Source organism: Numida meleagris, chromosome 6 (assembly GCF_002078875.1).
Source record: "Numida meleagris isolate 19003 breed g44 Domestic line chromosome 6, NumMel1.0, whole genome shotgun sequence".
Lineage (NCBI taxonomy): Eukaryota > Metazoa > Chordata > Aves > Galliformes > Numididae > Numida > Numida meleagris.
Genome location: NC_034414.1, coordinates 31,642,966 through 31,715,054, shown reverse-complemented (window position 1 = coordinate 31,715,054; position 72,089 = coordinate 31,642,966). Strand labels below are relative to the sequence as shown.

The 72,089-nt window shown below is 37.4% G+C and overlaps 1 long non-coding RNA gene across 1 annotated transcript; it reads left to right on the top strand.

The window, feature by feature from the left end:
- Positions 19,699-49,029, top strand: LOC110402163. The gene is made up of 3 exons (XR_002440948.1): positions 19,699-19,822; positions 42,306-42,399; positions 45,743-49,029. It is a non-coding gene; the product is annotated as an uncharacterized LOC110402163 (long non-coding RNA).

Sequence of the window (72,089 nt, the reverse complement as noted above, 5' to 3'; positions counted from 1 at the left end):
ATTTTGTTATATTTTCTCCAATTAAGTGCATATCTACCATTAAAGCAATCTGTCATCATTTTAACAATGTAATTAACTTCTACAGTGTCTCACAGGCGCTTTGTTCTTCCTTCAAAATTAGCAGCACATTTATATAGAAACTTCAAAATGCAAAATAGGGAAAACAAGTTTAAGAAGCCATCATCTGTAAATTACATAAATAATAAAAAAGTGGTTACTGAGGAAGTGTGACTGCTTTAAAAAGAAAAAGCACAAAGTACTTAATCTGCAGAAACTGTACAGCAATAAAAATGTACTAACCTATAAAAATATAAATTATTTTTCTCTCTCTGGTAATTATAAGGAAATATGGTTTACCATACAATAAAAATGTACTAACCCTATAAAAATATACTAAATTATTTGTCTATCTATAGTAATTATCAGGAAATATGGTTTACAATAGAACAAAATGTACTAACCCTGTAAAAATACACTAAATTATGTTTCTATCTATAGTGATTATTAGGAAATATGGTTTACAACTCCTAAAAGGAGCATTTTAAATATGATAAGGCTGGCTACACAACTACGGAATCAACCGAAAGACTGATCCTGTACTATTTTCTGCATATGTAAGCATAACTTACTTTAGATGTCTCTAGTAAACAGAGGAAGGGCTATTAAATGCCATGCTCAGCAATGAGTGTTTAAAAAAAAAGTGGCAAAGCATGAACAGATGATCTTTTTTTAATGGGTTATTTATTTCCTGGAAGTTTCACATACAAATTATAGTGATGTGTCAGGCTGATGAAGTATCAGCTCTAGAAGCTAGCTTTGTTAATACTGCGCTTTATTTTTCTAAATATAGTTAAGCTGTTATCCTTTTAAACCTGATTTCAAGCAATATAAATCAATAAATAACAGTAATACATCCATCTGCATTACGAATTCTTATCATTTTCAACTGAAAGGGGGAAAGACTACTTTCAGATATATTGCACTGTGCCCATAATGTGTATAGCCTATAGGAAATGTCAAGGGAAAATTTTTCAGAAGAATCCAAGTCATTTAGTAGCTTAAGTTCTACTTTCAGAAGTGACTTAGGACTAGAGCTTCAGAAGTATGAAGTCCATAAGTCCTTCATCATAGGTGTTTAATGCCTTTAAAAACCTGTAATATAGATAATAGCATAAATTTAGTACCTTTCAGTGAGGATTCTGTCACTTGCTTTTGCCACTTGAGACAATGACACATCAAATCTCAGGTCAGTTTTAGGAACTTAAGATATAATAGCTCTAGTTAGAATAGTAGCCAGCCTTTTGACTCAAGTGCTTCCTTGTGTTCTTATCAGTTTCTTTAAGCACTCTTATAATAAGGACTATGATACTTCCATTCCTCAATAAAATTTAATGTTGGACTCATTGCTACCAGGAAACTGGCAATGTTGCAGCACTTCAAATTATTTTTTCAATATAAATATTTGTCATCCTGTATATTCTGAATCTTTCATATCATACAGCAATATTCTTGAAAGCTCAGAACTCACAATATTATTGTTATATAAAATGCATATAATAGTCTTCTCCTTCCTTGTAATGATGATCTGATATGGTAAAAACATTGTGTTCTGTTAATCACAATCTGTAGATTTCCCAGGACACAGGGAGGAATTTATATTAAACAAAATTTTATAGGGTGCGTGTTAGACAGGGATAGATTTCTCATAACTCTGAGAAAAATAATTGTCTCCATCTTATTTTGTGTTGGATGGGGCATCCTTTCCTTATCCATGAATGCAATTGTACTTATTTCCTATCATTCATTTCAAACAAAGGAAATAAGAAACTCATCGGATGGAGGGAGCAATTAAGGAAGGTGTAAAACATTGAGGATTTGGGAATCCAGATCTGTCTCGCTCCATGGTAACAGAAGTAACAGATCAGTACTTCATATAAGGAAATTACCCTGGTCAGGACTGAAAATCTGGTGTCTGTTACATCTCCACCACTACGAAATCCTCTGGAGAGGAAAAGAAGAATAAGAATCCTTTGCTTAAATGCAATTTCTGTATAATAGAATGAATATCCTACTAAAAACACTCCTCAGTGTGAAGCTAGGGGAAACAGAATGGCCTTGTCAGTATCTTGACATAAACCCAGAAAATTCGAGGGGATGTGCCAGTAATTCTACAAGAGCCTATTCCTTGGCTTTTATCCAGCATGATCCTACAGAAGTTTTGACACCAGTCCAGCAAGACAGAAGGCCTGAGTCAGTTCTCCAGAGAGGCTTGTGCTTTGACATCATTGCAGTATTCAATATACTGATGAGCAGGTGACCTCAAGGACACATGACAAAGTCTGCTACTTCTAGAGGTGCTAGGCTAGAGACCTCAGGGAAGCTTATGCTTTCAAATCAGTATGGGAAGCTACTGCTTCTGACCCACTCACAACTTGGAAACAGACCAGAAGGTTACAGATTATAGGACTGCCTAGGGGGGTGGTGGAGTCACCGTTCCTAGAGGTATTTAAGAAACTTTTAGATATTGTAATAAGGGACATGGTTTTTAGTGGGGGAAATACTGAGGGTAGGTGGACGGTTGGGCTGGATGATCTGGGAGGACTTTTCCAAACTTGGTGATTCTATGACTTAAATTTTTGTAAAAATTGAAATGTTTGTTACATTTTTCCCTTCCTGATTTGTCATCTTTCAGGCAAATCAGGTTTAAAAAAAACTGAGCAAGTACGCCTTCACCAGCACTGAAGGGGAAAAGGAAACAGCTAAGTGTGGAAGCTGCTGAAGATAGTGTGGTAGATGTAGATAGAAAAAGGTGAAAGGAGTGTGCAGCAGTGATTAAAAAGGTTTCAGCAGATTGGGTAGACAGCAAGATTTGAGTGACTCAGAAAATTTCATAAAAAAAATCTCTTACCGTTACAACCATAATTAATTCTAGTGCCCATTGAAAAAGTAAGCGGTATGGCTGTTAGTTACCAACAGCTCCCTCTTATCCTGTTTTGTATTCAAACGAGAAGAAATTCTCTAAGAGCTGTTTCTTTCCTTGATTCAATTTTTAATGAAGTAATCTCCTTCTGTCTTATACATTAGTCCACTTTCAAGTGCTCTTACATTTAATGCATAGTATGTGCCCAAATTGAGAACCTTTATATATGCAATTCTCACATCATAAGTAATGTCAACTCTAGTGTGACATTACTAGATTCCCTCTAGTGTGAGGTAACTGGGAACATAAAACAACAAACAAAACAAAAACAAATTGTTTAGAATAATGCAGTGCTCTGCTTGGTTCTTTGGCTAACAGCAATAATCACTGGAAAAAACAAGTCTCCTACAATGGTCATAATTTAGGAAAGAATACAAGAGCAGTGCAAGCAGGCTGTGTTATTTCTTCAGTGTATACTCCTAACTTCCAGATATTTCACTCTAAGATAGTGTCACCTATCAAAAAGTACCAGAAGCTGAACTGAAAAGAAGGGCAGATCCATATGCTTACTTGGCCTGCTGTTCTTCCTGCATTTGTCTGTAAAATATGTGTGGTATTGTCTCAGTAGCATTACAGTGGTGGCTTTCAAAAAGTTATAGTAGAGCACAAAGTTGCATCTGTTAATACTAGAAAGGCATTCACATCTGTCTTTGACAATAACTGATTTGTGACAACTGGAAGAAATCAGCTGTTTCCTAAATGAGTGAAGAGAATAGCATAATTATAGAAAAATCTATGGGATGGTGCATATTTTTATTCTAATTATTTATTCTGCTATTAATTATATGCTTACAGCAGTATAAAAGAATAAATTTATATCCATTTATCTAGCTATGTGACTGAATTCACCTATGATAGATTGCCCTGTTGAGGATACAGTGTGACAGTCAATATTAAATGATATATGATGAACTTCAAATAACCAGACATCACACCCTATTGATTGACATGCCAAAAGTATGGCAGCTTAGAAATTATAGACAATGCAAATTGCTATCTTCCTGCAACTTCACTTAAGTATCATTCTGTTGATGTAATTAAACTGAAGTGGCATCTGAAATTTTTCAAACAAGCCATTGACTTTAAGGAATGTCCTACAGAGATTGTAAAAGAATTTTGCGGCCACATTTTGTAGCTTTTTATTCTCCAAAGATTGTTGAGTTTATCGAATCAGATCCTTTTTAATTTTTTTTGTTTTCTTTTCTTGGATTGTTCATTCTGTTGCTAAATATTCTAATATTGGTTAGATTTCAAATGATCAATATTGAAGTTTTACCTCAGTAGATTACTAAATGTTTTTCTAGTACATGAGTGAAATATCTGCTCTTTAAAATCCTTTCACAGATAATGGGAATGATTGATTGTATGCAGAGGGCAAAATGGCATAAAGGGATCTCTCTTATGCCTATTTTTTGTTGAAGATATTAAAGGAGAAACCTGCAGACTATCTTCTCCAAAGCTTCTGGAGTGGGAACGTACCATGGCCAAGGCCGAGGAAATGAGCTGTGTAATAAGCTGGGAATTTCTGAAGTTCTCCTACAGTATTCTACCCAGCATTACTTCCCCAGGTGTTTGGTGATGTTTCCCTTACAACTAAACCATTCAGCAACTAAACAGAACAAAGAACACAACACAGGAGTGCTTAAGTACAACTTTAATCCTGTTTCCCTGGGCGGTAACTTCAGTGCTGCAACTCTTCCCTTACAACTTCCTGTTATCCACATTCAGATCTAAAAACTGTCTTACTGCTGTTGGAAGTAATAAGAGAATTTTTAAGGAAACGGTATCATACATATAATGTGTTACTACTTAATGGAAAAACTAATAAGTCAGAAGCTTAGCCACTGTCTTTTATACACAACTGCCACCACCTAGGCAACACTCAGAAAGTAATGCCTCCCATTTATTTCCATGGAAACTACAACAGGTACCAAGAGCACAACAACACTGTTTGATAGAGCAAATTCTCAGGTACAAAACAGTATTCTTCAATACAGTCACCACCTTTAGCTCTGCATTTTCACCAGTGATGAATAAGAGCCTGCATGTCATGCTTGTAAAAGTCTGCATGGCCATCTGGAATGTGGCTTGTCTTTCACATTGTTGTCATCATTGCTGAAATACACCACCCACCACCTCACCATGTTGACACCCATTGTTTAGTCTCCATAAACATTCAGCAGGGGATGATGAATGCCAGTGGGTGCAATTTTTTCCACATGGAAGAATTCAGTGACATACCTTTGCTTTGTATGCACTTTCATGTCAGACACCATTTTGTCAGACTACTCCTCTGCTGTCATCTGTCACATGACAACAAAATATAACAGAATCTTGGCAGGAAGGTTCAGTCTCTACTGCCATTCAGCCAGCACTTGCCTTTTATATGAAGGGACAACATAATAAAACAGGAGGAATACAGGAGAAATACTTTTTTGAGATGTTGCCTTCTAGATCATATTATATCACAAAAAACATCTCTGCAACTACATAACAGCTACTACTTGAATCATAGAATCCTAGGATGGCCTGGGTTGAAAGGGACCTCAAAGATCATCGAGTCTCAACCCCCCTGCTAAGTACAGGGTCACCAGCCACTAGACCAGGCTGCCCAGAGCCACGTCCAGTCTGGCCTTCAATGCCTCCAGGGATGGGGCATCCACAACCTCCCTGGGTAACATGTTCCAGTGCATCACCACCTTCTGTGTGAAAAACTTCCTTCTAATATCTAACCTAAATCTCCCCTGTCTCAGCTTAAAACCATTCCCTCTTTTCCTATCGCTATCTACTCTCACAATCGATCCCCCTCCTGTTTATATGCTCCCTTCAAGTATTGGAAGGCCACAATGAGGTCTCCCCGGAGCCTTCTCTTCTCCAAACTAAACAAGCCCAGTTCCCTCAACCTTTCCTCATAGGAGAGGTGCTCCAGCCCTCTGATCATCTTGGTCACCCTCCTCTGAACTCTTTCCAAGAGCTCCACATCCTTCATGTGCTGGGGGCCTCAGGCCTGGACACAGTACTCCAGATGGGGCCTCACAAGAGCCGAGTAGAGGGGGACAACCACCTCCCTCTCCCTGCTGATCACTCCTCTTTTAATGCAGCCCAGAACATACTTGGTCCTCTGGGCCACCAGTGCACACTGCTGGCTCATGTCCAGCTTCTCGTCCACCAGGACCCCCAAGTCCCTCTCCACAGTGCTGCTTTCAAGTACTTCTTCCCCCAGGTTGTATAAATACCTGGGATTGCCCTGGCCCAAGTGCAGCACCCTACACTTGGCCTTGTTGAACCTCATTAGGTTCTCGTGGGCCCACTTGTCCAGCCTGTCCAGGTCCCTCTGGATGGCCTCCATTCTTTCCAATGTATGGACTGCACTGCTCAGCTTGGTGTCATCTGCAAACTTGCTGAGGGTGCACTCGATTCCATCGTCTATGTCATTGATAAAGACATTGAAGAGCACCGGTCCCAGGACTGAGCCTTGAGGGACACCACTCGTGACCGGCCTCCACCCTGACACAGAACCATTTATCACAACCCTTTGGCTGCGACCAGTCAACCAGTTCTTAACCCACCGAACAGTCCATCCTTCAAATCCATACCTCTCCAATTTAGAGAGAAGGATGTGATGAGGGACCCTGTCAAAGGCTTTGCAGAAGTCCAGGTAGATAACATCCATCGCCCTCCTCCCATCCACCAATGCCGTCACTTCATCGTAGAAGGCCACCAGATTGGTCAGGCAAGATCTGCCCTTGGTGAAGCCATGCTGGCTGTCTTGGATCACCTCCTTGTCACGTATGTGCCTTAACATGTCTTCTAGGAGGATCTGCTCCATGATCTTCCCAGGCACTTCTATTCAAAAAGGGGAAAAGAAGAAATAAAAAAGATTCAGATTCTTCCAAATTTAAAACAATTGTAATAATTTAGCAAATATATACAAAAATGTTTTGTATGTTTACTTTTTAATTATTACATAGTATATAAATTAAGTTGTAATTTACCAATCACAGAGTTAACTGCCCACATCACTGCACTGTGGAAGAGTTAAACCTTTTCTTTCTCGTTGTCTTCCTTCCATGAAGTCCATTCAGTATTTATATCTGAGGCTGATCTGCCCTTCAAGCTCACTGAGGTATCTGTCTACTGCAGTGTGTTTTGCTTCAAGCTTTTTTGTACATTTTTATAGTTTCCAGCATGTGTAAGACAAATATGTTCTTGTTTCCTCTACCTCACAATAAAAATTTAAAGCTTCGTCATACATCCTAATCATGTTATTACTGAACTGTCTTTGTCAACAAGAAGAATGTCTATGATAAGTATAAACATCTCATCTGAGAAAGAGTTAATTAATCAATAGATCCCTCTGACCTTTACTGGGATAAAATGGGGATTATTACGGGATGACTTTTTAAAAAAGTCTGTAGTCATGAAAGGAGTCCAAGTCTAGTGCAGTAGCGGGAAAGTTGAAGAGGGAACAGACTGAGGAGGAATGGAACAGAAATAGAAGTGCAGACTGAGTATGGGGTCAGATCTTCAGGGTGTAATTTTGCTATAGACTGAATATATGATTCAAAATGTCATAGGGTTCATGAAACCCTTCAGTTCTTGGGTAAAGCATAATTATATGTTGTTGGCAGAAAAGTTGAGGACCTTATTTATGTCAATAAAATATGTAATTTTACAGTTTTTATGAAAGACCACAAATTTGAAAGCGTGTGTACAAGCACCCTTTTTATAAGTTAATAATAGTGTGATTAACATAAACCTGAAGTTTTAAATTTCAGAATTCTCTCGCGAGAGCCTGCAGACATTGCAGTTAAAATCGGTAGTGATATCTTTTTAATTCACATTTTCTCCCATAAGTTTGTGAGTCTGTACAACAACAATTTTGTGTTTGATCCTTGTATAGGGATAGTCTGTTTGAATCCCAGCATCTTTAACAGACGACTTAATACAGTAATATTTAAAGCAAACAGAAATGATGTTGAGGTAATTCTCCAAGACTGTCCTTGGAGAAACCAACCGCTTTCTCCATTTCCTGTAAAGTTATGCCAGCTGCTTCTTGCTGAATGTAGTAAAAGGTATTCAGTTACTTAAGACATGCTATTCCATTACATGGTAGAGAAAAATGAAAAGGGAAACTATAGAAGTCCTTGTTTAAAAATCCCTCCTCAAGTATGTGGTCAGTGAAAACAAGCTGCCCAGATGTTAGTTTATACATAAGCATTATGAACACTCCTTTAGATGAATGGCATCTAGCCAGCACACCTGCCCCATGGGGAAAATACACATGCATAACTCAGTTAATTAAGGAAAAAGTATGTAAACTGTGTCAAAGAGGGAAAAAGGCAATGTGTAGTTGCCTAGAGCAGTCTGACCTTAAAGGCATCCCAAGGATTGATTAACGAAGAGGCCATCAAGCTGCTGTGTAAATACACCCTTTCCTTCGTTTTATCTACTATGGTGCTGATCTATTGGAGGATCTCTTCAGCAGCAAGAAACCGTCATTTCTGGAATGGACTAGTCGGTCCTGGGGCACGAGACAAAGCACACTGTATTTTCGAAATAGCAAACCTAGTATCTGCAAAGTGTAGTCTTGGTTTTTAAAACAGCTGATCTACTCCCAGGTAAAGTTGAAAGCGCTTTATTTTGTGGATAACTTATTTACTAAGAAATGCATTTTTGCAGCACATCTAGCCTGTATTGAAAAAAAACAGTTTTAGATATGAAAACAAAATTGTTCTGAGACATATTCACAGAGAAGGTCTTACCACTCTGATCATAAACTCCATGGTAAAATCATGCTCCTTCAAAGAGGGAGAGCCCTAGTCTGCTAACACCATCAGCTGATGCTGGCAGGTGTTCAGTCTCTGTTCTCCCCTAGCAGGACCTAACTAAGAACTCTTCTTGTTTTCAGTGGGAAGAGCAAATACAGACTGAGCAGAAGCAGGAATAGTTCTGTTGCCATCTTGCCCCCAGCTAAGGGCCCTGCTGGCTCGAGCAGTCTCCACTGGGTCTTGCTGACACATCAGCACCCTGTGCTCCTCCAGGCCTGCTGTCACACCCTGGCGCCACCCACAGGTTGGGTGCAGGTGGGCTCTGGGCAAAGTCAAGGAGATGGCGTATGGTGAGGTTGTGTGAGAAACTTCCAGCCTGTAAGCCTGACCACAAAAAAGGCACAGCTCCCAAAAGGTAGGGTGAAGCTTAAATTTCCACTTCTGGTCAGAAGAGAAAAATTAAAGCAGCTTTTTGGGGTGGGTTTTTCCTATGTAATCTGCGGGTAATATTAAACAACAGCAGCAAACTGTAAATGAGACACTGACTGAGGGAATCCAGTGTTGCAAATGGTGACTTTTGTGTTCCCTGTTGCGGTGGGACCAGAAAATAGAGTAGCACTGTCCCACGTCTGTACTTGGATGTGTCGGAAGAGGGAAACCAGCTACTTAGTCCACCTCTGATTATTTCTGTGGACTTTGGCTTTCGGTTGCTTGCTTTGGAGTTGAACAGAATCTTTTATTTTTTATTTTTACTCAAAGTTTAACTTTCCTATGGTGTGAAAATCTAATTACTCACTTTTCATTTCAGTCTAATCTCTTCTTACAGTCCTAGATAAAAAGAAATCTTCTCTCTGTAGAGTGGCCTAGTACTGGTACATTACACATGATGAGACAGATGCACTATTAATACAAACTGACATAGGTCCACTGAATTCAGTCTGGCTATTATAATTTACAATCATAGAGGATATGATCAAGTATCACTGTTCCCAGAAAAAAAATGAATAATTCTATAATCTCAGTGAGAAACAGTGAGAAACTAGTTTAGTCTGAAACTTTTAATTCATGTGTTACTGCACTTTGCTGAGGACCAGATTCAGAAACTGTACTGTGGGATGAAAAATTGCGGTCTCTCTTGCTTAATAATGGCCTATATTGAAAGCCTTGATTAAAACATTGCTTATAGTTTATGTGAAAGGTGAGAAGGTGAGAACCAAATGTTGCAGCTGGCAGCTATCTCTTTGAAAAAAACATGGCAAATCTAATGAGTCAAGTTGTTAGTAAGGTCTCTCAAATCTATGCCAGCCTACAAATAACTGTCCTGTAGATTTTTGAGAGAATATCTTAGTTTATTTCCAAAATGTTCCAATTGGTGAAGCATTCTCAGTTTAATTATAAAATATATGTATTTGGTCTACCTAGCTGTTACTAGTTGCCAGATCTCTTTCAGCTGTATGACAACATTCCACCTCATCCCAGCAGGTATGATTCCATGCTGTCAGAGCGGCCATGGAAATTGCTGGCACCTAGGGGGGCAGGTAAATAAATACGCTTTCTTAATATATAACAGTTTTCCCAAGTAAACCCAGAGAAGAGGGAGACAGTAAACAACAGTGCTTGAAGGATTCTGAAGTGGGTACACTAAAAAACAAATCGCTATCATCAATTTATGTTCTGAACATCTTCCCCAGTATGCTGAGTCTAATGTATTTTCCAATTAATAATTCTTCTTCAATCATATTACTTATATATAACAACCAACACCCCAAAGACTGAAACAATAAGGACATCCATACAGAATCTGTAAAATTAGTGTTGCAGTTTTCAAGTATTGCGTTTTCACTATAGCATTTTCGGTTACCTTATATAGAATCAGTGGTTAGAGTAGCCATCAAGTTACGAAGAATAAGGATTGTAGGATGTCATGGTTTTATGATTTTTGTTATCAGTATTCCACATCATAACATCATGTAAAGCACTGGGAGTTAAAGAGTTAATGCTCCAGTTCTGTTGACTGCCGATTATCCCGGTACCTGGTTCTCGGAAGAGAAGAAGAACTACATACCCCAGAGGACTTTGTGTTCAGAGGAAAAGATAAAACTCCTTGCAAGTCATGAGACTCCCTCTTTTTCTCTGCCCGGCAGTGACTATGTGTTCCCCAGCCATCTTGCCTTCAGTTTTACAATAAGGCCTTCAGTTTTGGACACTCTCTCATTTTATTTGATTTATTAGCCTCAATTCCAATTATAATGTACTATATTGTGTTATCTTGCATTCCAATATCATAGTTAGTAAATTAACTTTTCTCCTCGGATCATTGCCTCTGTTCCGTTTTTAGGCCCATCTCCCATCTCCCTACCCCTCCCCTTTTTCCCCTTTCCCAGGGCATGGGTCCACAGGCCCCCTGCCCCATTAGTTACAGAATCAGGCCGAACTGGCCAGTAAACCATCGACACCCCCCCTGCTTCTCTTTTTCAGGCCTGTGGGCCTGCTGTCCCCCTGTCATGGACACAGATAGATCTAGAAATAACTCCGTGACATAGGGAAAAGTGAAATATTTAATAAACATAGCTGAAGAACATAACAAAAAAAAAAAACAAACCTGTTCTGAATATGAAGAATTGTTTGAAGAGCTTGAAAGTCTATTTGTTTTCCAAACTTAAATTCAGTGATTCTGGTAAAAGAAATTAACTCTTCCAATAAATTATGCCTCATTAGTTTTGAAACTCTTCAGCCATTTTGGACTGCCTATAAATTCACAGTATTATGTTGTCTTAAATATATTGTGTCCTAACAGCTCTGTGTTCTGGATTGTGACATCAAAGTAGTATCAACTGAGCAAATATTTAATCAAGAGTGAATTATGGGTAGAGATTGTGAGTGGAAAAATAATGAAGGAGTTCTCATAACCAATGGTAACTGTGGAAGTATTTCCAATGTTTAAACTTCTTCAGTATTAGCGAATCTTTATTTTCTTAAAAATACTTCATTTTTAAGAAAACATGTATTCATTTGTTAAAAAGCATCATTTTTTATGTGTCTTTCTTGGTGTGTTGTACTTTATCAATACTACAATGGTAGATTTATTCTTTTTTTGTATTTGTTTGTGGAGATAGTCTGGAATATACAGAAAATATAAGTGATCTAACTATTGCAAGTTGAACATGAAGTGGAGCTTCCAAGTTGCTGAATTTAATGAGGAGAAACTGTAGCTGAGGAGAAAGACTGATGAACAAGGATACTGTACAGTGCTTTGGAGATACAGCTGGTGCTAAGGTATTTATCTATATACAAGCTTCCATCATGAAAATCCTTGATGTTGTACCTTTGGTTGCATATAACTGTCTGTATTCCTTTTTCTGAAAAAAAAAAAAAAAAAATACAACTTCTGAATGTACGATAGGTCTTAGGAACATTGCTAATCTAATTTTGCATGTCATATATATCCATTGTGGTTTCATTAGCCATACTAATTGACAGTATGATAGAGATTAAAATGTTGTCAATGTTGCCCATTATTTCTTCATGTGGTTGAGAAGGAAGCAAAAAAGAAAAATGTGTGGCTGCCATTGTAAAACAAGAAACAGTCACAGTCAGCTCAAAAGTATGAAATGGCAAAATAAAAAAAATTGGGGTAGGAAAGAAAAACAGTTTCAGTTTGAAGTTGGCTTGCTTTTCTCAGTGTTGTAATACTGTTTACAAAAGACTAGTGATGTGCTTCTAATAGTAAAGTAACACAGCAGTGCACATTCTTTTGAAAATGACAGGATCATTTATGCTCTTCTCATGTCAGATAACAAGCTCATAGCATGACCACTATTGATAAAGCACAGAATGGCTGAGATTGGCAGAGACCTCCGGAGGTCATCTTGCCCAGCCCCTGCTCAAACAGGGACTCCAGAGCAGGTTATCAGTGACAGCCCCTGAAGGTCTCCAAGGAGGGAGACTCTACAGCCTCTCTGGGTAACGTACAGATGCATTGCAGTTTCCTTATTTTCAAATCTCTGCAAATACAGTTGAGCTTTCTGAAAGTTTAATGAGAATGAGGTCCTAAATGCTCTCTTCTGAGAACCAGGTACTCAGAAAAATTGACAATCCACAAAACTGGAGCATTAACTCTTTAACTCCCAATGCCCTACATGATGTTATGATGTGGAATACCAGTAACAAAAATCATAAAACCATGACAAGAACACAGGAAAAGTCACTGACCACACTCTAAAGGAATTAATTTTAATGAGATTTAATATATAAATGAGTTTCTTGAACAGTGTCTGAAACCTAATTTTTGTTTAGCAATTATGAACTACAGATTTGAGCAAGATAAACTATATCGTTAGAGAGACGAAGATGAATTCTCCATTTTAAGTCTTCTGTCTCCCTGTTATAACCTTAGATTTGGAATTGTGAAAATTTGACATAAATTATGATGATTTATGAATCAAATGACCTTGCTGTTGGGATAGTTTTTTTCAGTACTCTTGGGCCTTTGGCATGTTTGAGTTTGGCATATGGCATGTAACTTAATAGCAGCCTATTAGGAAAACTGTGAGGCAGTACAATGCTAAATATAGAATAAATTAGTAAAAATTTGTGCCCTAGGTTTTAGTTATTATGATATTATTTCTAGGATCATGACAATATTGTATAACTTCTTTTGTCAGTGGTAGATACTACGACATTGAAATGAGCGTGTAAATATTAAAACATCATGCTTTTTGGGCTGGGAGGCTGTTGTCATGCAAAGCAGATGAACAGAGAAATTGGTGCTATGGGGACTGAAGTAACAAATCTGCTTTTCAAGCCAGTTTCATTTAAACTCCATTTTCTTTTATGTTGGTCTTTGTTTTCAGTGTTAACATCACACAATCTTTTGTGTTAAAATCTATCTTGTTAGCTCTATTAACCTTCAGGCAAAGCTCCACAAAGTAGAGTTGAAAGTGCTGAGCACTAGAGCACATCAGTGTATTAGCTGAGGACAAGTTGCTTATGGGGAGGATGGCACTGGCTCGTAAGTAGTGCAGAGGGGCTGAACCACCCCTGCCTGCTCCCTTCAGGCATGCAGCTCTGCTGCTGTAGTCCTACTGTATATTTTCTTCAATCCTTGCCCTTCGTTCCCAGCTGCTGGGGATGATGGGGATGGATTCACAAATCAGGAGGGAGGGAGACAAGGAGAGTACAAGCTTCTTGTGCTCCCTATTATTTTCCCTCTCTTGAGAATGTCTCACTGGGAACACGTGTACTTGTTAAGGGCTCTCATAACTGTTAACGGATTTGCTCTGATACATGTTCTGGTAGCAGTACTGCATTATGTTCAACATGCCAACTCAGCGGTCTAAAAGAGTTTTCAGTCCTCTGCATCACACAATTTCTTTTACTGTCAGTAAGAAACTGTTCAAAAGGTATTGATGGAGTCCACCACCAAAGGTGATATGATATAGAAAGTTGCCACCACAAGCTGATGCAGGTTTTATAGCAAACTCTGTTTCTCAAATGCTGTATTGTTTAAACTCTGGTGACAGTGACTGAAACTGGTGGATTGCCTTCTGGTAATATTTGTATTGGACAACATGACAAGTCGAATTACTGCTGTATAACAAATTCTACATTCTACCACAGCTTTTAGAAAATTGTTTTTGTCAGCTAAGAAAATATTGATTGAGTTAAAAATATATTTAAAGTCAGGCAGTGAGACAGACTGGTGAAAGGTTAGGTACAGTGTATTTTCCCAGAATCACCCCTTAAATTCTTCAGTGATCAACGCTAAAACTATGATGCCTCCTCAACTTTCATGTAATCATCTTTAATTACAGAATATATGCTTTGAGATATTTAGTTTTGGTTATGTGAAAGAGCACAAATGAATACATCTTCTTACTGAATTAAAATTATGCAAGTGAAACTTATTTGTCCTTCTAAGCTAAAGGTCTGGCACAAGTGAACGGCACAGATAGGCTGTTTATTTGGACTTTGCATTGAGTGCAACAGTTCTCTCTCTGCTTAGTAAAGGATTCATAGATAGGAGCCTTCATGAAGCCAGCAAGATATTTTCTGTTTGGTTATCTCTTTAGAGCATTCTGTGGGCCATGACACACATAAAAAATACATTTGTATTACAGAATGACACAAATTTTTCTTGTACTACGAGCAGAATTCCTTCAGACCTTGGCATTTAGGTCCTGCAGACTCTTGTATAGTTTCTGAAAAAACTATCTTCCTGTTGTAAAGAAAATTTTGTGGATAATTCCAGGGATCAAAATCATTCTATTTTACATCAGTCTTTCATTGCTTCATTTGCTTTTTCTGTATGGCCTGATAGTGCATTTGTGGAAAGCTGAAAACTATTAAATTTCATGGGAGCAATGGATCTGCAAGTACTTCTGGACTGATGCTTCACTGCTTTTTGAAGATTTTCCTGCATCTTTGCCCCTCCTTTAGGATTCTCAGAGGTTTCTGAAATTGCACGTATACAGAATGTGAGCTATAGAACAGTTTGAACAATTTTTCACTTGATTTCACCAGCTAGAAATGTATTTAGTTGCATATTCCAGCCCCAGATTTCTTCTTTCTTCAACAATATGATAATATCAGGATATCAGTGTAAATACACATGCAATTGTCAGTTAACCTTATGCTATTATTTTCAGAGTGCCTGCGGCACTGTATCAGTACTGTCAGAGAAAAAATACCACAGAACAAGGTATTTCCACATTCTTTTCCATGAGCCAAGACACAAAATGGGCTCATTACCAACATGGGGTTGTCTGCAGTTCAATATTAATATCTATTATATTAATATCAGCTATCCGAAAAGCACAGCGTATTTGTGTAGTTCAGAAAAATGTAAACATGTGCTGCCAAAATAAGTAAGACATTTTATTTCTTTTTAATCAGGCATTAAGAATTTTTGTGTGAAACTGCTCAGAAAGTCTTTGGAATATGTTCAGTGTTGGTGTAAGCAGTTGCAACCGTTATTGGATTCAGAAAAATTGCAGCTGCTTATTGCAGTTGAAAGTGCAGCCCAAGAGTTTCTTAAAATCTTCAGACAGCATGTTAGTATAATGAGTCTGAGGACAGGAAACCCCCATTTCCAGTTCTAGCTCTGCTGTGAACATACAGAAAGGACTTGAAATTCTTTATGACACTTAACTAATGTGGCTAAATGTATCCTTACTGTAGCTCATGGACGAAGTTGGCCTTCTGTGTCAGCTTTGCCACCTATACATGGTGATGATTATAGACACTTACCTCTCAGGGTTGTTGTCAGGATTCATTAGTTAATGTCTGCGTGGTGCCTTGAAAATGTTAAATGCCACATACTACAAAGCAAATTATAATTGGAAAGGTATAAAAAGACCATTTTTGGTACCTTCTTTTATTTATATACCTAACTGTTGATAGTAGCTATTTCTCATGTGCCCGAGAGAGGAATAGTATACAAGGTCTTATACATGAAGACCAATTCTCTTTTCATAGAAGAATGACCTAAAAAGTTATTCATGGGATGTCTTTCTATTTGAAGTTCTTATGGTAAATTTTGAAGTAGACAAGATTGAATACAGATGATTATTATCATATCAATTACCATTGATATGATATTTCTTGAATATCTCTTAAAAATGTCATTACACATCAGTAGCATATTTTTTTCATTGATGTATGTTCTCAAACCATGGGTGGAATTTTTATACATTTCAATGTCCCTCATGACATAATCATGCCTGATAAAATGTGTTCATATTGTAGACACAGACAGAATCTCTTAGTCTTTAAATGCAGTGGACACAAATGCAAGATATTCATTTTTTTTAGACATAGACAGAATCTCTTAGTCTTTAAATGCAGTGGACACAAATGCAAGATATTCATTTTCATGGTAAACAGTGGTGTTCAGGTTAGTTCTTAACATTTACACAGTACTGTAGGTCTCATATTTTTTGAAGACAAATCATTATTTTACATCCTTATGTGTGGTACGTAACAGAGATCAGATATTCTATCAAAAAAGAAACTTCTTGTAGTTGAATAGTTCTCTAGTCATTTAGCACTGTTCCATGAAGTCAGTAATGTCACACCAACACAGTGAGTGTAACCCTTTATGATTTACATTAGTTCTTTTCACAATAGTATCATATAAAAATGTGAATACCTTCTGTAGCAGCAGGATTTTCTTTATCTGTCTAGGTTTAATTTATTAGAATCATAGCATCCTTGGAATTGGAAGGGACCTTTAAGTGTCACCTAGTCCAACACCCATGTAATGAACAGGGACATCCACAGCTAGATCATGGTGGCCCAGGGCCTGATCCAGCCTCACCTTGGAAATATCCAGGGGTGGAGCATCCACCACATCTCTGGTCAGCCTGTTCCAGTGCCTCACCACCCTCACTGTAAAAGACTTTTTCCTTATATCCAACCTAAATCTACCCTCCTTAAGCTTGAAGCCATTTCCCCTTGTTCTATCACCACAGACCCTGCTAAAGAGTCGGTCCCCTTCTTTCCTGTAGCTCCCCCTTAGATATTGAAAGGCCGCTATCAGGTCACCTCAGAGCCTTCTCTTCTCCAGGCTGAACAGCCCCAGCACTTTCAGCCTGTCTTCGTAGGATAGGTGTTCCATCCCTTGGATCATTTTTGTGGCGCTCCTCTGGACATGCTCCAACAGGTCTATGTCTCTCCTGTACTGAGGACTCCACATCTGGACGCAGTGCTCCAGGTGAGGCCTCACCAGCACAGAGTAAAGGGGCGGGATCACCTCCCTCGCCCTACTGGCCCTGCTTCTTTTGATGCAGCCCAGGATACAACTGGCTTTCTGAGCTGAGGGCACTTTGGTGGCTCATGTCCAGCTTCCCATCTACCAGTACCCCCAGGTCTTTTTTGGCAGGACTGCACTCAATCCTTTCATCCCCCAGCTTGTATTGGTAGTGAGGGTTGCCTTGACCCAGATGCAAGATCTTGCATTTGGATTTGTTGCACCTTGTGAGGTTCTCTTGGGTCTGCTGCTCAAGCCTGTCTAGGTCCCTCTGGATGGCATCCCGTTCCTCTGGTATGTCAGCTGCGCCCCACAGATTGATGACATCAGCAAACTAGCTGAGGGTGCACTTGACCCCATTGTCAGTGTCACTGATGAAGAAATTAAAGAGTATCAGTCCCAGCACTGATCACTGTGGGACACCAGTCGTCACTGATCTCCATGCAGATGTCAAGCCATTGACCACCACACTCTGGACTCAATCCTGCAACCAGTTCTTTGTCCACTGAATGGGCCATCCATCAAATCCATATCTTTCCAATTTGGAGAGAAGGATGTGGTGGGGCACCATGTCAAAGGTGTTACTGAAGTCCAGATAGATGGCATCAGTGGCTCTTCCCTTGTCCACTGACACAGTGACACGATAATAAAAGGCCACTAGGTTGGTCGAGCAGTATTTGCCTTTGGTGAAGCCATACTGGTTCTCCTGTATCACCTCCCTGCCTTCTATGTACCTTAACATAGCTTCCTGTTTTAATGGTCAGAGTGCAATTTCTTCTCTACTACTTAAAGCTTATCATGATCAGTATGAGAAAACTTTCATGTCTCTGTGATAACATAACTTTGACTCTCTGAGCACACTCAACTATGAATAGAAATACCCACCTGTCAGTCAGTCAAAGTAGTTTAAAATACCTGTGCTGCAAAAGCCTATGTGTCATTACAGATTTAGCAGTACGAGCAATGTTCTCTTTGTCAAACAATGAAGCAATATGACTAATTAACACTCACTAGGGAACCTGAAATAATGATCTCTCTCTCTTTCTCTTCCTAGAGCCAATTATCCCAAATATTCAGATTAGCTACCTACTATTTCTCTGAAATAAATGTCTTGCTTTCTTTCTCTTTTTAATTTAAGGCATTATGTACCATGTAGCATCATGTTATAGGATGTTATGTCACATCCTGACAGCTTACAACTAGGGATATGCTGAATTTATTGGGTAGTTAATACCTGCCTGAATTAACAAGATAACCAACTTTTCAGGAAAAGGAAATCTGGGAAATATTTGCAGTACTTCTACAATATCTGTAGGGAGAATTTACCTGATTGATTTAATCAGCTGTAGTATTTCATTATTGCTTCCACTAAGGTAATGTTTAAGTACACATCTTCATTTACGCATATATTAAAGTTACCTAACAGGTATGATCTGTTTGTACAAATATCTACAATGCATATAAATATACACAATGATTTAACATTGTAACATAAAACTATGAAGTCCTTGATCAAGAGGATATTTCCAAGAATAACATTCTGATCAAATGTACAAAGTTCGTAAACGCTAAGGCCACTCATGAAAGTCGTCCATCTCTCTGTGGCATGGTAACATTGAAGCATTACACAGAACCTTTCTCATTCTGTTTTGCTATTTATCCTCACACAGCTGATGCGAGAATCCAGAAAAGCAAGCATGTGAATTCCATTCCCAAGAACTTAACCTTGGGCACCAGGATCTTGTAAAAAGTAGAACAGTGTAAGCTATGAGGGCTGGTAGAGTTGATTAACATCATTCTTACAGACCTAAGTAACATAGTTGAATAGGAAATTGGATTTTGTAAAGTAGGACTTGAAATATTAAAAAAGCACTAAAACAGAAAATATTTCAAATGACATGCCTTTCCAGGAATTCAGATGCTTGTACTGAGACTACAGCTGAAGGTCCTTTCCTGAAGATAGAATTGAGTACTCTAGCTTACAGAAGTGGAACAGGGAGTAGGCACTCTTTTTATTTTTTTCCATGAATGAGATGAAAGAGAGGTAGGTGTGCTGCTTGTGATGCCTAGTAATTCTAGTTGGCTAGTTATGGGATTCCTGTTCAGCTGAAAGTAAGTTGTACCAGGGAATTCAAAATGTTTCTCAGCTGTCCTGAGATTGCTGTAATGAGGTGGGTATTTTAGGATATCTATGTTGTCTCTCCCTATTGACTGAAAGTTGAACCTGGAACTTCTCTAAGCAGAACAGCTTCAGTTGGAGAATGGGAAGCATATCTCAGAACAAAAGGAAATCTTATGATTGGATACTGTCTTAGCACACAGGTAACATACATTTGCTTCCTCTTGCATGTAAAGAAATCAATGTTTTTTCACCTCTTAGGTTAGTGTTTTGCTACTAGAATGATGTAGTGTTTAAGAATAAGTAGCTGGATAAATAAGAAGCCCTAATATCTCTGTTCAGGTAATGTATAATCTGTTAAATTCCTTAATGACCCAGGTGGAGGAATATCAGCCTTCTGGTTGAAAATCAATAGTATAAAGATAAGATGCTGAGGTCTGCAGAGATGCAATAGCACTGCAGCTACTTTAAAAACCTTTAATATATGGTATATCAATAGGAAACTCAATGCTAGAGCTAGGTTACATCTGAGCAGAGGTTTGTCACTGGAACCTTTCCATGAGTACAGAAGTTCTAATTAAGTTGTATTGGTATCCAAAATCTACTTAGGTGTTGAAGTGTAGTCTGGCACAGTGAGTCCCAGTGCTGAGACTACTGAAAACTTAACGAACTTTTTTTAACCTTAGTTTGGAATACCAAGGTGCGTTTTTGTGCATGTTTATAAGTATCTTAAGTGTGGGAGTCAAAGGGGCATGGCCAACCTCTTCTGCAGTCTGTGGGGACAGGACAAGGGGAAATGGCAATAAACTTGAGTGTAGGAAGTTCTGCATCAATGTGCAAATGAACTTCTTCACAGTGAGGGTGACAGAGCACTGGAACAGGTTGCTCAGGGGGGTTGTGGGTTCTTCTTCTCTGGAGATATTCAAGACCTGCTTGGATGGCTGCCTGTGCAGCATGCTGTAGGGAGCCTGCTTTGCAGGGGGGTTGGGCTTGATGCTCTCTAGAGGTCCTTTCCAACCCCTACAATTCTGTGATTTTTGACTGTGCAGATACTTCACAGAAGACATGCTCAAATGTGAGACTACTTTCTTGCTTTTGTTTTCACCCTGCTGTTGTAACTCGGTGTTTATACATGTCAGAAGCAAACTTCTGACTGTTTCTTTCAGAGTAGCAGGAGCATGCACTTGTTTGTGAAAGGGACATTGAACATTTATTGTGGTAATGCTCCCTAATAAAAACTATTTATGATTTCTAAATGAAGATTTTTTTGTTTAATATGTAGTGATATAAAAATTTGTTTTAAAAACACAATCTGGTAAGTCTTGCAAATTTCCTTTAGGAAGTAATAGGTTGACATTTTCCTTTTTAACCAACAATGTTGAGAAACACCTGTCTGTCTTTGCAGTTCTTAAAAGATAAGGAAACTTGGTTCTTAAAATGGTTGTGGACCAGTCTATAGTGCAAGTTAATTTGAACCTAATGATCAGGTCTAACTTCTAAGTCATTTTCTTCTATCTCTTCTATAGCTTGGGGAAAGATCAGACTTGATTCCCAAATCAGACTTCTCTAATATTAAATAAGTTAGTTGACAAGCAAAATTATTTTTTTTCCATACTGTACTTAAAGGGTTGATACACAAACACATTTGAAAGTGCACTGTAAAGGTTTTGAAACCTTCTGTTTAAGGTAAGTTCTAGTTTTCAGTGGTAAGATTGGTGCATAGCAAATGATGTCAGGCGACGTGATCTGATGCACCACAGTCTCTTAGGCAAGTACTCATTTCAGACGTGAAATATCTGAACTCAGAAACATTCTTATTTCTACTGCTGTTCTTGAATTACTGTAGTACTAATACTCTACATATTTAAACTTTACTGTTTCTACTAAGACTGAAATCTTTCACTAGGCCAGAACTTGGCAGAAGCAGTCTCAGCCAGTGTGTGGAACTGCTAGGTAAGGATATAGAGAGAGATTTATTTTTGCAGTGTACATATTACAACATGCAGTAAGCATAGATCAAGCCTTGCCAGTCTGATGTGATTAGGTGGATTAGTGAGAATTAAATGGCTGAGGCTTGAGCATTTGTGTGCTAAATACAAAAATAGTCCCTGCGTCAATCTTTGAAAACAACATATGTGGACAATCTTTCTTTTTTGTCTACTTGTGGCTGAGAATAGCTGAGATTGACAGAGGCAGTGGCATTGGAGTGACATAAGGCTGTCAAGTGGGAAGTCAGTTTAAGACAAAAAACAGGGAAGCTTCTATTTCACTTGACTGGAATGTACACTGTATCTTGAAGGCGAGAATGTGCTTTATTCTCAGTGTTTAGAGATTAATTCAGAGGTAGAAAGTGCTTTTAAGTTTCTCTGGATGTCAAATTGATATCAGTTTTATAATAAAACAACACAAGGTATTGTCCTTTAATTTGAGTGGAATTAAAATCCTTTATTTTTATTTCTCTTATTTGAAAGATTGAGTCCACTGACATCATTTGAGATAGCAGCATAAACCAGTTTGTGGAACCTAAACTGCTGGCACTGATGGGCTGCCAGTGGCTTTTATTACTTGCGTTTCACAACATGAATCTTTCAGCAGCTGCTCATCGTGTTCAGAGATTTCTGGCTAGCACAGTATCAGAATTGCAAGACATTGTAATATATATTTTATTACATGTTTATTGAATTTTGAATATTTTCTGTCTCCCATCTCTTTCTACAACAAAACAAGGATTCTTAACTTTTTTTTTTGCATATTGTGCTTCATAGAAAGCTGTTTGTTGACTGGCATTGTAAATGGAATACTGATTTGTTGCAGCTTCCATCCCTTGCTAGTGCTCCTGCTGCTCTCCTCCTCTATCTTTAGAAACTTCCTTTTTAGATACTGAAAACATGATAAAAAGACAGAAATGTACTTAGATTATTCTTTCTTTTGCTTTGAGCTCCATCATATGCCCCATATTAGTGAGTAATGTGATAAATTGCACAGTATTGAGACTGAAAAAAAAGTATTTACAGGAATTGGAAATAGAGCTCTACAATTAATTTTCAGTGCCTTTTAAACTAATAGTTCTGTAGAACTTCCTGAGGGTTTCTAGGATTCAGCAGACTCCGCATTTTTGGTCAGAGCTGTGTGGAGTTTGGCTAGCTTGTTGGCCACACAATTACAAATTGATTTAAGAGCAACCTCTTAGGCCTACTGCTATGTGTGCACAAGAGCTTGCTGAACCATGTCACTGTATCCAATGAGAAAATACTTGCAACTCCATGGAAGTACAGAAGAGATTTTCTTAATCAAGTACTGGAGGTTAACGTACAAAATAGCATAAGATGGCTTCAGTGTCTTTTATGTGTAATGCTGCTCAGTGCTCCCAAAAGCGTTTGCTGTCTTTAGTTTTCTACTTGACTGTCGTTGCTGACTAACTAGACAAATATGTGTTTTATTAGTTGTGATGGAGCTTATTTTACTGAGCATCAGAATGGTAAAAGCCAGAGAGTAAAAGCGTCTCAGAAGTAGCATATGAAATACGTGTGGAAATAATATTTCTGAGTTCGTTGTATGCTGATCTCCCTGAGTTCTTCTTGAACTCCTTGACTAAAAGAACCAGCTTTTAGAACCATGACTCATTCAGATAGGAGTTGCTCACTAAAGTCATAAGTAATTAAGTATGAACAAAGAAGAGTAAAACAGGCAGAGTCTTATGCAATTTAAAAAGAACTCTTTTACATTTTAATTTGAAAAGCTGTTACTAAAAATGTTACTGCCAGTGAAACTTTCTAGTATAATACCTCTGAGACTGCAACATTTTCCTGTGATAGTCCAATTGCTGCTGTATGGGAAATTGTTTTGAAACAGGTGTTCGCTGTCCTTTTCTTGTTACTATGCTTGCTACCAGGGAACAGCAGAGTGTAGGTCAATCAAACTATTGTTCTTCTAGTCTGAAAGAGAAATAGCTGCTTCTAGTAATGATAATTTTAGAAAAGAGCACTGTGGTTTAGAAAAAAATGTATCGGTGCTTTGCAGTCCAACTAAATTTCAGATGACTGAGCCTAGTTGAGAGGACATCATTTTTGGTGAGCAGTTTGCAGAGCTGTGTCAATTTTTGGGCTGGTTCTTCTTTTGGTACTACCTTTTAGTATTGGCTTTCTAGCAGAAACATTTTCAGTTTCGTTGTTGGTTTTTTTTGTAGAATTCCTGTGGTCTGTTAGGAGTAATAGTGTGTGCTGCAACTGAAGCTGATGCATGTCTTAAAAGCCTATTGTGAATTGAAAACAATTCATTTTCTTCCACATCCTACAGCATGTGGCAGACTGATTGCACACATGTGGACCCCTAGAATTGGAGAGCTCTTGAGTTAGGAGGATCAGGTGCTCCCACTGCTGGCTCTAGTTAGCACAAAGCAGAGAGAGGAGAAGAAGGGGAGGAAAAGAAAAAGAGAAAAATCAGTGCTGATTACAGCTATTGTTGAACTGAGTCCCTGTTTCTGCTATCCCTGCTGCTGTGATTATAATGTTTACCCCTGCAACTTTTCTGGTTCAGCAGAGTTAGTGCTATGACAGTCTAGGGCAAACTTCCCTTTTTGGCTCACGCTCCTTGAGGTGTCGCTTTGGACTTGTTATGACACTTACAAATCTGAGTCTTTTGTTTTACTTTTCTGTGCAAAATGGTATAAGCATTCTGACAGAGTTTATGCTGCACATTGTCACTCTATGGAGTTTACTGCTTTTGGAGGTCATTGAATCAAACAGTTTAGCTGTATTATGTTTTATGGGATGAGTGCATGTATTTTTCAAGACTCAATAAGAGTAATGAGATCAGATGCATCAGGATACCAGTTTATCACCAACCTAGAGGAGTAAAGAAAGATTCCTCTAATAGATACTATGATATAATTTGAGGACTAGAAGCTAAAGATGGTCACTCTTAACTAGATAATGTATTGGTCGTAGCAGGATACAAGAGATCGCAGATAGAAAAGATATGTGCTGGAGCACTGATTTGCATACATGGTTTCTGCTTATGTTCATAATTAAGTGTGGAGAGTTGTAATTTTTGTTATTGCAATTGCGTGTTGACTACTGCCACGTCAATACAAAAATGGTTTAAAGAAAACTGCATGCAGTAGAGAAGATGGAGAGACAAAGTCCTGCATGATTTCAAGTTTTAGGTGATTTATCTTGCTGAAGACTGCATACTTAGTATAGGTAACCACTTCAGTTAGATTGATACAGTTGTTGTTTCAGAGCTTGTCCAAATAGCCTTTTATGTTGCAATCAAGTAATAGATGCAAGATTGACAAGTTACAAAGAAAAGGAGCTTTCAGTCAACAAACAGACTAAAATCCATTATTGTGGTGTGTACACTGTGTCCTGGACCTGTAAACACATCTTCATTGATCCCATAGAAAGATAAAAATATCTCCCCTTGTATAGTTCAATCAAGACCTTTTTCACAAAGGCAAAGTGCAAACAATATTGAAAAAGCAGAAAAAGACTGACATTACAGTCAAACAGCAAATAATGGTTGTGCTCAGGAAGCCTATCTATAACATTTCAAACTGCTGTCAGCTCAGGTGAAATGTATAACCTCTCTATTACAACCTTAAGAGAGATCAAAACACATGTACTCTACTTTCCCCTTACTGTCATACCCTTTTTTTTACCAACTGACCAAATCAATAAGAATCTTTTTTTCAATTTTGCATGTTTGTGGGTGTCTCAGGTGTGGGAAAAATCACTGATAAAAGGATCTGCTCATTGTATCCTTTATCCTCATTGTAATGTCTAGCAAAAATGTTGAAATATGCTTAGCTGTTTCATGTGATTGGACAAAAGCCTATAAGACATTGTACTTGTTATTGTTTCTATGTACTTAATCATCTTCATTACGTACAATTTTTGTATATGGTGCTGCAGTCAGAGTATTTTTATATAATTAATAAGACCCATTCAATTACTTTGTATATTTAGGGCTAGAGTTGAATTAGAACCAAGTTCAAAGCAAGTGCCCCACCCTGGTGAATGACTAGGTTAGCCACTCCTTTCGCTCCACATCTCAAAACCCAATTTAAATCCTTATTTGAAACCATAAGTGGAATTGAAATCTAAACTTTGGTCTAGATCAACAGGAGCAGTGAATTTTTTTTGCATATTGCACCACAAGAGGCTAATGGTTGTAAGGTTCTGCACAGATTAATTATGGTCCAAAAAATAGAAAATATTTACTTAAAATTAATATTGCTCATCTTGAACTGTGGTGTACATGGTATGAAACTCCTCTTCACTTTCTTGAGCACTGGAAAAGGTTCTTCATGTAATAAGTAACTACAGTAATTACAGCCTATGGCTAGGGTCTGTGAAACTATATCCTATGGGAGACTTGAGCAAATGCAAGGGGTTATAATATCTTTTGGAAATATTCTATGAATTGAAATGGAAAGAAATAGCCATTACTGGCTGAGATATGTCAGTAGGCTGTGATTACATGGCTTTATTAATCCTGTCAAGATATTCCAGGCACTATTTCTTCACTTGTGTAAGTCTGAGCAATTGTTAGAGAATCACAGAATGGATGAGGATTTGATCTGGCCCCTGCCCAAGCAGGGCTACCCAGTGCAGGTTGTACAGCACTATGTATTTTTTTTTAAGATATCTGAAGTTGGAGATACATGCATGTCCACTTTGGGCAACCTGTTCCAATGTTCAGTCATCCTCACAGTTTTAAAAAAAAAAAAAAAAAAGGTTCCTAACTTTCAGAATGACCTTCCTGTGTTGCAGTGTGTGCCCATTCCATCTTGTCCTGTCACTGGGTATCACTCAGTCATTATCTTCTTGTCTTATTGGTGTTTGCTTTCTACCTAGAAGAAGTAGTATTGGAAATCTTGCAAGACAAGATTCAGTTGTTGAAGGAAACTTCAGAATAACATCAAGGGTGAAATCCTGGTGATTCTGAGGGTAATGAGATTGTTGCCAAGACTTCAGTAGGGCTAAAAAGCTTTGTTTCACCAGATCAGTTCTCAGTGTTTACACAACAGCTGCCTGGCTCACAAGAATGAGAATGTTGTGACTCTAGATTAAATTTTGAATGTCCAAATATTTAACTTCCTTCCAGTAGTGCAAAATATAATAATTATTTTGTAGGGTGATTGTAAATATTAGATAAAATAAAAATATTCTAATGAAAATAATGTTAGGTAGAATTTAATAAGAAAATGATAGTGTGCATTACGTGATACAGCTGTTTAGGGTGAGAGGGAGAGTGTGAGAAAGGGAGTTAGCATTAAATAGACAGAAAGCTGCATGGATGGATGGTTAAATAACCATGTCAGGAATCTTGAGCAAGAGTAAGGGTGGTTCTGTTATCATGTGTTGCATCCATTACTGAATTTCGTTGTGTGGCCTATTTCAGGCAGAAGTCAGAGCTGGCTGGGCTTAACTGCACATCTGTTGAAGTCTGAACTTTGTATTACACAGTCTCGTTTGCTCTTTTTACATGGATGGATCATAACAGCCAATTCTTCTGTTTAGAAATAACTCCAATTATGAAAGGTAATCACTTTCTTCACCATCTCTATATTGAAGGCAGCCTAGACTGAGGGGAAATTTCTTCAAAGTATAACAATTTTTGCTGTTTCTTCCATAAATTAAGAGCTAATAAAAAGTAAGGCTGCTAAATTGAAAGCAATAGCTGATAATTTATGATCCTTACTTTTTTCATTATGAAAAAGATTGCCAAGTTAGTATAACTCACAACATAGCAAATTACTGGCTGCTTGCCGTGTGGTATCTGGTGGATGCAAAGCCAAAATTGAAGACCTTGATTAATCTACTAGCTCACCTACCTTCTAAGTACAACAGCATAATGAATCTTAACATTTTTACAAAATTGATATAATTGGAAAAGCTCAATCCTACTCAGGTATGCAGCCAGGTAGTTGAAGAACGCACACAGAAAATGGGACGCTATGGTTAATCAAGAACTTGAGCTGATGTCTGTCACATCCTACATGGTTATAGTGGATACTGTCTTGCTAGTGTTTGGAACTTGGTTGTCTTTTCCTTGCTTTCTTTCCTCTTTGTCTTTCTCTCCATGGAAGTACTTGGTAATTCTTGAACTCTACCTGTGGTGTACTGGAGTGGAGAAACGTTAAAAATGCCTGTCCAGCTGACAAATGTGGGAGCTAGAATTGGTGTGTAACTTTAAATGTTATGCTCTTCTTTCTTGTTTGTTTTCCTTCTAAGTCATTTCTAAAATAATTCCGTAACCCTTAGATGAAAATCAAACTACAGGAAAGGCTTTGCTTTCAACCAGTTCTGGTTGAACAGTGGATTGATCTCTATAGAATGGCAGTACCGAAAATCTGTACTGGATGTTCAAGATGAAAATAAATTTGATTAGCAAAAATTGACTTCCAAAGTGTGAGATGTGAATTTTATGCCTGAAAATACTTCATAGCAGATTTTGAAACCTAAATTTTTAAGCAGTATCTGATTGTTTTATATTCTTGGTGTTTCATTCTTCTGTGTTCATGGTAAACGAGAGCATGGTTCATGCTCTGATAAGCTGTGTCAAGGTTAAATGGAACAAAATTCCTGTTTGAAGTGCAGAAACTGCTCAGTGCTCTTAAGCACTCTTAAGAGTGCTCTTAGGAGTACTCCAAGTACCTTGGAGAGAGTATGTGTATTCTGGGAGAGGTGTCTTTTCACTTTTAGTATTTTAAAAGATGGTTAATGCTATGTTAGAATGCTAAAATTTTGTGATCATGAAGTTCATATCTAGTTGACAAAAAAATCCAGTATCTAAATCAAAGCTTCACATTGAATTTTCCCTATTAAGAGCTGTGATACAAAACATGTTCTAGAGGACTGTGGAACTGAAGTGCTTAGGTAGCCCTGTAAGAGGTCCTAGAGCATGCAGATGGCATGGACGAAAAACCTTAAAGTGCACTGAATTCAGAAATGTTTGGAGGCAGTCTGAAACAGCACTCCCAAGGCTGACTTTTCAAGGCAAGGAGAGTCAATTATTTCTTGTCCCACAGTGAAGTAAATACTCCTTGGAGCCTAGGCACCTATCTCCTACTTTCAAAAAAGTAAATAAGGATTCATTTTTCACTTTTTAAAATGACAAGAATGGAGGAGATGGCACTTCTCTTTATACAAAATTGCAGTGATTGTAACATCCATGTAGTAGATGTACATCCACTAAGTTTTGTAGTCTGAAACTTATTTACCCAATAACTGGTAGTTAGGAAAGGAGTGTCCCTCAGGAAATTAGGGGACGTACTTTAGTTGACAGTTGTGGCATTTATATCTATGATCTGAAGAAACAAACACTCACCCTAGCTGCTCTGGATGAAAAACATCTTAATTCAAAGACTGATAAATACCTAGATTGGACTGTAGAAAATAACTGTAGTTGCATGAGAGACATCAGGTGTTCAAGAACTTAAACTATTTTGTAATGAGACTTAGCATAGAAACATACTTACCCTGGGGTCCTCCTATGGAAAATGGACTCAGCAGGCACCCCAAAGGGTAATTTCATTTATTTGAATTCTAAATTGCCTTTTAGCAGTGTCTCAGTCTTCACTGATGATATATAGAGCCTTGGGACAAATGTGCATCTAAATCCTTCCATCAAACTTAGGTGCTCTAGTTAAACACTGAATGTTAAGTGACATACAACTGAGTACAGTGAATTGTATAAATTCTTGCTGATATTTAATTCAGTCCTGTCGTAGACCAAGGTCATTATAATAGTAATAAAAGTGACTTACAATCTTTTTTCATAGACACAGATATCATGTAGCCTCAAGCAACATTATGTATAATAATTAAACAGATACTAACCAAAATTGCAGGTTCAGCTGGACAAACCATTAGTGCAATATATGAATATTTTTTCTGACATTAGAAGATGTCATGTACATATTTTTTTAATTATGGGATCAAGATGTGCATACAAATTTCTAAATGAAGATTTTTTTATTTCTGACTTATCTGGAATAGTTGTGTCTTTTTTTTTTTACTCAAATGATAGGGATTTCTTTGAGCTTCCCATGATTTGGTTTTAATCAGTTAATAATAAATCTTCCCATAGCTCAGCTTTCATTCAGTTTCTTGCAATGGCCTTTTTTTTATTGTTGGATTTAGAATTTTACTTGTAGCCCACTCCTGGAAAAATGCACGCTGCAGTGTGTTCATCCTCTGGGAGACAGATGACTTAAAATAATTGACAAACTATCTTTGCTGGGTTATCCTCATTTAATGTACATTCACTGCTGTGTTCTTGCAGAGAGGGTGGATGATTCTGAAACAAAGTACTTGAAAAATTGCTTGGATTTTTCATATGACACCCAAGAACAATATGACTTCCAATAGTCAGTAATGCAGTAAGAATTCTGTAGCTTTTTTTCTGTAAGAAATATCAATCACTTGTGATTGAAAAATGAATCTGTGAAGTTAACCTATACTGTCAAATTTGATTTATTCAGAGGTAAACAACATTCCAAGAGGATTTAGTGAGCCTATGTTTGGCAAAGGGGTATGTTCAGGTTGTGGCACTACATAGATTGAATGTCCAAACATTTAAAAACTCTTTTATCATTGGCCTGAATACAAAAACGACAGCCTTCATTTAGTGACCTTAGAATGTCCCTGCTATTTGTTATGGACTTTCTGTATTTAGTTTAGCCTTCAATCATGCTGGGGTTAAATGACAAGTTGTTATTTTTTTGGGTTTTTTTTTTTTTAGATTAATATTGAGCCATTAAACTATAAACATATTGAGCAAGAGCTCAAGCCAGTGTAAATCAGCTAACTTCATTGTATCCAATAGAGCTTTGCTGAATTACATCAGCTGAAGAGCTATCCTGTTATTTGGAGCAGTTCTGTATCTTGCTTTCCTACAGAGCTTCTGGCTGGAATGTTTGATCTGTAAATCACAATATTGTCACTATATTTCTTATCCTAAGCTTTGCCTGCTCCTTCAAACATATCTTTATTCTTACTTACAGCTGTTCTCCCTTTCTACTTCCTTCACTTCTAAATATTTAGAAACCAAATGAAAACCCAAATATATTTATGAGCAGCAGAATTTTGAAATGGTAAGTCTAACTGTACTAAGTGTGGACCACACTGGGGGGAAAATAAAAGTAAAAAAATGAAAATCAACACCTGAGGTCAATTTCCCCACTGTTTTTACACTTGCAATTACCATAGGTGTGCACACAAATGGGGTGACTGAATGCAAAAAACATTGAGATAGGTGCCTGTCTAAAACAAGCAAATGGTAATTACATGCAGAAATGTTAGGGAGCAATTGTGCACAGACCTTTAGCCCCTCTTTCAACTGAATTTAGCCTTTGAACAGCTTGCCTTCTTTTGCAGGGCATGGTACTCCCTTATGATGTAACTTTTTGTCTTGAGCAATATGAGTGGACATAAGGATTCTATATTCTTTCATCGTTTATCTTTATTTACTGTCATGAGAAAAGTAGCAAAATACTGTTATACAGATATCTTTTCCCAAATCTCTACCACAAGGTACTTCGGAGTTCAGTATTTCCAAGCTTCTAGATATTCTTTCCAAGTAACTAGACTTGTCTTGATCTCACCCAACAAATTACACTCAAATTATGTTAAAAAAAAAAACAAACACATATGCCTGGTCTGCCACTCAGGAATTATACCACTTGCATGGCTTTGGCCTTATAGTTCAGAAAGTTGTGAAATTGGGTGTTTCCATTAGACAGGGCAATAGCTTGTGGTTGTCACTCTAAAAGCTATTTAAAACAATTGCATCTAAAAATGAAATTGCCTTTGAAACAACAGATAGGAAATGTACAGTCACCACAATTCCTTATTTGTAAGTCATTAATATCAGCCTATAAAGAAGAAGAGCAAATTAAATTGATGTATTACCTTCTATTTTTTCTGTATTTGTACACTTACATTACAGTACTATGAATGATACATATTTATGCTAAATTTAATTTTAACATATTTATAAGCCTGTCTTAATACATAAAACCTATTTCCCTCTTCGAGGATGCTGTTGCAAATTTGTTTCATTGTATGCTTAGCTTTATAACAAAACACAGACTTAACTCCTTTCTCAACACTGTATGTGTTGAATCTCCAATAAAAATCTGTAAGTCTAAAAGCAAATACCTATCACAACAAAGCTAACAACTTTCATGTGTGTAAAACTGTTCATGGTTAAAATGCACTAAAACTAGTACTGTTTTAAAAAAAAAAAAATTCACTGACTTCAAGGAAACTTAGTAGTTGTACCTATAGCAGAGTTGTAAGGCAGAAAAAAATAATACACAACTTTGTATATGTTTCTGTGTGCTTAAAAGAGAGAAGGAAATATCTGGGTCCTTATCCTTGCACGTTTAGAACAAAGAAAATATTTCTTAGTTTTTATGTGAGTGGACCTGATCCTGCATAGCCATGTGAAGAGGTGGGAGGGCTGGTGGGTGGTCCCACAGGAAAGCCTCATTCTGAGCTTTAACCCAGAGCAGAAGCAGCTACCAGACATCTTTGAGCTGCCTGCCCAGTTTCCTGAGACCTCTACAATACATCACAACAAAACACTTACTAGAGTTTCTGTACCAGAGCAGAGCTTATTTTTGTTTAATCATATGGGTTCTTAAAAGGCTGATAGCTGCTCTGCCCAGTGCCGAATGCTTTTGGCTAGAACTTGTCACATGTGGCTTTCCTGTCCAGTGAGGCAGTGTGCAGGTTCCTCCAGAGGCTAAAGCTCCTTCTTAAGCACATGCTTAGTTTGTAACATAATCCTGTATGATGTGCAGTTTTCATGTTCTCTTGTGAAAAATGTTGCTTTTTTTTTTCCAAATTTTGTTTATTGGGGTGACAGAACAATATGCATACTATTAATTGCTCAGAGTCTTCTTTATTGTTATTTTAAAAATATCATGTCTCAGTGTGCTATTTATAAGACCTGTAGAGTTGGTTACAGAGAGGCATTGCAAGAAATGGATCCCTGAATAATATGTGGCTTGTGATCTGTGATGCTATTGCTGTTCCTATCTGAGCCTTTCATATGGAAAAACAAGAATGAACAAGAGAAACTCAGTGTCACCTGAGCAAGGTTTTGTACTGCACTATTTCTTTTAAAGTGAATGGATACTATACTAATTTATTCTGCCACTAGGTCCCTTTGCTCATTCCCTCCTGTAAAATTATTTACAGAAATTCAGTTTTCGTGCCATTTTCTTCATTAGCTTCAGCCTAGGTGGCAGAGTTGAGCTATGAAAGCTTGAACTGTTTGGGTATGGCACATGCTCCAATAACATGTTAAAGTCCAGTAAAGCTTTGTTCCTGGGAGCTCTAAGGGAACTTGGAAGCCCACAGTAAGATACTTTCCCCTTGTAACTTCCAGTCTCTGTCAGCCAGTGTTTTCTAACATACAGTTTCTTCATGTTCTGTATGCAGTTCTGGATATTCATCTCTTGTTCTCCAAAGTATAGCTTTGGATTTTGTTATGTTGACATTTTGTGCAGAGGCATAGAGTGTACTATACTGTCTTGTTTAACTGTAGCTTTTCTGAATTTTATCTATTGCTTTCCTGATCTGTCTTATGTGCCAATTTTATTAGTTGTGATTGTTTGTTTGCTGCTGGATGACTGATGTGAACTTAAAATAGTGCTGAGCCCAATACCAGTTTCACATAATAGCAGCACCCTGACTTGATGGTCATTCTTCACTGAAGACTGCCTATGGGACCTGTTGGCTCACTTAACTGCATATTGTAACCAAATGCCGTGGCAATAACTTGTGATGGCAATAACATACCCTGTCCAAAACCAAGATTACCCATTAAAGCTGATTTTGATTACTCTGTGCATGTTAGTGGTATAATATTTGTTCTTAATGTTTATAACAACTGTGAAAATCTCTAATTTTTTTCTTTTGGTAAAAAGCTTTTCTTGCCTTTGTGTCCTCTGCTAATTGCTTCAGAAACTAGTTGCTCATTTCCACAGAACTTCAAAGACAATATGTATGTCAGATCTCCCATGGACTGCTTGTATGATGTAGTTTACCTTATCAAGTAAAAACTGTATTTGAGATCCTAAGCGAAGGAGAAAGCTGAAAATTCACACATTAGAAAACACCAGAAAACTTCTGTGGGAGAGATTCATGTATAGAGGACTCAGTGCTGGAACACACTGTAGATGAGATCTGCCTTTTTTTGATGGCAGAGTCAACTGGATGAAACAAGTTCACCTGCTCAGTAGATAATAGTTGTTGTCATTGGCTTTTTTACCACTATTCAAAAAAAATACAAAAAGACATTCCGTAGATCTTATACAGTTATACTTTTCCAATTTGATGTGAAAGGTACTGTGAAACAGCTGTCTGTGCTAGGTCATGGCCTAGCTCTTTTACCATTCATAAATAAGACGAAATTGGATAACCCTTTGACAGTCAAAAGGAAGGCTGCAAATGCTTGTTGCAGGTAAGAGTTTCACCGTGACTATAGAGTAAGAGAGTTACTTACCATTCCCAATACAGTGGGATGGGCTTTCCAGGCAGTTTTGTCTTTTGTACTAAAATAACTGGCCCTCAGACCTTGTAGACCTCCTTCCTCTTGTTCGTTATTGTATGTCTGCACCCATTCTTCTTCAGAGAGAAGAACTAGCCTTGTTATTTTCTACCCTGAGCAACAGCATTGTAGTCTGGTCTGATGTGCTTTCTCTAACAATCATCCTTCCTGCAGTTACCTGTTAACTTTAAAGGCATTTTTGAGTAGAAGTTTTCTTAAGTAGTATTGTTCTACTGAAATTATTGTAATAGACAATGCTTCTGGATCATTCCACAATGCAGTAGGATGACAGGGTAAGGAATGAATGGTGAATACAAAGTATGTGTTCAGCGTGCTGTGGGAACAAAGGATTGTTGTCTGAATTTGAAATAAGTCATTTATTGCTCTCAGTAATTTCAAAGGGAATACCCTAAAGTGAGGTTGAAATAGATGTTGATATGGAAATGTGGGGTTCTGTGGAAGAATCTTTTTCAAAACAGCCTAGGAAGCACAGACGGTTTGCCCACGCTTGGCCCACATTTGACAGACTTGGCAGATATCTTTGGCGTAGATACAGGAGTCTCCATAGACAAAGGGAGCATCTTGTGTATATCAAATATAACCACATTCAGCAAATATGGTTTGTGTATCCTGTTTTTGAAGTTGCAAATTCTTCTATAGTGTAGAATAAGCCTGAGAGCTATAAAGGTAGACTTAGAAATATTAAGAAAAGATTTAAAACTTCAGAATAGACAGAAGAGTTTGCTTCCCATAGTGATGATTTCACCTTAGATGGCAGCTAAAGACCTCAAATGTTGTCTCCCTCCCTCTTCTCAAAAGAAGAGGGGAGAAAATGTGGTGAAAAGATAAGGACAAGGAAACTGCATGCCAATTACCATCGCAGACAAAACAGACTCAATCTAGGGAGATAATCTAAGTTTATCGTCCATTATTATGCCATTTATTGCCATCCTTCCCTCAATGATCCTGCTTGGGCTCCATTGCAGACTCTTCTCCACAGGCTGCAGGTCCAGCTTGGGGCCTGCTGCTGCATATGTATATATTTAATTTATTTTGATAGATTTCAAAGTATTTTCAACATTGGTTCTCCACTTTTCAGCCTTACCTTACTTTCTGATAACTTACTATCACATAATATCTAAGTGGAATAAAGTGCTAAGAATTGTGGTGCTAGGTCATATTAAACCAAAGTGTTAAATTTATTTTCACTCAAAACAGCCTAAAGATACTTGGTGTTCAGATTCCCTTCAGCTCATCAGAACTATCTGTCTAGCCCAATTCCTTCTCCCATAGTTTAATCTTTTCTGCTTTTTTTTTTTGTAAGGAGGGAGAGGTGTGATAATTCTTAACTGATGAATGAAGACACAGCTGACTAAAAGAGAGAAAGTTGAAACTTCTGCGTAACTTTAGAATAGTGCTGTTTCTTAGCTTCTGACTGAATCTCCAAAATCCTGTAAGAGTCACAAATGAAAGTGCAGTGTTTCAGTAAAAGAAAGAAAGATAAGATCGGACCAACAGTCTAGTAATCCTCAATGCAGTTACTGTATAGTTTTAAAAGTCTTATTGAGAGATTTCCTATGATAGTATAGATCTCTTAATTTATAGTTAACTTTACTGCATAATGAGTTCAGTGTTTTCAGCCCAGTTCCTCATGGACAATGATCTACATCACAAAGCCACCACACATAATTCACCTAAATTGGCAGTATTTTCTCAGAAGAGTTTTTGCTTAGAACTGACCTGTAGCTGAAGAGGAGCTGAATTGCTTCCAGTTCCCCCACATGGCTTTTTTTTTTTTTTGAATGAGCAGTGTGCCGTGATTGCACTGAGGTCAGTGACAGGGCAGAGCATAGTGCAGTGGTTCCTTGCTTGTGGTTCCCTGCCCATGAGTGTGAGGCTGTGAGTACTGCCTTCCCCCACAGGCCTTGGCATCCTCTGAATTAACAAATAAAGTATATTTTTCCTGTTACCATGCTTAACCATAAATTTTCATTCTAGGCATTTTGGCTGTAGTGGGACAAGAATGGTGGGCTTTAAAGATGATTGTGTTGTAGGTGCTTTATAGTGAACAGACTCAATTGATTGATAAGTTCTTGGTTTTGTCCTCCACTGCACAGTTTGCACCCTGTTCATAGGAGTGCATAGACTGTCATAACCTGCCAAATACTGACTCACTGGCATTTTATAGACTCTAATAGATAGTCTTAGTCTCCCTCCTTCATACTTTGTTGATCTCACATTGCACAGACTGTAAATGTGACTTCAGTCTCTTGTCCCTTCCATGTGCCTGCTGCAGGAGATGCTGCTTAACAGGAGAGAACGAAGGCTGCTGTTGTGCCCAAGGGCTGTGTTTCTTAGGAATGCCTCAAGTTGGAGCAGTGTTAGAAGTCGTCATCCCCATGCATTCATACATACTAGCCCTTCTGCAGCTGCATGGCTGGACGAGGTGCACCTCTTATCTCCCCAAGTGAATGGAGTGTATAATTACGCCTACTTGTAACACTGGGTTTCATGTTGGGTAAGGCTGGATGGCATGTTAGTAAGTTAAAAAGCTTGCTTCTGTGCTGTGGAAAACCATAGTTACGTAACTTCTTAAACGTCATTACTATAGAGTAATGAATAAAATTGATGTGAAGGATACCCTGAGGTTTCAGGAGGAGATTACACTGAGTCTCATGAGTGCGAAGTGGAGAGTCTACTGCTGAGGGACAGGCTGTAGATCCACAGCATCAAATACAGGCTTCAGGGCATGCCTGATAAAGCTCTGCTTAATACAATTCTGCTTGTTTCACCTGAGGTCATAGTGAAATACACGTGAAGCCCCCGAACCTGCAGATGGGGCTGGAATTGTAACACGTCAGAGACTCCATGAGGAGAGCTCACCCCATTGTGCTGCTTTGGGGACCTCTTCCAAATGTTAACACATCTATCAAAGAAGTCATGCTTTGATTTAAATGTTGTCCTCTTCAGAGCATCTTGGTAAGGAACTAGAGGAGACATGAAGAATTTAAGTGTTTTCAACTGAAAAAGCTTCAGGATAGAATACTGGTAGTGAATATAGAGAAAAACAAACATAAGAAATCAGAACCATCACAGATAACCTACAGAGTAATAAATGCATAACACAGATACCACAGTGGCTAGATAATGATTTTTTTTATTCCTTTTTTTTTTGTGTTAATACTGTGGAACAGAATCTGGCTTTTAGAGATGTTGTCTTTAGCTTATCTTCTATTAAAAAAGAACAACAGAATAATGTATTGTTTGGGAACTATGTATGTTTCAGCTTTCAAAATCCAACACTTACTGTACTGGAATCAGTAGTAAATGTCTTATTAGCTTTTAAAGGACCACAACTCCAGTTTCATTGAGCTCATGGTGTTAGGTTGTAGGCTTTGTTGCCTTTTCTTGCTGAAAATGTGAAATGGATCAAACATATGATTTGATCAAGGTAAAAAAGTTGTGCAGTTCTTGTATATGAAATAAACGTGCGTTGACATCTGACTTTCTCCACATGTAGACCACAGCATCACTCTATAGAATGTTTACAAAATACTCCTTGATCGATATTGTAACAATTACAGAAAATGCATGGTAAATATAGTAGGGAAAGAGGCAACCAGATCATAAATTGAATGATTTTGTTTGCTTGAATAGTCCCTGAGCAAATTGTAGTCCATGAGGAAAAAAATCCATAATTTCAAGCCAGTTTGCACAATTCTCAGCCCCAGGAGTGGAAAAGATTAAGGAACAGGAAGATTCCCTATGTTGATAGTAGAGAAGACTCACTTGTTTTTCTTTTGCTTACAGTCATTAGCTTGGAACTGCAGACTGTATTATTCAATTATTCTGTATCTGTTGTAAATTATCTTGAAACTCCATGTTTCAAAGCACTATACAAACTAGATCTTGTGTTGCATGAGATAGGAGCTTATTATTGTACTTACCAAGCTTGTGTGGCAAGGCCACATGTGTGATACTCAGGAAAAAAATATAGAGATTTAGCCTGGCAATCTTTAGTGTGTGGTGTAGGGAATGCACCTACACCACATTCCTTATCATCTTGTGAAGAGACATGATGAGCTAAGGCATTCTGATTTTTGATAATAGTACTTTTTCTAAAATAAGTACTCAATAATCATCTATTTTCTAATGATGGTTTCCTCTCAAACTGATCTATACTTTTAAATCAAACCAGGGAATATCTTTTATAGTACGAGAAACAGGTTATTTCAGTTGTTGTATATTCTCCAAACACCTTCTATTTCCAAGTGTGTAGGAACAAATCTACCTATATCCTAACAGAAAGGGGAAATTTTGACTTGTATAATACTAAATTATTTCAGAACATTCCAGATTTTGTTGCTTTTGGAATGTATGTATATCCTCATTATTTTACAGTTTTTATGAAAACTGACTGAATATTGAATATATATTCATCTATCTGGACTTCTGCAAGGCCTTTGACATGGTCCCCCACCACATCCTTATGTCTAAATTGAAGAGATATGGATTTGAGGGGTGGCCTACTTGGTGGATAAGGAATTGGTTGGAAGACCATAGACAGAGTGTTGTGTTGAATGGCACTATGTCCAGATGGAGGTTGGTGACAAGTGGTGTCCCCCAGGAGGACCTTGGGACCGGTGCTCTTCAACATCTTCATCAATGACATGGATGACTGGCTTAAGTTCACCCTCAGCAAGTTTGCCAATGACACCAAGCTGGGTGGTGCGGTTGACACCTTAGAAGGAAAGGAAGCCATCCAGAGGGACCTCAACAAACTCAAAAGGTGGGCCCGTGTGAACCTAATGTGGTTCAACACAGCAAAGTGCAAGGTTTTGCACTTAGGTCGGAGTAACCCCCGATACCTATACAGGCTGGGAGAAGAACTCCTTGAGAGTAGCCTGCAGAGAAGGACCTGGGGGTCCTGGTGGATGGAAAACTGAACATGAGCCAGAAGTGTGCTCTTGCAGCTGAGAAGGCCAATACCATCCTGGGCTTCATCAGAAGAGGGGTGGCCAGCAGGGAGAGGGAGGTGATTGTCCCTCTCTACTCTGCCCTCATGAGGCCCCATCTGAAATGTTGTGTTCAGGTCTGGGGCCCCCAATACAGGAAAGATGTGGAGCTGTTGGAGAGGGTCCAGAGGAGGGCCATGAAGATGATCAGAGGCTGGAACATTGCCCCTGTGAAGACAGGCTGAGGGAGCTGGGCTTCTTCAGCCTGGAGAAGAGAAGGCTGCAAGAAGACCTCATTGCAGCATTCCAGTGTTTAAAAGGGGACTACAAACAGGAGGGGAATCAACTTTTTACTTGGGTAGATAGTGATGGGATGAGGGGGAATGGTTTTAAGCTCAAGGAGGGAAGGTTTAGGTTGGATATCAGGCGGAAGTTCTTCACAGAGAGAGTGGAGGAGGTGCTCGAACAGGCTGCCCAGAAAGGCTGTGGATGCCCCATCCCTGGAGGTGTTTGAGACCAGGTTGGATGGAGCCCTGGGCAACCTGGTCTAGTACCAGCTCTGGAGGATGGTGGTCCTGCCTGATGCAGGGGGGCTGGAACTTGATGATCCCTGGGTTCCCCTCCAACCCAAGCCATTCTGTGATTGAATGTGTCTTAAGCTTCTGAAATTGTTAAATTTGTTGTCCTAGGACCTCTAATTTGCAGTTTTGGGAAGACGGGAGAAAAAGCTAAACACTTTTACTTACAACACTTTACAAGTAATGTTACTATGGCGAGGCACTGGGTGGTGCGTTTCAGCTGTGGTAATGGTGATGTGAAAGAAAAGCCATGTTCTGGATAGCCACATGCAGCTGTCAGACTGTGAATTGAAGAGCATCTTGACCAGCTCATCTATATGAATTAGTGGATCATAACCAGGGATCTGTGTATGAAACAGTGGTGGCAACCTTGGAGTATTGCAAAGATTGTGTCAGGTGGGTCCCACGGATGTACACACAAGAATAGGAAGAACACCATATGCAATTTTGTCAGGACCTATTGAACCAATACGAAAATAAAGGGGTCAGTTTCCTGGATCGTTTTATTACTGGTGAAGAGACATGACATCACTGCTTCGAGCTGGGATCAAAATGGCAGACTATGGAGTAGTGATGTCACTTCCCCATTGAAGAAAAATTTCAAGATACAACCCTCAGAGGGTAATGTGATGTGTGCTGTCTTTTGAGATAGGAAAGAGGTGATCTTTCTGGATGTTCTGATGCCCAGACAAACCATCAGCTTTGACTGCTGCATTCCAATGCTGATTAAGCTGAAGGTTTGACCTTCTAGAGTCAGGCCAGAGAAGAAGAAAAGCTTTCTATTGCAAACATGATAACACCAGGCCCCGTACCAATTTAAAGACAGTGGAACACATCACCAGTCTTTGCTGGGCTGTCTGGATTTGGCACTTTATCTGTTTGGGTGGATGTGAGGTGGACTGCTGAGGCAACATTTTCCTAGCAAGGACGTTGTCATAGCAGCTGTGAAATCATGGGTCTCCTCAGCTGCTGCTGATTTTTATGAGCTTGATGTGCTAGCTCTTGCTCATCACTGGTGAAAATGCCCAGCTAATGGTGGTGACTATGTTGAAAAATCACAGAATCACAGAATTGTAGGTTGGAAGGGACTTCTAGAGATCAAGTCAAACCCCCTTGCAAAGCAGGCTCCCTACGGCTGGCTGCACAGGTAGGTGTCCAGGTGGGTTTTGAAGATCTCCAGAGAATGAGAATCCACAACCTCCTTAGCTATCCTTAACATCTACCAGTTGTGTTATTGTTTATTGTTACTGTCTCAAATAATCTTTGGGAACCTATGAACAGGGACAGAATAAAATTAATCCAGTTATCTTTTCCATTATATTGTCCCACTTTTCCTTTCCTTAAAAATATTATTAATGAAACCTAAAATAAGGCTCCATACTATTGGGGAAGTTTGCAAGAAATTTAAATATTAATTTGCTGGGTAGCAGAGACATATGCTTTGTCTGTCTATTTATGAGAATACGTGCCCCAAAATAGCTTAACAATATTTGCGAAGAGTTAATAGAAAACTTAAGCTCTTAGGTAAGGGGGAATATGTCTTTTTGTTATTTGTATTCATTAGTTCTGTATAGTTTCCATCATTCTACGGGAAGGCGATCAGTTAAGATTAGTGAACTATTAAGTACCAGTCTACAGAGGATAATATGGATTCCACTTTGAGAAATGATGATTCCCCTCATGATTCCTTTAAGACAGATACTTTAGATTATGGGCAATTCAGTACTCATTGTAAAGTCTATGGCATGGTTTGCATAGAATGCTGATAGGAAAGCCAACTGTATCACTCCGATGAAGCCAACCTACAAATCAGTTTCCCATAAATGAGAATTAATAGAACAAGCAATAATATCCTAATTTCTACATGACAGCTAGAGTAACACTTAAAAACTTTCTGCATTACCAGGTAAATACACCATTCATTTTCACAAATGGAATCTGTTTCAATTCACAGCTGTTGGATGATTATTTGACTTGGAGCAAAGGCAGCATAATTGGGTAACAGCTGAAATGTGCTTCATTGAAAAGGGTTGAAAGATCCATTGCTGGATTTCCAGGAGTGTGAATTACAATTCCAGTAATATCAGAAGCAAGTAATTCTATTCTTTAGAAGTGAGGACATAAAAGAAGTTTTAGGTTTTCTTATTTCGAGCTTTAATTGAGGCCTAGGTTGTAACTCATTTTCATCCCTGAATGGGTGGTAAAAACATACACAGTAGGTAATTCACACTACCTCAAAAACTGTTAGTGCCATAAGAAGACTAATCAGGGTAAGCTTCCAGTAGCAAATTATCAGCTACAAATTAAAACCTTGCCGCATGTCTGCTAAAAACATTTTTTTCCCCTACTAATATTTGTCTAGATTAGTAACTGTTGGATTACTACAGGATATGAGGAATGGGGAGTGATCTCAGCAATCCATCAAAACAATGTTTCAGAAGTGAATTGGGGGCCTGTTTTAAGCTCTTTTGCTTTACTGTCATACTTGTTAAATTTTTAAAAACTAGATTTTTTTTTAAGAAGAATATGTCAAGGTAGCTTTTTCTTGCAATTAGTGAGTTCATTTTATTTAATTTGTGATGCAGCTGTCCACGCTATGAACTGAGGCACAAAATACCTGGCAAAGCACCTACACTCCTGAGGATGTGTATTCATGAAGTGATGCATCCCAACCAACATGTAAGACTTTTTGCCTTTCTAAGTGCACACTAACCAAAAGACAGCAGTCTGCAGTGAGAATTCCGCAAAATTTTCAATCACTTTCTTTTTGCTTCTGTATGTAGCAGATATTCATTCCCTTTATGATAAATTTTTGGGTTAATTTGGCCCTTGAATCTTCATTTCCATTTTTCTATTGTTTGTCATAGCAGTCTGCTTTTACATCAGATTTGAAGTCAAAAGGAAATATAATTCCTCGATCCCATCACTATTGACATGAAGTTTAGAAGGAAAGGAAGTGATCCAAGTTCAGGATATCACGTACTGCTTAAGATCAAACTAATGACATTTAATATTATAGGTCTGTGTATCTTTTATGTAAGCATTCTATTTAAGGTTATTAAAGGGGGAACTGTTGGAATATTCTTTCTAAGTTAGTTTTACTGTTCTCTTTCTTAACCCATGAGTTGTTTGAAGGTGCAAGAAATATTTGCACAATGTGTTTGTGTTGGTAGAGGAGGATTTTTGATACCGAGAGCAGGGATTTTACAAATCACTGGAGACTTGTTCTCAGCTTAATTGCTCTGAGTAAGTCAATGTATGGTGTGTGCTTGTTTGTTATTGGTGTTTAAGTTAAAAGAACAATGATCCCTGAAAGAAAGGGTTATCTTGTACTCCTTGCAACCACCTTATTTGTGTATTGCTGTACACATAGTGTGAACATGCTAATTACAGTTAGAAAGTGTCCTGAATATCTTTCACAAATGCTCACTTCATCCTCTGGATCGTGTTTCATAGACCCAAATTCCACAAGGTGCTTAAGCCCATGCTTAAGTGTAAAAAGTCTTGTAATTGTTTTGCTTTAACTGGGGCCATGTGCTGTATTATACTGTAGGTAGTCATGATTAAACTTTTTAGTCTCTGGTGATAAAAGTAATGTGGCTTATTGGTGCAGGTAACTTCTTTTATCAGTGGTCTATATGATGCCAGTGCTAGTAGGTACAGCATCACTGTTAAAGATGGTGTTTTTCAACTGAAAGTAGCTTGTGTGGGGAGAGAAATTGCGACCTTTAGCTTTTGTACAAAGTCAAATCAGAAAATAATATACACTTTTTTTTACATTATTTATTTACAATTTTATGTATTGTGCATGGAGGATTTGTTTTGTATTCTGTATCTTCGTAGGCTTAATGTTGTTCCTGACTAGCAATATTACAAAAAATTGGAAGATAAGTTTATTCTCCTTCTGGTTCCTTCTTGTATGAAAGCAGATAGCACTGTATAATTCCCTGATGGTAAAGTTTCGATAGTGTTTAATCGAGTCAAAGTGAACCTGAGTTAAATTAAATGAGTTTAGGTCTCTGTACATTGCAATGTTCCTCTTAATTAAGCTTTGTATGTGTTAGGACTTTTCATCAAGCTAGCATACAGGTATGGGTAAATTCAGGTAGTACACAATGGGTTTATTTTTGAGGTTCCGGACTCTTCTTCAAATGTGTTAAGTTGCACATGAATGCTCATTAAGTCTACAAAGATAACTGTTTGACGTGTTACTCAATAGATAAAATATAAAACTATTCCTTAAAAAAATCAGTAAAATTGCTTGGAGAATCAACAAATTCATACATCAGCCCATTCTTTATGTACTAAAGTGCAATTTAGAGGACTGAACTAAAGCAAATGTCATACCTTTAATTTTGTAAAAAGTTATGTACTAGTCTATTATTCAAAATAATCACATAACTGAGAAATTCACTGAACAGCTACCTTTCTGCTCAGCGGGGTGCCATTTTATAGACTTTAAAATTCACTAAGTTCAAGCAGCTTTCGTTCTCAATAATACATGTGCTAAATATGTCACATTAAAAGTGCTTTTGGCATGTAAATGATCCGTTTTCACATAGAAATGCTTTTAAAAGAATCTGAGCTCACTTTTTTGGAAATTATAAGTGCATTGAATTTCATTGTCCTACAGAACCATGTAGAGTTGATCGAAGTGAACTACAATGACAAACCAACCCTTGTCAGCCCTTATATTTATGTATCATTTGAGCTGTCAGAAGTATATATAGTTGCATTTTCTTCTACATATTTTCTACTCAGTTAAAAAAAAATAAAATAAAATTTGGTGTTAGGAGGGGGAGGTGGATTTGCTTTTCTAGGCCTAAGTGCTCACAAACACTTCTGTGTATAAAAAGTTAACATTTCACTGAAAGACTTGCAGAACACTAAACTGATTTCCTAAGCTTGTTAATTTTTTTCTTAGAACTCAGCAGTACTTCTACCACTGCTTTAATGTTGAAAGATAAGGCAAATGTTTTACAGGTGATTTAGAATGCTTATCCTCCAAAGAATGAATTTTGAATTCTTATGCATAATATGAATAAAACTGAAAGCATAATCTGTCTCTCACTACTTCATTATACTGCTGCATACTGAACAAATTCTCCATACTCTGTATACTGCAGAGCAAGGTCCTTTCATGATAAATTGATTGTATCTACTTCCATTCCCTGTAACTCCATATAAGGGACCTTGATAATGTCAGACATATCCTGCTTTTAAAAATCTTTTGTTCTTTTTTATTAGAATAAGTAAAGCAACTTGAATGCTGTTTGGAAGTTATTACGTTATTATTCTGGTAACCTATAATACAGTACATGGCTCCAAGATTCCCACAGATACTTAAGTAAACAAACGGTCAAAAATGTTCAATTCTTGCTTTAAATGCAGAAACAAAACTTGTGAGATGACTCAAAAAAAAAAAAAAATTAAACCAGAAAGACTTGGTTTCAAGAAAGGAGAAGGAAAACAAAAAAGGAAGAAAACTTACTGGTTTGCAAAGTGCAAAATGAAAGGAAATATAGGGGTTTTTTTGACCCAGTGGAGTTGATATGTATTGGAAACCCCATACAGGCCTGTAGTACAGGCCACTATGTGTAGGCATTAATCCTATGCTAAAATCTATGCATAAGGAGAGGCGCAGGAATCCATTGCCTCTGTTTTTAAGATACAGCAATGAATAAGTAAGTCATTAATTGCGTCTCTGAGCTGGATATAGGATTCCATTTAACTCTTTTTCCAAAAGGGATAAGTGGATTGATTTTTACATTACAGATACATATGTATATGAAATATACATATGTATATTTCTGTATAATTCAGAATGTAAGTAGACAAATCAGATAAAAAAAATAGGAGATTGATGTGATATACAGTAAAAGCAAAGGCTGAGTTTCTGTACTTAGTGCATGTTTGATTAACATCTTAAATAAGTGTTTTGGGTGTTTATAATAAAATGTAATCATCTTTTTAGCATTTTGTTTTCTACATAACACAAGAATTTAAATATTCTTCTCTCTAGTGCTCTCAGACAACAGAAAATGGAGACCTGAGGAACTGAGACTGTTAACGAGATAATGAGCTGTTTATCAGTAGGCATCCACTCAGGGAAGTCTGCTTCTGGAGAAACACTTGGCAAAGGCATCCTGGAATTATCCATTTTACTATGCAGATGTGTTTCTAGATGTCAGTGAATACTTCAAGCATTCAGGACTCTCAGATTAGCTATTGCATATTTTTCTTACAGGGTGTCAGATTGCTAGATTTCTGTATTTCTTATAACTATTCAATAATGAGGAAAATTATTGCATTGAAGTGTCAAATACTTGTTCTACCATCTTCCATTCTTGTGTAATTATTTCAGCATCAACTATGACACTATGACTTTGTCTTCCAGATACAAAGACTCAATAAGAAGTGTAAAGCAAATTAACCTGGCTAATCCTGGTTTTCCATCCAAAAGAGGCTTAACCAATGTTTCTTTCAGATCTGGATCTGAACTGATGAATTCAACATAGGCCCATCTCTTATAAAATAGTTGATCTTCTAATTAAATAAATGCTTTTCAGCTTTCATTTAAGAAAATATCTGTTCAAAAATGACCTCTGACTTTGTCTAAACATGTTTGTAGAACAAAGACCTCTTAAAATATCATGGAATGGAAAGTCATTTCTTCAAAAATGCCACCTTTATTTTTAAAGTATTTATAAATTCCAGTTATCAGAAGATATAATTGAGTATTGATATTTCTTATAGTTCTTATCTGTGTTCTCCGATGTCCTATGGAAATGCCATGCAGAAAAAAACCAGAGAAATAAGTCTATAGAAAATGAATTATCTTCTTAGAAACTAATCTTAAAGCTGATAGACTTCAGTAAAGAATTTGAACTCTTCTGTCTTTTTTCTAATCATTTGGAATATTTTATCACAAATCCTGATGCATTTTTAATTTCATGGTGTACGCAAGCCATAAAAAGATGAATTGTAGCTTTAAGTAAATTCTGTCAAACATTTTATAAGGGTTTGTTAATCCAGCTCAGACTTGCTGCCAATAGGAAGCACTTTATTGAAGACAGAATTCATGTGAAGTTAAGACTAACTTTGTGTTTAGCATTCAAAGCCATTTATGGGAATTTTTGAATTATTGACATTTTTAAACTTTTAGATGTTGTGGATACAACAATGAAAGCACTGACTTACTTTTCAACTTTCTGAGGTACATTTTAATAAAAAAGAAAGTGAAAACATTGCCTAACTTTGAACATAAAAGAAATCTCAGTCTCATTAAGTCTACAGTAATGCTTTCCTTAACTTCAAAGGAAACCATGATTTCATCCAACATATCTAACAGTTCCATAAAACACAATGAAAATCACTTTACAATATTGGCAGACAGACTATGCATTTTGTAGGCATCTCAGTGAAAAAAGGCACAAATGTTCTGACTTATTTACTAATGCATGAAAGCTAAAAATTAAAATAGTGGAAGAAGAGACTGTGTTATAACTCTCTGGGTGTATTAAGTGTGCACTACTTTCATTTAAAATGAGACTTAAAATCTACTCTGTGAAATTACTTTTTATTTTAATACAATTCCGTTATTTTGAGCACTCCTCTCTTTACTGGCTATGCTGTACAGGCCGTGATTTCCCCTAAAGGAAGGAAAATGTTTAAGGTGTATGGGTGAAAGATGCACACCAGCAAAAAGCATCCTGCTAATCTCAAAGCTGGAAACATAGAAGTACAGATATTCTGCAAGAGCAATAAATAGAGTCACCTAAGGTTAAGTGAGTTAATGTGTATTCTGTTAGATGCTTTCCCATGGTAATGATAAAGTAAGTCTAAAGCCACACCTTGAAAGCAAGCTGCAGGAAAATGGAATAAACTGGGCAGATACGTTTTAGTAAAATTTAATCTTGGTAAGTCTACAACAATCTTCAAGTACTCTAAAATGTAACTGGAAATGGAAGAAAGGATATAGGACCAATAATTTCAAAGCTAAAGACGAAGCTTATCAAATTTTCTCTTATATAAGAAAAAGTGAAGAAAACTCACAAGAAAGCTAATATTTTCCATCGCTGGCTCGATGGTATCACACTTTGTTCATTGTAAAGAATAGATTTCTAATAATAGAGGAATAGTTTGAGAGGTTTAATTGAATTCCTAGTGTTGCTGACCTTCTGGCACAAAATTTTTGAGCTCTACTCAAGTATCTGAATATCTTAATTGTGTATATAAACAACTTCCTCTTCATACAAAAAGGTTCTCAAACCTCTGATGAATTATAGTAATCTTTATCTGATAATATTTTCTGCTTTGAAAATGACTAGGTCCTTGGATATAACTCTATTTCAGTTGAGTCCTTATATTTGTAATTATTTCCAATTGTTTTCCTTCTTGCAAAGAGATCTTAACACATCTACATTTCTACTGTAATACCGGAAGAGTCATCTGCTTAGGAAAGGCTTTTTTATTCTCTGCTCATAGTGTTATGTCCAATAACAGGTTCTTAGTAAGAGGGGTTTGGAATGATGATATGATGTCTCATCCTGCAGAATCTTACCAAGACTTTTTTTTTTTTTAAGTGTTGTGATCAGAGATTCTGTGACCATGCCTTTGTCAGCTGAGTGCTAACCAATGTGTTTTTGCTGCATTCTCACTAGCATGTTCAAACATACTTTCCTCATTGTGCCTCATCATTTATGTACAGCCTATATTTCCATGCCTAATCTCTCTATCTAGATCTAGTTAATTTGTAACTGGGAGTAATTCTCAGAAATTGGTTCTCGGTTGTTATCACAGCCTGAGACAGTCTGTCTGCTTACATGAGCACTGCTAGTCCATTTCAGCAGAGAGCCAAACAGACCATTGTTGAATTACTTCGAGTGGTTTGAATTAACATGCTTCTCTTCACATGGGAGAGGATAAGAAGCACTGAGATTCAGTTCTCACATCATCACAGATTGCAAAAGTTGAGAGCGCAGTCCACGTTCTTCCTTCTGTTGTGCTGCTTCTCCCTCACTCATCTCAACCTGTACTATTCCTTACTGTTTGCTCAGGTAATTCCCAGGGAGCATTTCTAGGACAGATTGAACATCACTGCAATTAAATGCGTAGATATAGCTCTTTTAAGGCTTTTTGATACTGTGAAGTAAGAGTACTATACATATGTGCGTGTGTGTGTATATGTGTAAGCACTCTATTTCTATCCTAGTGGTATTAAAAACAATAAGTCTCCAAAAATAGAGCATAAGGAGGCCTTCATAAAACAGACCTCAAAATTAAAGATGAATTCCATTTTTCACTTGATAAAAGTTTTAAAGTATATCATTTAAAGTCATAGAGCCTACCTTTTTGGATGAAGTGTTTTTCTAATCTTTACAATAATGTGCTCAAGGATACTGTTGATACTTCTATAGGTTGTGCTATGCTATGGAAAGAGTGTAATGTGTACCTGTGACGTGCAGAAATTTTTGGAATTGTTTAAATATATTAATACTCATCTTTGGTCTGGAGGCTTGACAGCTAAGAACTGCAGTGGGGAAAGCCTGCATCTCTGTAATATTGGCATTTTGCATAACTTGGGATGCCAATTCCTTGGGTCCTGCTTTTGTACTGATTGGCCATGGTTATCCCAGTCTCTGACTGGCATCCAGGAATGCTGCCACACTACAACAACTGCTAGTAAAAGTTGGGTAGCATCTGACTATAATGACTTGGGATGACTGTAGTGTTTCCCATTCCCACGACATTTCTGCTTCCACTGTAAAAGACAGCCCATCAGCTCACACCATGGTTGTAGCACTGAAGTTCAAATACTTTTATGTCAAAGTACGTTAGTCTTGATTAGGACTACTTTCCAGTTCTGGGGTTTAAGCAACTGTGCATGCTCAATGTAGGGTTGAAAGCGTGTAGTCATCTGTGAGGAAGATCTGACAGAGAAGTGGGAAAACTCACACACGTCCCAGAGCAAAAAATTTTCACTTCTGAATCAAGACGTATTTGTGAATTAGAACCCCCCCTCATACACTGAATATGTGAGAACTCAGACCACTGGTTTTCGAGTGCTATATGATGATATGACCTACACCACTTGCCCATAAAAAATCTAGCCTACTTAAAAAATAACAGAACTCTGGGTCATGTTGTCTTTCTATTTGGAAAAGTTTCTCTTGCTTAGAAAGCATAAGCATTTCATCTCAGTGCTGTCAAATATTAGTAATATTGAAGGCAATACCATACTGGTGACTTAAGGAAATGTGATCCCTAATAGGAACTCAAATACACACTTTTAATGTAAAGATAATTTTGCATTTTGTGATTTTTCATTTTTTTCTTACAAAATCTGAAAATGCCGTTCAAATGTATTTTGAAAAGGTCGTGATATGAGAAATAAGAAGTTACAAAACATTTTTTTTTTTACTATGCAACACCCTCCAAACACATGTTCAGTTAGAAAGAGCACCAAACATCAAACATTATTCTGGTGCTCCTGTTTTGAAATACAAGCTTTGCTTGTTTTGTGTTTGCTGCTTACAACAGAACGACATCTGCTAGAAGAGGTCACTAGTAAAAAGGTGTTAGCAACTGAGAGAGAAGCTGAAATCCAATCTGGATAAACGTATGTTTGAATCTTCACCAGTTATCACCTAGACTTGTATTTACAGTAGATAGATAAGTAGGTGAAAGCAGTATGAAATAGTACTACCTAAACTGTATTTCAAAAGTGATATTTAAAATCAGAAGTCATAAAAATAAGTCTGTGTCAAGCTGAAGAGGATACAAGAAATGCAATCTGAAATGCAGCTGTATTGATTTGACTCTTTTTGAGAGTAGAATTGATTAGCAAAAGCTGTTTTGTTTCTTGTGACATATCTTAGTTCAACACAATAACACTTAACACAGGGAAGCACTTCAGTGGAATTTGAAAGGGAATTTCTTTAAGATCTGGAGCAGGCTGTTTCTATGCTAGCAGGTAGCTGGGTACATTACAAATTAATCAGTAGATTCATGTGAATGCTGCTAAGACCTTCACATCTTTGTTATATTTGGTTCAAGGAGTTTACATCAGATAACATTTTGTCTAGTTGCTGGAACAAACGTCTTTGGTACACAGTTGGTTTTCTGAAAAGAAAAAGTGCTGGGTTCAACTGGAAGAACCTGTGGTATTGCATCCCGCACACTTGACTTGGAGGCTGCCTAGAGTGTTGTTGGATAAGAGATACTGGTTTAGCTTCCCCAGGAAGGATCTTAAGCCATTCACAGCAAAATCACAATGTTTACCAAGCAAGCACATGGTGACTGGAGATGATCAAAGCATTTATACGAGCAGAAGACTCGCTTTGAAACCCACTGCTACTCTAAACTATATATCTAATACAGTTTTAACTTTAGAAACGAGGAGTCTGAGGACAAAATGTAGTTTCCTTGGAGTGACTGTAAAATGTTAACAACTTCTAAGTTTATAGGAAATGTAATATCTGGTCTCAGAAAGGAAAAACAAGTATGAAATATACTACAAATCTGAAGTTCCGTCTCTTTTTCTTGATACTGGTAATAATGTGACTTTGAATCATTTGAAAGGAGGTAAAATAGTGTAACTAATAAAATTAGTGGATGAAATTATTGACGTACACAAATTGTTGTTCCTTCTGTTTCTTCTCTTCTGCTATTATTTTGTAATTTCTTCTCCTGACCTCTCTGAGAGGGTAAAGTAAAGAATAAAGTATCAGGCTGCCTGCTTAGGTACCATGTGAAGTTAATAAGTATTCCCTTTAATACTGGTATGTCAATTATTGTAAATGTATCTTTTCTACCTTTTGAAAGCATATATTACTACCTGTTTCGTTTTACATATCTGTTTTCATAATTGATTCATTCAATTGAAAATATCTCTAAAAGCTTTAGTCTGTATTCTGAGATATCCAGAACTCTCCCACATACTTTAGTCAAAGTGAAGCAATGGACTTCCATTTGATGATCTTTAAGAGACTTTTCAGTTCTCTCTACCCTATTGGTATGGCCTGTATACTTTGAATGTACCGTGCGTTCATACAAACACATACTTGGGGAATTTACTATTTCTAGGTACTATTATCTTGGCTGCATATATTTGTGGCTGGATATCTTAATATGTGGATATCTGAATAGTATTTCAGAATGTAAAATGGTTAAATTCCTTTGTTGAAGTAACCAGACATGTCACTCAGAGAAAAAGATGCGTTTTCTGCTTCTAGAAACAGAACGGCTCCAGAAGAATCTACAGAAAATCTCTCTGCTAACTTAAGCTTCACAACACATATATGGGGCTTCCTCATCAGAGAAAAAGAGAGCTTTTATAAATAGAAAGATCCACTAACATATTTTTGTCCAAGACACTATATGGATTACACTGAACTGTAGCCTGTCTATAGCTAGGTATCTTTCTAGACACAGCTTCTTTATATGGGGGGGGAAAAAAAGGCATGTACTCCCCTGTCTTTAAGATTGCCACCGACAGCTTCAATCATACAGCTGCTCTGAGACAGAAGAATAATGTGGAGAAGTTAGTGACAGAAATAGTTTGTCCAAGAAAGTCTCTGTAGCTAGAGAGCAAAAAGCTGTTTCCAAGGCTGCTTAACTCTTCTGACTTCATGCTGTCAATCAATATTAAGATATTTTCATGTTAAAGCTTTGAAAAATTCAGCAGTATACGAGGAAGATGGAATCCATATTTAACAAAAGAATGGATTTAATAGCAGAGCTGTAGATAAAACATCAAAGGTTAAAATTACACAGAAGAACAATAAACACTACAGCAATAAAGGAAACAGTATAACGAACAGAATAAACACTGAAGTAGCAGTTGAAGAGTAATAAACACTACTGAGATATTAATCAAGAGGGACTGTGGTTTATGGCTGGATATGTCTTGAGTCAAAGCAAGATATAAACTAATTTGTATAATATATTTTTGTTTCTAATATTTTTCACATCCATCAAAATGAATATTTAATAAAACAATTAAAATACTTCTTATCCTTTTTTGATGTGGTAAGAAACTAAGAAACAAAGGCCCATTACTAATAGTTCATCTTTGTGGGAATACTTATCATTATTTTGACATGAATCCTGAATTATTATTGAAAGCAAATAGAGAAACAAGGACTCAAAGCTCTTGGTTTTCTCTTTTATTGCTGTGGTTGTCACTGTGTACTCTGTGGCAATGAAACAGCTGATAAATTAAGGCTTACAGAATTAGATAATCTCTAACAGTCCTTATGAGAACATCATTTTCCTTATGAAATTATGCAAAGAATACATTTCACTTCCCCTTGTTCGTATATCTAGACTTCAGATTCTTTAATGCTCTAGACTCGGGGGCATTTAACTACCCGGAAAACTAGATTCTGTGGGTCTCTACTTCCTTTTCTAGACATTTATCAGTCATTAACGTAAGCTTTTTTTCCCCAAGGATTTGTTTAAAAACAGGGAGAAATCTAAACTCCTGAGAAAAACAAAGCAAGCCAAAAAAGCCAAAAAAACCAAAACAAACAACAACAGCAACATCATACACCTAAGCGCACAAAAATCAGCACTTCTTCCCTACTACAGAATTCAGGGACAGGAAGTCCCTGGAGCAAAGCTTAAATAATAGTGCCCCTCAGCAGCACACAACTGCCTGTGTATAGAAATCTACAGGAAACGAATCAGCGTCTAACTTAAGGTGTGTATTTCCAAAGGCCTGAGCATGGAAAGTCTTTCCATAGTGGAAGTCCTCTCTAAGAGTTTTGGGTGGCACAAAGACACTGTAAACTGGATTTCATCTTTTACTTCAGGAACCACCTAAAAGTACTTTTAGGCTAGCCAATGATGACGTGAAAGCTTCTGTCTGCAGCTGGTATATTACAAAAATTAAGCTAGGTCGTCTAAAGCAGTTGCTAGTGTGAGATGACAGTTGTGTTGATTTTTACATACCAAACTGGGAAGGAAGCAGCAGAAAATTAACACCAGTTAGAGCCAAGAAAATACTGTTTAAAATAAACAATCCAGATTTTACATATGTACCTTGTAAATGACGCAGATGGATGCTTAACCTCCAATCAGGAGCTTTATCCTTCAAAACACAGGACATAACTTTCATCAGGCTTTATCCTCCCTTTCCTAACTGGGCAGCGAAGATGCTGAAAAGATAATTCTCTGTTTGTGGTTTTAGTTCATGGCTCCTTTTAGAACCTAAGTTAATGGAATAGTCTTGTGAGAGACAAGAAAGAGTCTTCTATCTTTTTTTAGTTTTGGAGAAAGTCACTTTACATTGTGATTGTTTTTATTATAAAAATAAACATGCCAGCACACATTTGGAACCCCATATGACTATTTTACCCCCAAAGAGACAGTGTGTTCAGAGGAGTATAATATTTGACAGTCATTAGCCAGCAGAGAAGCCCATTTTTCTCTACCAGTAGTATCCTTTCACCTCATTATGAAACAAGAGTTGTCATATCAAAATTGAAGACTTGTCAACAGAATGGGGAAAATCATTTTTAATTACTGTATGGATAAAGCTTGAAGATGGTAATAACAAATGGAGGTGTGATAACTGAAAGAACTACAGACAATTCTTGAATTACATTTTGTATTTTTAGTTGTTGCATTTGTATTTGTTTCTATATTAAGAACAATCAAAATATATGCTGTTTAGTGGGTGCACAGGATACGTTACTTTAAAGTATTTCTGTTGTAATTACCATCTATGTTGCAGCTCTGAAGTTAACTCTGGAATGAGTATACTTTGATTCTGGACTTCAGCAAAGATTTAAGGGTCCCTAATTAGCAAAAGCCATCATTAAAGAGATACTCACATTTTATAAAACAAAAAATTCAGATCTATAAATAGCTAGTTCTGCATATATAGAGTTGAATATTGGACTGCGCCTCTGTGTTTCAGTGGGTACTTAGTTGCACTGAGAAGATATTAATACCCTCATTACTGTATATTAAATAAAACTACAGAAAGACAAAAGCAACTGAAAGTTTATTAATTTACATATATATATTTTTACTGATAAATGTGTGTTTACAATGGCATGAGATGCCCTTTCATCTTTCTTTTTTAGGTATGAGTTACTGAGTATTACTAAAATACTTACTATGTTGAAGAAATAAAAAATAGTAGTAATTAATAGTAGCGTACTTAACCACAGCAGAGATACAAAATTGCCATTAGTTTCTCAGTATCAACGTCTTCATTTTTATTATGTTCCATTACTGTTTTATCTCAGTCCCCTCACAGTTCCTCTTTCAGAGAAGTCTACAGCATAAAGTAAATGGGCCACATTAATATGTCACTTCCACTTTAGCCAGTGCAACTACAGTATAGATAGCTATGGCTGGGTGCATTTTCACTAGTAGCTTCTAGGCATAATATGGTCATTTTTAATAATTTTATAGATAAACCTTTTACTCAACTTCTCACTCTGTTACATTAATTATTAGTATGCAAAAGCAGAATTTAAATATGAGTCAATATTCTATTACATATTTTTTGTGGGTTTCCTTCTTATGGAATTCTAACTAATAGCAGTAATGAGATTTCTACAGTATTTTAGCGTATGGTTGAGCAATAAATATTACAATTTGAATGAAGGACAAATACTGCACAGGTGCAGAGAAAAGTCAAATTAGTTTTCCTAGTGCTGCATCCAGTATAGAAGCTTAAGACGATATGCATATGTTAAGGCAGTCTGTTGAGAAAATGTGATACATCAAAGTCCTCAAAACTTGAACATTAGATTATTTCAGCCTTTGAATTAAATGGTTTCTAAAATTTAGTTTCTGCAGTACTGAGGTATACTGGCTGTATATGACATACAGAAGAATAACCTTCCTTCAAAGCAGGAAGATTCTTCGTGGTATCGAAGGCTGCATTTGTTAATTCTTCCCTCACAGTTATTTTCCCCTGCTTGCATTTGGGAGCCTGGGCCTTTAAATTCCACAAAACAAAAGAACTGTGGTGACTGTTTTTAAGCTTTGCACTGCTTGTTGTATTTTCCTTTCTCTTAACTGGTAAATTCTGCTAGCTTTGGTTTTTCTGCTTATTAGTTTTATTTTCATTCCTCATTTCTGGAGCTCTGAAAGTCTTTTTATGAGTTCAAAACATTTTACCTCATTTCTTGAATGAATGCACAGAATAATTGAGGTGTCAACGGTTTACGGGCGGTAGGTCATGAGGAAACGTGAAGGACAATATTTTCAGAAGTTGAGGAAAAGGCTAAACAAAAATATCCTCTGTCTGATGTTTTCATAGGCATTTATCCACTCCAGCTGAAGTTTATTAGGAACTCACAGGTAGGTGGCATGACTAAAACCAAATATCATTTGGTGAAACAGGATATGAAAAATCAGAGACAATTTTTGAAAATATTTTGCCATTTTTGTTGAAGGGGTACCAAGTGCCTACAGTTCCCATACTTTCACTGATTTTAAACCAGTAAATGTATTCCTTCTAATTAGTATTTCATGTCAAAAACAGGAATCCTTTGAGAGTGATCAGAATCAGGTCTCTTCCCAGGGAAAGGCATTCATCCCACTCTCCATGAGAAGGAGTGAAATCTAGGTCTCCTACTTCCTAGCCTCAAGCCACTAAGATGTTAAAATGAGGCATTGCTGCCTTCTTTATTATGCATTTATTGGGAGTGTGGGAAAACTAGTCATTCTAAGTCAAACTATAAGAAAATTTCTGAAATAAAATTCTTTGGGGAACTTGGTCAGAGAAGCATGAATTTCTGGATCTGAGCTGGGCTTGCACTAATAAAAACATAATCATTCAGAGCTGCCAGAATGTCCAGGCGTGAAGCTGGCACCCAAATCCTAATCATAACCTTTGTGGTACCGTGGACTCAGAGATTAGCTGAGGAGGGCTTTGCAGGATCGTGTCTTAGCTATATACATATGAGTTATGATTGCATCCTTGTTTCTTTGAAGTTTTTAAGCTTAAAGCAGAAACCACCAGTGTAGCAAATGGCTAAAATATAGCATGCTCACTGAGAAGTCACTAAACAACCTGGGGAAGTAAATTACCAAAATCAGATAACACAGTGGATCGTTCAAAGGGGTGACTAGATGAGTTCAGTTATGCAGCTGATACAGAGGAGTTTGAAGAAAGGATAATAAAAAGAATCTGCTGTAGTGGGTAAATAGCAATGTTTTCTTTATGATTTCTCTGTATGTAGTCAGAGGATAACAGCAGCACACATGCTAGCCCTGCCCTCACCTCACCTGTGTTTGCCTTGGGATCAGGGATAGGGCTTCTCTACTGTTGGAGACAACACTTTGCTTTGAAGGATGGATGGATCACTGGGGAGAGCCATTGCTGGCTTTAGTAGCTAAAACATTATAGGAAGGAGAGAATCAAGATTAATATGGAAGGACTAATTCAGAATGATTAGTGAAAAGCAAGTCCTACTGGTGGAAAATGAAGCAGCAATTTGTGGGCATTCATACATTCTTCAGTTTGTGATCATATCCACTAAACACATCTGTTGAACTGAATCAATTTAATCTGTTAATTATCTTTAAGAGTTTTTAACTAGGTTTTTTTTTTTTTTTATCTTTAATGTACAGTTTGTGGCTCTGATGGGTGACTGAAAATCTTCATTCCAACTTAGTTCCTATTCCCATGTCTCATTCACTAGATTATTTTCTTTTTGTGTTTCTATTTGTAAAGTATTTTATAAGTTGTGACTATTCTTCATAGCATTCCTTCAAGGGAGATTAAAAACAGATGAGTGGATATATTTGCAGTATGTCAAGGCCAAGAGGAGAACTCAAGCATTTCTTGTTCCTATTAATCAGCTGAATGAAAAATTAACTGTAAACATAAAAATGATAAAGTAAATAAATACCTACTTCATGTCTGGCTGAAGAACACAATCAGAGGCTAGGATGCTGACAGGTGTGTAAAACCATCAAGTGCACTGTATGGACCAAGATATTTGTCTATATCTTTAGGCACTGGAAAAGCAATGGAAGAAATTAGAAATATAGCATCTCTGCAAATTAGCAAATCAGAATCAATAATCATAGAATCACTGAATGGCCTGGGTTGAAAGGGACCTCAAAGATCATCGAGATTCAACCCCCCTGCTGAGTGCAGGGTTGCCAACCACTAGACCAGGCTGCTCAGAGCCATGTCCAGCCTGGCCTTGAATGCTTCCAGGGATGGGGCATCTACAACCTCCTTGGGCAACCTGTTCCAGCGTGTCACCACCCTCTGTGTGAAAAACTTCCTCCTAATATCTAACCTAAACCTCTGCTGTCTTAGTTTAAAACCATTCCCCCTTGTCCTATCACTATCCACCCATGTAAACAGTTGTACACTCTCCTGTTTATACGCTCCCTTCAAGTAATGGAAGGCCACAATGAGGTCTCCCCGGAGCCTTCTCTTCTCCAAGCAAAATAAGCCCAGTTTCCTCAATCTTTCTTCATAGGAGAGGTGCTCCAGCCCTCTGATCATCTTAGTAGCCCACCTCTGGACCTGTTCTAGGAGCTTTCTTGCGCTGGGGGCCCCAGGCCTGGACACAGTACTCCAGATGGGGCCTCACAAGAGCTGAGTAGAGGGGGACAATCGCCTCCCTCTCCCTGCTGGCCACTCCTCTTTTAATGCAGCCCAGAACATAGTTGGCCTTTTGGGCTGCAAGCGTGCGCACTGCTGGCTCATGTCCAGCTTCCCGTCCACCAGGAGCCCCAAGTCCTTCGCTGCAGGGCTACTCTCAAGTAGATCTTTCCCCAGTTTGTATAAATACGTAGGATTGCCTTGGCCCAAGTGCAGCACCTTGCATTTGACCTCGTTGAACCTCATTAGGTTCTCATGGGCCCACTTCTCCAGCCTGTCCAGGTCCCTCTGGATTATTTCTCTTCCCTCCAATGTATGGACTGCACTGCTCAGCTTGGTGTCATCTGCAAACTTGCTGAGGGTGCACTCGATGACATCGTCTATGTCACTGATGAAGATGTTGAAGAGCACCAGTCCCATGACCAACCCCTGAGGGACACCGCTTGTGACCGGCCTCCATCCTGACATAGAACCATTAATTAGAACCATTTGGCTGTGTCCAGCCAACCAGTTTTTAATCCACCAAACAGTCCATCCTTCAAATCCATACCTCTCCAATTTAGAGAGAAGGATGTGGTGAGGGACCCTGTCAAAGGCTTTGCAGAAGTCTGGGAAGATGACATCCGTCACCCTTCCCCTGTCCACTGATGCCGTCACTCCATCATAGAGGGCCACCAGATTGGTCAGGCATGATCTGTCCTTGGTGAAGCCATGTTGGCTGTCTTGGATCACCTCTTTGTCTTCTATGTGCATTAACATAGCTTCTAGAGGGGTCTGCTCCATGATCTTCCCAGGCACAGAGGTGAGGCTCACTGGCCTGTAGTTCCACGGGTCTTCCTTTCTCCCTTTCTTAAAAATGGGAGTAATGTTTCCCTTTTTCCAGTCACTGGGGACTTCACCTGGCAGCCATGATTTTTCAAATACAATTGAGAATGGCTTGGCAACCACATCAGCCATCTCTCTCAGAATCCTGGAATGGATGTCATCTGGCCCCATGGACTTACATACATTCAGTTGCATGAGAAGGTCTTGGACCTGTTCCACTGTTGCAGTGGGATGGAATCTGCTCCCCACACCCTCACCTAGAGGTTCAGGGTCCTGGCAGACATGGGAAGCCTGATCACCAGAGAAGACTGAGGCAAAACACTCACTGAGTACCTCAGCTTTTTTATGTCTGAGGAAGCCAACTGTCCATTACCTTTTATCTGAGAGGGAACACTCTCCTTGGCCTGTCTACTCCTGCCTATGTACCTGTAGTACCCCTTCTTGGTATCTTTCACACCCCTCTCCAAGTTCAGCTCCATCTGTACCTTGGCTTTCCTAATCCTACACAGGCTGACAACGGCCCTGTATTGCTCCCAGGCTACACAACCCTGCTTCCACTTCCTGTACATTTCCCAGTTTTCCCTCAGTTTAAGCTGCAGATCCTTGCTCAGCCACATCAGTCACCTGCCTCCCCTACTCACCTTCTCCTGCTGAGGGACGGAGAGCCGTTGTGCTCTCAGAAGTGTGTCCTCAAAGAGCTGCCAGCTCTGTTCTGTATCCATGCCCTTAAGGATGGTTTCCCAGGGGATCCAATCCAGCAATCCCTTGAGCAGCCAGAATTTTGCTCTCCCAAAGATCAGGGTCCTGACTCTGCTTTTTGCCAGGCCTGCATTCTTCAAGATCACAAACTCCACCAGGACATGGTCACTACAGCACAGGCTGTCTCCAATCTTAATCTCTCTAATGCTCTTCTCCACATTGGTGAGCAAGAGGTCCAGTAGGGCTTCACCTTGGGTCGGTCCATCTAATACCTGGACCAGGAAGCTATCCTCAACAGACTCCAGGAATCTCCTGGATTGTCTGCCACCCACCATGCTGCTATCCCAGCAGATATCCAGGTGGTTGAAATCCCCCATCAGGACAAGAGCCTGCAAGTGTAACACTTCCTGCAGCTGGAGCAAGAAGGCCTCGTCAATAGGCTCCCCCTGATCAGGTGGCCTTTAACAGACCCCAACCACTAGATCTCCTTTACTGGACCAATCCTTGATTTTAGCTCACAAGCTCTCAACCTGATGGTGGCTGCGTCTCAGACATAGCTCTTCGCAATCTATCCACTTCCTAACATAGAGAGCAGTGCGTTATTTTTTTATTATTATTAGGGTGTTTTCTTTTAATAATTAGAGTTTTTTGAAAGGATATTTACTTGAAAATGTCACTGTTCACACAGACATATCCCATGTGTCTGCACTTGCACTGGATGGGCTTTCAGCACCTTTTATGCAATATTTTCATTACATATGTGATTTGGTCTCTTTTTTTCTTTTCTACATAAAATTATGATGCTGTATTTTGGATCTCTAAAACTCTTAAAGATACTGATAAAAAGTCCAATTTATTTTTAATTCCTTTGATTTCAGTGGGATTACTTATGCAAGGATCTTGTAACATTATTAAAAAAAAAAAAAAGAGTCAAAGCATGCTCCTCTGAAAGACATCTTAGTGTTTTCAAGGATCTCATTCTACATTACTAAAGGACAACACTTGTACCTATTTCAAGATTAAGGTACTTAAGTATTACCTTGGTATTTATTTTTTTGTTATAGATTTCTTCTTTTTTTCCCCCAGGAATGTTCATCTTCCTTCTTTCTTGCAGCCAAGAAGGAAAAATGATTTCACTATTTCATATTTAGTATATTTGTGAATTATCTGATAGCCATGTATTTTTTTAATTAGGTAATGTGAAAAAGCAGAACACCTACTTGTGAAAAGGTGTGGTTTTTTATGGCAGTCTATGTCAAAGCAAGTGATCTTGCCAGAACTGTGACAGAAAGGCAACAAGTTGTCAGCTGTTTCTTCATGTATTAGTGCTTTTCCATAGACACAAGGTTAAAGCAGACTAAATCATGTTGACTATTTATCAGCATTTCCCCTACATTCTTCTTGTAGACCTTTCATTCCTGTCAGGTACTAAGCAAAAATACATTTTATAGTAGTTACATTTTAATCTAAGTCAACCATTGTGTTCCTCCATACTCTTGTCTTCAAATGATGCTTGTATGCTTTCTTACTTGTCTTTTCTGCAGCTTTATTATGTAACTTCTTCTCATCTTCTGTTCTTTTTTCACAATTTCCAACTTTCCTCACCTTTAGGGAATTTCTGCTTTCTGTCCCTTATTGTTACTCTGTGGGATGTTGATACAATACACTTAAACGCAACAATTTTTAGTAGTAAAATAACACTTACTAGTCTAAATCAGGAATCAGAAACCCCCTTTTGCAAGTTACTGATCTTTCACATAACAAAAGCAAAAAAAAAAAAAAAAAGCCATCTTTTGATCTAAAATGAACAAATAAGATGTGAACAAGTGAATGTGTAGGACAAGGTAATTTTAAAATTACAGATTTTTGCCTAAGAAGCAGAAGTTCTCTCATACCTTAACTTGTGAATGTACACTTTCAGGGTGACCTTGTCTTGACTTCTCAGATCAGAGTGTTTGAAGATTTCATATAAAGACTTGATTGTAAATACTACACATGAAAAATGAGGGTATACTTTTTTTTTTTTAACAGTAGTCTATGCTGCTCTATAACACAAAGCCCTGTATAATAAACACATTTGTTCTTTTACACCTGTGCAATTTTTCAAACTTGCTTTACTGACTCAGCTATGTAAATATTTCTATTGCTCCCTCCACTGTTGTAGCTGGATCCTGGGCTTACAACCATTTATTTATTTATTTTAAAACTTCCAGAAGAAATATTTTTAAATCACAAATCAAATTTTACTGACATTAATATTTTCTTGTAAAATTGCACACATTCAGTACAAAAATGAGAATCCTTTATGTTGCTCAAATGCCATTTCTTAAGATCTAAGGTGAAAGATTTCCAACTGAATTGCACATTTCTATAAATAGTTATATGCAATAATACAATATATATATAATGTAATACTTATAAGAACTGAGAGAGGCTGAACTCTATATATTTATGTTGCTTCTATGAGAATATGGTTTAGTAATTAAATAGAAGCAACTTTTGGAAGAATTTAGTACATTTTGTTACTTAATATTCATGAAGTTACAGGAAATATTATTAGGTTTTTTTATACTTGTACATTTTTAGTAGCATTTTCTTGATCAAAATTTTGCCAATGAGAACATTTTGGGGAAGAATTTCTCTTTTTTTTTGTCTCTCAGTAGGGAATTCACAGGAAATATAATTGTCTGCTTTTGCATAATACAAGGTGCAGTTGCTTAAACTAAACAAAGATAAATGGGCATATTTTCATGCCCTTAAAATCAGTAAAAGAGCTTTATTTGATTCAATTCTTTGACCATATTAAATTGAGGTGTTCTGAAGAGATAAGAGACGTGGGTTTCCTCTTTAATAAAGAGATTGTAGTTAAAAATATATGAATACACAAAAGGTTTCAGAGGTTAGGTGTCACTCAAGTATCAGCTTAATCAGCTTGGGATTATTCTCTAACACTTTTTCGTACTGATGCTAAAGACCATAAGCCTTGCTGCTTTTTACCCAAATGTTTAGGTGATCAATACATACAGTGAGTATCTGGTTTTCTTACTGTGACCTAACTAATTAACTTGTTTTGTCTAAAAAGCAAAGTAATTTTAATTTGCATTAGTAAATATTTGGACTTGCTGCGAGCCATATGGTAATGAAAGGGTTGGTGGGAAACCAAGTTCAAGCTCTCGCTCAAAGTAAGACTAATGCCAAAATAAATGCGGTGACCTATGTCTTTGTCTAGTGAATCTCCATAATATCCATAGCCTCTCTGAGTGGATAAACTGTGGTGAGTCCAGGAGAGCACTGCTAAGATGTTAGGGTTGGTAGGTGTAGGTGAGCTGGTGAAGAGGGATAATCTAACAGCACCCCTGAAGTGGAGTTACAATGTTGACCATGTCAGACTTCTTAGTAGTGGTAGATGTGTAACATCAGGCAGCTGCCCCTAGGAGGTCTGGTTTAGGAAGTTTGGACATTGCATTACTTAAAAAATTGTAAAAATTTAGTTGTTTTAGTGTAATATTACATCTTACATATTTTTCAGGTTTTATTTATTCTTGGTTTTAGTACTTTGTCATGCTCTGAGCCCAGGTTATGTTCATTCTTTGTTTTTGAGACTAAGCTACAGAATATTATTCTCATTTTCATTATCTGTGGGGAACAGTGCTGGTCTCTCCTGAACTGTCTTTAGACAATGATAGGAGAATGCTCACTGATATAAGCTGAAACCGTGGAAAGAAGTATGCTTTCAGCATGTGCTCAAACTCATCCTCATCTCTAGTTGGATTAGTAGTATAGCTGTAGCTCCAGCGACTTCCTTAGAAGTGTATTCTAAGATGCAATCTAAAGTGTCAGGAACTGAATTCATTGATTTTGAAAGAAGTTTTTGATTCAAATTAGTTCTGTAGTGAATAAGTGGACTCCTCCATGCGTAGTGACTTTATCTGAATGTATTTATAAGTCGTGCAAAAATCATAATAGGCATTCCCAAACTATTCTCTCATCCAGCTTGCATTAAGATAAATCCCTTTTCCTCCTTGTATTTTTTTTGAAAATTTATTAGGCATTACCACGGAAATAGGAAAAGGACAGCACTATTTGCAATACCATTTTCATATAGTCACTCTTCAGGTTATTGCTACAATGGTTGCTCAGAAGGTAATGCCTCCTATTTTATTATGTTGGCCTGTGATATCTGAGGGGGATGCTAGTAGTATGGCAGTAGAAGTTGAACCTTCCCACCAGCAATCCATTACATTTTGTTGCTGTGTGGCAGAGGGGCAGTCTGACAAAGTGTTGTCTGTCATGGAAACGCACTTGAAGCAAAGGGCAGGAAATACTCTATTAGGCAATACTAGTGAGATATTTTAAGGATTGTTATGCACTCTGAGCTATTTCTTCAATGAATCTTGACAAAATTATGTAGCACAGAAGTTTTTGTAATTGTGACACACACACACAGTAAAAGTGTAATAGTAAAAGGCTTATTGACCTTCAAAATTCTAAACAGTCTCAGTATGAACTTCTGATGCTAAATATATCCTAAAGATATGAAAATAATATGTCATCAGGTGCTTGAAATTTGCAAAAAGCACATTGCTTTACTTAACTAATTTTTTTTTTTTATCAATCCATTACTTGTTAGATACAGTAAAATGTCACAGTTGTTTTAGTACATTTTTATCCAAAGATAAGCTTTGGAAACTGTTATTTATTTCTTTTGTTTGTTTTAGTCATGTTCGTTATAGATACATCATAGTGGTTTTCCAAGTGTTCCATAAGCCATTTTTTTAATACAGAGATCCTAGCCTAAAAAGTTTACATTTAAATGAGAGGAGGAAGAGGAGAGAAGAGAGAGGAAAGGTAACCATAAAAGGCAAGGAGTTCTTGTATGTGGGTCCTCCGTGCAATAGGTACAGAAACAGGGAGAGGCATGCTCTATATGATACAGTATTCTCTGTTGGAACCTGACATATCGAGATGCTGCTGGAGTCACCTTTGTTCTCTTTCTTCTCTCTTCTTAGATTCACATTGCACCTTTTTCTCTCATACATTTTTCATCTTTGAGGGCTTTCACTTCCATTTTGTCTTTTAGCCAAAATCGCTGCACCCTTGTGCACTTCAGTCTGATTTGTTTGCAGTCGTCTGGGGAATGACTGCTTGACTCAGTGAGGCCTTAGCCAGAGATCCCTAAGCTGCCACAGACCATGTCAGCTGCACAACTTAAGAAACATAGGCATCTGAGCACAGTTTTACACCTGGAGCAGTACAGTGATGGACAGGGTTGATTACTTCGAGAACAGTGCTTCATTAAAGCTGCTGTTCCGCTTTTGGGAGCCAGGCTGTTGGCATTGTGCAGTGGTGCACTCCGACATCAAATGTACTAAATTGCTCAAAGCAATCTCATGAGTCTCTTGCAGCATGTAGTTACAAAGATACGTCCCTAGATGTTAAATAATTATCAAACTTTGGCCACAAGAGACTTCTTTTTAAACATTCTGCTAAGAATCAGATTTTTTTTCTGGAAATTAGAGTCCTAAACACATATCACTTGTTCAGTGTTCCCACTCTTAAAAATCTATTAAGTGAGTCAATTGTATGAAGAAGAGTGACATAGCATGCGTTGTACTACTATCACACACAGGTTAGACTGCAAAGACTGAAGCCTGGGAAGAGTGAGAAGTGATCTGTGATTCAAGAAGGAACTCATTCTTTAGAGGATTTGTCATACTAAAAAGGATTGAAAGAGAAGTTTGCCTGGATCCTCTGTTATGGGGTCTATCTTTATATCTCAGAAAAGAGGGTTAAATTTGGGCGTAAAAAGCAGTAGATTGTTACAAACCTCTGTAGATATCTAAGCAATCACTTGCTAATTCTTACTCTGTTGGAACTATCACATCTCTTAGGCTCAGTTAAAGTGTTCTCATAAAATGAAGAAACTAGACTGAATTCTTTTTGCTGGTAAGAGGCAAAGAGAAAAAATAAGGTAGAAAGAAAAAAATATAGACTTTCATACTGTATAGCATCCCAATAAATTGGGAGGTTTGAGAGAAGGAAAGCAGCTAGAAAGTCACCATTAAGTACCTTCTGAACGATGAATTTATTCCTCTGCCTCCTATGGAAGTACCCTGAGAGTTTTCTATCCCTACTGCTCACCTGCAGTTAGGCTTGAGAGTGGTATTTCTCATTATAGCATGTTTGTTTTTTAAACTTTCTGGGTTTTTTTCCCTCCTTCTATTAAATACTACTGTATATAAGACATTTTCCTACTTATTTACAGTCAGTGTAGGTGTAACTGCTTTAAAGATACCAAAGGTTAGTGTTAGCCTGAAAGGTTTGTCTTCAGGCATGTTAAATTAAGAGAAGTATTATAACCCTGTCATGAAGAAGGATGTCTGCCTCTCCACAGTCAAAGTGAATAGACATTGTTGGTGGCAGAATGTGAACGTAAAGACAACCTTGTTTGTCACTACCTAATCAGTACTTGTGGGTGACATCCCTGACAATATTGCTGCAGGTTAAGTAGTTTTAATGCTATCTTTTGTTAGGTTTCTGTTGTTGTTATATTTTTGTTGTTCTTTGGGAGTTTACTTGCCCGTATGACTTCAGAATTTTGCCAAATCTTTTCTTGTACTTTTACTCCTTTTTCTGGGAGGAGTCATTCAGACTCAGATTATTTAAATGTATGCTACCACATGTATGCCCATCTTTTACATAACAATGAGCATTTTCTCATCACAATCAGCATTTTCATAAATAAAACACAAAAATAAGCGTTCAGGTGATTAATTTTTGGCTAGTAATTTTTAAAGTTGCTTGGCACCAGAATTAACTCATTAAAATATTTTTAGGACAATTTAATATTCACTATCCAAAACTACCCAGATAACAAACAAACTAGTATTTGTTCAAACAATGTATTTTTGAATACAAATATTATCATGTTATATTAACAGGTGGAAATAAAATTGGAATAAGTAAGCCAAACAGGATAGGCTGATAAAGGGATGGATCTTCAATGATCAAATTCTTTGAATTTATGATGTATCTTTTAGTTGCCTCTAATGGCAGTTGAATGAGATCCAATATGTAGTTAGGAAATAAGTTAGAAAAAGCTGCTTTTACTTATCTTCTCTTTTTTTTTTTCTTTTTGCTTCTGTTGAACTTTCCATGTTTTGTAGTCTCTACCTTTAATAGAAGAAATAAGTATTTAATGTCCAAACACTATTCCAAAATCTTACTATTTTCTGTACGTTCATTAAGCATTTCCTAGACATATAGCCACTGCCATCATACTGGTTCCCAAACCAGAAGGAAACCCCATAAGTCCTTCTCTAAAAAAATTTCCCAAGACACTCAAAAGAACACTGGTTGTCATGTAACAGCTATTTGTCCTACACTTATAGAAATTCACACTTTGACAAATAGTGCTGCAATCAGTTGCTAACAATGAATGTGTTTGACTGTCAGTATGAATGTGAAAATTAGGCTTTCCCAAAAACTGTGTAATGAGTCAAGTCTAGTGACAACTAAGTTTAACGGTTACAAGCTAGTGGACATTGGAAGTTAGCTTGAACAACTGAGTAGTTAAACCCTATTTTAAATTGTAATACTTATATTTGTTACTCTTCCTTCTTTTTGCAGATGCATTTTTATGCTAAGACAAAAGAAGGAATAATGGGAGTAGGAAAATATCATTATCAATAATATTCATGGAACAATTATGGTATTGTGTTGCAATCCAATTATTTATGAAAATATTTTTTTCTTTCTTCCAGAAGTTTCTCATTAATCTGTTAGTTATTCATGACCCTCAGGGCAAATAGATGCATCTTCTTGCACAGTGGCTTGTCAGTAGAATAATGCCAAAGAGAAGGGCTTGCAGTTATAGGTGTCCATGTAGAAATCACCGTATGTGCTTTGATACATTCTGCCAGTTCACACAGACTAGTGATCCACTATGTGGTGGTTAATATATCTACCTATGTAGCTGTGTTAATGCAGGTGAAAATAAGTTATCTGCTTGTTCTGAACAGGCTTGAAATTCATGCTCCAAAATGAATTGGGGCACTACTGGGCAGCATCGTTATTGTGGCAATCTTCTCCAGATGCATGGGTGAGGAGGCTTCTGAAAAATACTGTCAATTCATTTTACAGTTCATGCTCTCAGACCTGATTTTTAAGCAGAAGGAATAGGCGCAGCTTGGCTGACCATAGGGCTTTTGCAAAAAAAAAATACATCAAAATCAATTAGACCAATGAAAGGAAAGAAGAAAATTAAAACAATCACAAACCGTGATACCAATACCTTAAGATATCCTTTTGTTTAAGAGAATGGCTCTGCTTTTGCAGCAAACTGGTGAGAAGATTTGCTCTTTAAGTCAACTGAAAGCCTATTGCTTTAATTCCTTATTACTGCCTTTTTTTGGTCTTTAGCATCAGTCACAGTGTTTACCAGTCAAAGTCCCAAACCATACAGCAAATATCAATTCAAGAGCTACTTAATCTATGGAAAAGTAACTGAGACTGTCTTTGTATTTGACTGAAGCACTGTGGGGAACTAAGAACTGGATTGACAAATTAGACAAAAGATATTACTAATCCTATTCACTGTATACTGTTAAATATGTATGAAGAGGATTTATAACCAGTTCCCGAAGAGTTACTTTATCATCAGTTTCATCTGTAAAGAAAAAACCTTAAACTATTTTACATCAGACTTTTCCCTACATTTTCCCTTCTACATTTGATTACTTGAATTCTCTTCAGCTGACAAAGGAAATCACTTATGAGAAATCTGCCAAGAATTAGTTTATTGGCTCTCTAAATATCTAAGCATGGCTCTCATAGTAACTTTTAGTATCACCATTTTCAAGTTTTCTTAAACTGCATAAATACCAGCTTACTTAAGTGATCTTGAAATAAAAAAGCGTTGAGCTCAGGAATGTTAAATAAGCACAGGCAAAACTAAGACAGGCAGACTTCTGTTGTTATATGGTTTGATCAAATATGGAATGTTGTAAGCCTTCGCTTCAGTTTACCATCTAAATGCTGATGTATGAGAACAAAAAGAGCAGATGATGGAAGATGCATATACTTAATAATGTGTTTGGAAAGGAAAAGAGAAATGAATCAAAAGGTATGACCTGCTAGTTTTACACTACATCTGGACTTACCCTGCAGTCTAGCAAAACACATTGAAGTTTCTCAGAGTTGCTTGAAAAAAGAATTTTGTTCTGATCCAAAAAAAAAAAAAAAATTTTCATTGATTTTGAAGATTTGATCCAGACTCTGCATTTTATAAACACACAGAAAGAAAATCATATTTATTCAGATGAGCCTAAGGGATTAAAGACTCCTTGAAAGTCTACATTCTCTAACTTTCTGAATAATTTTGAACCTATAATATGAGTGAAATCACTACCCGATTCCACCTGAAATGCTTAGAATTGCTTTTATTATTAGACGTTCAAGCAAAATTTACATTGATACCTGCAACAAAGTTCATCCAGCTGAATTGAAGTCATTAATGCAAACACATTATTCATGAAACAAGATTTTTTTTCCTTTCCCAAATCAATCATTAAACCAGAAATAATTTAGTTCCCAGCAAGCAACCCCTACTTGTTTCATCTCAAAGAAAATTAACATTTTACACACTGTTGCCAAAACACTCCGTTGCTTTATATGCTTCTCCTAGGCAGTTGCCTGAAATCCAGCAGAACATTTCACTTCAAGATCAGCTTTCTTTGGATCTGCTCTTTCTACCAAGACAGAATCTTTGTTTGAACATAAATGAATTGAATATGAGTTGACTGGATTCTAAGAGTCACCTCAGGAAATGAAAACACTCTCCTTTCGTCCCTTGAATAACTTAGGTAAGGTCCTATGCTCCTTGTAAGCACAGAATTTTTTCATTCCAAAGATTTGGATAATTTTTCTCTCTCCTTTTTTCTTCCCCTCTGTATTTCTTTTCAGATAGTCTAGCTGAATTAAGTGAGAAATTAAACTGTATAATACAGCCTTACTATAGGCAGAACAAAATGAGTATGATCCGATGAGATAAATCGCTGAAGGTTAATAGCTTTTTTAAAATCAATCTTCCTTACAAAGGAAAAGGGTAAATGGCTTAGTGGATGAAGCCTTGGCCTCTCACCTTTGTGACCATAGTTCAACTCTGAACTGTGAGGGTCCCGAGTTACATGCTTTATTGGGCTGAGATCAGTCTCTAGTGGGCAGGAGTCTGTATTACAAGATTCATGGACATATTTTTCCATAGAGGCAATAGCAGGACATTAGGCTGATAGAGACCACTCTGTCGTTTCCCTGAGCAGTGTGACTGACACACCAAAGTTAGTGTCACTCCAAGCGAAGTGTGAGAAAGTCTCAGCTTGAAGCCCTCTGCACTATATCCATGCAGTGCACTGATAAGGATGTGGCACATGGAACAGCTTGCAGACTTATGTCAACAATAAATACAATGCTATCCATTTAACAAACAAAATCAGGTGACTTTTTTCATAATAATTAACAGATTACTAGGAACCTTTAATAATTTTAATTGATCATTTTTCATACCAAGTTCAGACAAAGAAATAATTTATCTAGCTGTTATTCAGAAAGGAGGCAAAATTTCAGAGAACAAAATAATTGAAATGTCAATTAGGAAGTTTAAGTAAAAGTGGAGAATTTTTTTTAAAAAACAACATTTCTCAAATAATTTATTAGCATGTTAATCAAGTTTTAATCAGATATTAGTCTGATAAGTTATGTATTCCCATCAGTCATGTGCATGAAATGACTATTAAATAAGCTTCTTTCTGATTTAGTTTTAATAATGTGTTTTAATAGAAAAGCATACTGCATTCTAAGTAGCAAAATGAGCAACCCAAACTGAATAAACATACAAGGCACACACACAAAAAAAGCTTTCAGTTAAAGAAACTGTCGTAAGCATGATTTTTGTAAGCAAAGATATATTCCCTTGAGGCTCAACTAAAAGCAGAATTTCTTAATCTTGTGGGAAATTTTATTTTTGAAGCCAAAACATTGTAGGAAAAACCTGTTATTTAAATGTGAAAGTGTTTTGGTTTACCTGTTTGGCCTTTGCAGCAAGATACAGAGAGTCTTGTGTGAAAGTATTCAGCTGTGTATGCCTATGTGTTGTGAATGTATGTGCATAAGATTAAAATCGGATACATAAAATGTGCATTTTCTGCTACTGAAAGACACCGTGCATGCTTGTGGTGATATATAATTAATATAAACTTAATTTGAAAATAATATGTATGCTGAGACTTAGAAAATGAATGTATGTTAAAATGTGCATACATTCATGACACTTCCACACTCATCCCAGTGATTTTTAATGATTATTGCTTACTGTTAATTCAAAACACCTTCAAGTCCCTTTGTTTTGATCAAAGACTTTTTCTCCCCCGAGACTGATGGATGGCTCTGTAATTTGTGAGGTAATATGTTAAAGGTCATGAGTTAATATGTCCTCTGGAACTTGCTCTTCTTCTTGCCTTCGTTTACCAAATGGGTGAAAGGAATAGCTTTCTTTTTCTATGTATGTGTAACTCCTGCTCCGATGTACACTAGATGTATGTGTTCATATTTATGCGTGTGTTTATGTATGTGTATCACAATGTGTATTCATACATGCAGATGCACAGTCACCTTTAAGACAATTTTATGCAATACTTCTTCTTGTAACAATGTGACTATAGCTGTCTGAATCAAGTATTATTATTATCCTTTTTAAAATTAAACTACCCACAAAACATGCATTTACTTTCAGCTATAGAAAATGCTAATAATGCTTTTAGAATGGTCTTTAAAAAGTCTAATTATATCATTTAAAAACTGAGAGACCAAAGGGCAAGCTAAATTCTCCTAACATAAATCAGACTTTTTTATTTCAATGACTTTAAAAACCTCAAATGCAGTAATTTTAATAGCAATGAAAGAATGAATAAGTCATAACTCCGCCTGATCACATAACTGTCTATAACTGTTATTAAACGCTCCAAAATAAGTGAACTCATTATGTTTCTGCACTGCTTTTAGCTAATCTGAGATTCTGCTCACTTAATCATGCAGAAAAGGCTTTAGCACAGTTTTAGACCCTCAGCAAGGTCACTTCAATGCCTTTTTTTTCCCGTTCTGCACTGATCATTTAAGAACAGCACTTTGACCCGAAACTGATGATCTCTCAAATAAGCTTCAATGCTTAACCCCAAAAGGGCTGTGTTTCAGATGTACA